This window comes from Rhipicephalus microplus, unplaced genomic scaffold (assembly GCF_043290135.1).
Source record: "Rhipicephalus microplus isolate Deutch F79 unplaced genomic scaffold, USDA_Rmic scaffold_49, whole genome shotgun sequence".
NCBI classification, from domain to species: Eukaryota; Metazoa; Arthropoda; class Arachnida; order Ixodida; family Ixodidae; genus Rhipicephalus; species Rhipicephalus microplus.
The window spans coordinates 1841478-1913566 of record NW_027464622.1 but is presented as its reverse complement, the minus strand read 5'-3'; the positions used below and the strand labels follow the sequence as shown (position 1 = coordinate 1913566).

Sequence of the window (72089 nt, the reverse complement as noted above, 5' to 3'; positions counted from 1 at the left end):
CATTTCCGATGGAGGCGGAAATGTTGTAGGCCCGTGTGCTCAGATTTGGGCGCACGTTAAAGAACCCCAGGTGGTCGAAATTTCCGGAGCCCTCCACTACGGCGTCTCTCATAATCATATGGTGGTTTTGGGACGTTAAATCCCACAAATCAATCAATCAATCAAATCACTTAATTTGGCAGTATACGTACAATCTTCTTGGGCCAGAACACATTGAAGTCACCCAACAGAACCACACATCTCTGAAATTCAACGTACGCTCACATTTCACGGAAAAAACAAACGTCTGTTTCTCGAATTTGTAGGTGCGTATACACACATAACTCTAAATTTAGTGTACCCGTAACAGAAGTCACACAAAACGAAACACCCATGTAAGCAATTTATCGCCTCTTTTACTACAATACCAACAGAGTTCTTGACAAAAATGATACATCTGGCTGATGCTCCCACCGCATGGCTCACACACGCATTGTACCGCAATGAAAATTCCGATACCAAGCTATCAGTCACGTCCTCAGTACTAACTTTAGTCTCCTGGACCACAAGCAAGTCAAAGTGTTTTTCTTGCACAAGCGTTTCAACTGGTACTGTTTGCGACGCGCTCCTAGACCACGTACATTCACCGTACCACTGCGTAAAGATGCAGTCGTGCTAACTATGTTGATGACTAAGATGAAAATACAATACTGTGCTTATCGTGCCTCGTATACCGTGCAGTGGGAAAACCGGGGTCTTACGCGTCTCGATCCTGTCCCCGAACCGGCGACGATGACGCCGACCGGGTTTCGAGGGCATATTTTTTACTCTTAGCGCCCGTGACGCGATGCATTAGACGCTCCGGGCGTTTCCGGTTGCGTTCCGTGCTTTTCACTCGGGTACGCCTGCCACGTTCCGCAGTCGCTTCCGGAGACATTGCGCTGGCTACTGGTGTACCGATCTCACCACTGGTACCCATGTCTTCTTCGATCGTTGTTTGAATATCCAGCTTGCCGCCTGTTCCGGCCAACTCCTCTGATCCGTACGTTCAGTTCTTGCCGTCTTGCGTTGGCGTGTCGAATGTCTCTCCTCCAGTTGCCTGAACCGTTGCGTCACGTCCCCTGGCGTTCCTGCCAGGGGACAACTTCTCAGCCTCCTCGGCGACGATTAGATTCTCTTGGGCGTCGTCTGTTGGCAACGCGGTATTCTTAACTCTGGCATAACTCATGTTGCAATCTTGACTTTCATGTCTAAACGCTCGGCAAAACCATAGTGGGGAGTCTGGCAGTCTCTTCATATATGTCCTAGCATGTCACACCTTAGACAACGCGGTGCCCAATCCGGGCTAAAAGAAGGACAGTGCCCCCTCTAAACTTAAAAAAAATGCGGCAAATCTTCTAGTACTACGCCTTCCTTCAGTTTCATTCGCACCACCCTCGTTGTCGATGTCGCGTGTTCAAAGCCCGCAACGGTCGAGTTGTCATTCGAAACCCCCAAGACTTCACGGATGTCGCGTGTCGAATGCTCTCATTCGAGACGGCAAGGTCAACCCAGTGGACACTCCCGGTGACTTTTTGTTAAATAGGATCCATGATAGCACAGAAGGCACCCTTGACTTAGAGTCCACCCGTTTTGAGTAATGCATCTGTGTCAGTCTTGCTTCGCATCTTCACCTGCCGGATGTGATTCATCTGGAAGGCTCTAATGCCAGTGATTGCCTTGATGAGTCCCACTTTTAACGGGGTCAGAATGTTTTCCAACTGGTATGTTCTTTTTTCCAAATCACCATGCAGAAACACGCACTGTTCGATACTGTCACACGAAGACAATGTAGGCAAAAAAAACCGGTATGCTGATGGCACAGAAGGAAACCTAACACTGCGGCCAGCAGCGACCGCCGAAGCACCTCGCACGGAGCAAGCCATCACACGTTCGTCTCCAAAAAAAAGCCGAAGTCCTTTGCTTTTTGCTCTGTTTTTGGAACCACTGTCTCAGAAAGTGATTCAACGCGCTGGGATTAATGTCGGGTTTCCGGCTGCAGTCATGTCAAGTATGTGTTTTGGCACATACCGATAATATTGCCTTTTTGCAATTGATAGAGAGTGTCACTTCGTTATTAGAAATCACTGAAAGGTTTTGTGACACGGGTGGCAGCCTAATGAACAAAGCAAAAAAGCATTAGTTTATGGCATGGTAATTCGGACCTCACGCCCTGTTCCTTGGGAAATATTCCGTGGCTCACGATACCTAGTCGTTACCTACGGGTACCGTTGGACAGGTATCAAGACAGTGAAGCATTCTGGCTTGAAAATGCTGAGGAACTGCGCGCTACGGCCAAAGGATGCGGCAGTCGTGACTTATCAATTTGCTCTTGGTCAGCTGTATGTAAGGTGTTTCTGGATGCTAAAATTATGTACCTTTTAGAAGTACTTAGTTGTACTCGTAAAAACATTCATAAACTCCACAGGATTTCCGCCACGTTAATATGGAGCTCTACATGGGAGCGTACATCTAAAACGAACTTGTTTCGGTGTGTCTTTGTGCCGGAGGGCTGTCTTTGTGCCATCTGTTTTTTTACCAAGTAATATCATGTTTTCTGCCAATAAGAAACCAGAGAGACGCTTTCTGTGTTCTTTATTTCAAACAACGCTAATACACCACATGACTGACTTCTTTGTATCTTCAGACAAGGAAGAACGACACACCTTGTCATCGTTCTTGCACGAAGTTGGGTTCTCATATTGTTTCTTAAGGTCAAGGTTTTCGATAAGTTACCTAACTAAAGTGAAATAAAAGCGTCTTATGAGAGACCTAATACAAAATGATTTTCCTGTGCCCCTTTACCGTTCAAAGTATCAAACATCCTTTGTACAAAATGTACTGAAACGAGTGAGAAACATGTGGACACCACCCAGTGTTAGAACTTTGTTTTTCAAGCTTCATACGGGAACCTTGCCAGTGAAAGGTAGCTTGAAGAGAAAGGGTTGTATGTACCACGGCGATGGTTCCACGGCCACCGGATCGGGCGCGCGCGGCAGTGTTGCTCCGGCCGTCTCATTCGGACGGAGGAGACGTAATTGTAAAAGGGGGCGTGACCGCTCCGTTCGTCGCATGGCCGCGCGCGCCTACGACCCCTTCTTTTCTTTGCTGTCTATGCGGGATGGTTATCGGAGCTTAAAGATGTCGCTTTATAGAAACCGCAGACCACTGGTTAGCATTTCACCTTATCTTCCTTCGCTCGCCGACCACCTCAAATAAAACAAATAGAATCAATGGTGGCTGGTGCTGTATTCTCCCTTTTTCTTCATGCCCCAGCAGCTGTCGCGATGATAGTGACCGAAGTGAAGACACCCGTGAGCCAGTTTTCAAAAAACTTTGGTGCCCTACTGTGCAGCACATCAATAGAGAGTACACAGGAGAGTGAACTAACCCGACTGATTCATTAAAAATTTTTTTTTGTTCACTGCTTCCAAAAGAAGGAAACGATCTGAAGAAAAGCTGAACTGCATCGTGGATGCTGGCAGATACACCTCGAGGTACTGAAGCCTTCAATGCGCAAGCTTACCTGCTTTACTCGCAGACAACATTTTTCCGCAACGAAGGGAAAGCTACGGGAGTGAATCTTCCTGCAAAAATTCACCTACGCGAATCAGTCCGGTTTGGCACGCGTCTCGCAACTCCTTAGAAAGTGATGGCTGAGCGCAACCAGCGTTAATTTGCATACAGACACAGACGACGCTTAGCGTTTGAGGTACAAGTAGGAGGCGGGTTTTATGCACGCATGGAAAAACGCAGTGACACAAAAACAAGCACAAAAGCATGAACACACGCCCACACAGACAGACGAGCGCACTCACATGCACATTCACACACACTCACTTACGAGTGCACACAGACACACATTCGCATGCACAAAATAACACACGCGTGAGCACTCGCCCACACACACACGAGCGCACGCTCGGCGTCGACGTCGACGTCGATGGTATGCTATACGTATACTTATCTATATATGCGAAAACGCAAGAAAGAAAAAAATCCAGAAAAAGAGAAGTACGGCACACGGAATTAAACTAAGGACCTCTGCGACGTGAAAGCAAAACGTTAACCACTGAGCCACTCCGGAGAACGTTCTGCACCGTTCAAACGCCAAGCTATATATATTTACTGCTTACCGCTGCTGTGTTTTCGGGATTCTGCGCGTGACCTTTCAAATTATTGCTATCGCGTTCATTGCTTCGTCTTTGTGGCAAAGCTGTGACTCTTTTATCGTTAGCTCCTCCAGCTACTCTTTGCGCCACGTTGTTTTGTCCTTTTGTTGTTAGCTAATAAACTATATCCCAATTTTGGTTTCTTTATTGCGTTAGTAATGTTAACTATGCGAAAATCAAGCACAGTTAGACGGATTGACATCACGTTGTCATGGGCTAAATTCTTTCTCCTTTGACAGATGGGTGTTTGATGACTAATTTATTATCGAGAAAGTGCTTTTCGAGTATTGCTTTATTGCACTCAGGGCACACATATAGGCACATTTATATCGCCATAATGTCTCACGTGTCATACGTGCTTGGTTGACTTTCTTTGTTGAACTGCTTACCTGAGAATGAAAAAGACTGATCCCACAATGGCGTTATTGATACCTGAGATCCATGTTTAAAGGGACCCTACAATGCTTTTGGAGCATGGTGAGATAGCGCTGTCGATCGAGAGTCAAGGCTCCTGAGAACACCAGAGTACAGCACGCGGTATAAAATCTACAATCAGTTCTCAAATTAGGCCGAAAATTGCGCCCTATTCCCTCTGCAAATGAAGTTATGGCATATACCAATATTACTGTGCCGTATACCCAAAGTCCGCGGATGTTCACTGACTTGAGCATCGAGAGCTGCAATTTACCGTGGCCGCCACGGTATGCCACCACGTGGCCACTCGTGCGCTTGTGATCACACAACTTTTTTTGTCTTCTTCCAAATTCAAATATGCAAGAATAATTAACCATGGTCATGGAGAAACGAAGCTGGATAAAAAATAGAATACGCATTTGTAGATGTGGTTGATATACAACATATTCCAGAGTCTCTAACTGTAAAAAAATCTGTTAACTGCTTATGTTTTTTTTCATTATTTTAGATGCCTGTGAAACACAAAAAAAAACGTGAAATGCCCACTTGTGTGCCATGATTGCAGGACTGCATAACGTTCTGCGTAAAACCACATTCTTCCCTCGCAGTGGTTCTCGATGGCGATAAGCAGACGCACCAGTTATCGGATGTGCTGTCGCGAGCAACAAGTATAGTACTCGCACTTCATTGCACAACGACGCCCATTGTCACTGCCCTGTACCCTTTTAAGTGGCACCACACTTGCCAGATGATATGGATATCGTGGATAGTTACAGAGCACCACACGTGAAAAGTTAGGGAGCACTGATATCAGTGTGGGCCCAGATGTGTATTTCAAGATGCGCATAAAAATACCTTTCGTGGGCATCTGTAATAAGCAGGAAAGCATTAAAACGTAATAGATATACCATTAGAAGCGGCCTACTTGGACGTTTTTCAAGCGGTTCACAAAAAATAAACGTCATGAAACAGTTGGGAATATGCATCAAATCATGTCCGCCGTGATGGATCAATAAATACGGTGCTCAACTGCTGGCCTAAAGATCACGGGGTCAACCACGGACGCGTCGATAGCGCTTCGGTGGAGGTGAACTGGTAGACGTCCCTGTACTGTGCGATGTCAGTTCACATTAAGGGACACCAAATGGTTCGAATTTCCGCAGCCCTATACTACGGCGTAAAACCCTAAACCCCAGATATAATAAGTACAATTTCTCACAGCGCCAAAGTGGTCATAGGTACATTTTACAGCGAAAGATGTTATGAGATCCCAACTCGAATCACGAGCAGTTGTCCGCCGCCGCCACCACCGCCAACGCTGCCGCCGCCGCCGGTGTCTGTAACCACAACGCCACAACGCCTGAAATTAGGGAAAAAAACTAGCACCAAAGACACAGTGGGGCTCAATACCCGGGTCTGTTTGGTACCAGCCCACCATTCTACCACTGAGCTACGCCGGCGCTTGTGACTTGTTTGCATAGCTATAGCACGAAAGACCCAGTGGGGCTCAAACCCGAGTACACTAGATAGCAGCCCAGTATTCTACCAGTGAGCCACGCCGGTGGTTATGACTTGTTGGCAACCTTGCCTTAGGCGTGCATGATGTCGGGAAAGTAATAGCGTTATTACGACTTATAAAGCGTTTTAAAACAGCGAAAGAAACGCCAGCCGTTGCACAATGCAAATAGCGTAACGAGTGGGCTGTCCAATGCTCCAACTCATTACAAAAGTTTGTTCTTGTTCCCATATTAACTGTGGCGCATACCGACTTGAGCCATAATTTCTCATCGTCGTTAGCCACAGCGTGAACAATTCGTACGAAATCCTTTGCCGCCCCTCCGCGGTGGTTTAGAGGCTAAAGTACTCGGCTGCTGACCCGCATGTCGTGAGATCGAATCCTGGGTGCGGCGGCTGCATTTCCGATGGAGGTGGAAATGTTGTAGGCCCGTGTGTTCAGATTGGGGTTCACGTTAGAGAACCCCAGGTGGTCGAAATTTTTGGAGCCCTCCACTACAGCGTCTCGCATAATTATATGGTGGTTTTGGGACATTAATTTCAACAAATCACTCAATCAATCAATTTCCTTGCATGTGTTCAGTAGATACCACGCTTCTTTGAAGAATGAGGAAAAATAGCATAGCAAATTCCGGCCTGCTACCCAAAAGTTTCTTAATAATGCCCTAGTGGGTATGCAGCAAGTGTTTTTTCAGTAGTTACGCAACGAGTGTTTCGAAAAGGCTCTGAAAGGCCGCTCTTCTAGCTTTCGCTGTGACTGTGCTGCGCCTTCCACACAGGCCTGCCGTTTTTTAAGCTGCGGCTTGAGTTAGCTGAGACACTGTATTTATAGACGCTTGCTCATGCCATCACTTAGCTGTCACTGCTTCTGTATCTTTTTTTTTCACGCTACAGTATGCACAAGCATCCCTTGCCGCCTTATTCCTGATGTCATCATTTGCTTCATTTTCCTGATGCTGGCTTATGGCTTGATCATTGTCTTCAGGATCCGAGCAGTACACCTGGAGAATAAAAGAGACCTGGTATGTTGCGGGTAATAAATGGTAAAAAAATGACCGTGGGCATACAGAAAGCCCACTTTACTAATTTTGTAATGGTAATGATTCAGGCGCTATCGTAAACGCAGTCACAAAACTGCCCTTTGCTCAATCGTGCACTTCACGAGTGCACCCTGTTTCAAAGTTTCTTTCAATACTTTTTGCTTTCCTTTCCCGCAATATACATGGGCGTGGCTCACAGCAGTTATGCTTCATTTCATTGATCAAGTGAAGAAGTTTGGTCAGCAAAATACAAGTCCGCGCTTTTCACGCTGGTAATGTTAGACGTGGCCTCCACGATGGCTTCGGTCAAGGTACGAAAATAAAGGGGTGCTAAGTGATCTAGAAAACCTATTGACAACCGTGGAAATAACGTGGTTTGTTTAGTTCTTCATTTATCGCTTCGTTATTTATTGCTTACCTTCCTATATTATCTAGTCAAAAAATGGCAATATCATTGTCAAAAATTATGTAATAATTTTTTAAATCGAGCGCATTTATGGCAATAAGTCTTGCTTGGCTCTATAGCGTTGCACATGACGTATGACGGGAAGTATCTCAATAAAGACGCATAAACGACGTGTCTGTTTTGGTAATATCACCATCTGCAAAGCACTCACGCTGAACTATTACCATATGCCATTAAGTATGGTACATGTAATACAAATTCGTGGCACTTTCTAAAGCAAGGTGAGTTTGCATTACGGAGTTCTGAACTTGTGATGTTTGTTAAATAACAAAGGCCGGCTAAAATACGTCAGGAGTATTCGTTTTTGAGCGGGGATTCACGTAAGAGGGAAAAAAAGCAAATAATGGCCAGCCGCCACTACTTGTGAAGAGTTGCTGCTGAATTTTACAGTTGGTAGCAGGGGTAGTTTAGTGAACATCCAGAAATAGAGGTCCACTAAAAAATAGCTTCTCACAAAGCATTGAAATAGATTTTACCAAGTTGCTGAGAACACTTAAAATGTGGCACATATCCGCCGTATATTATTGCGATACTTACTATCGGACCCTTTTAACGAGTTCTTGCCTTCGCCGTTGCCGTCATATGTTCCATGTAATGTCCCAATCAATAACATCTCCCGGCAAATCGTATGTTCCACTCGGGAGTAAAAGCGTGTGAGTACTGGAGACGAGCGTGGTCCCATGGAGAGTGCATGCGATAACCTAGCCCATTGTGTAATGCTAGCCATCAATTTCTCCTCAAGCATTGAGAAAACGCTCTACCTATCTTCATTCATTTGAAGAAAGACTGATAAGGGAGGTCTAGTGGCGGCTTTGGCGTGAATGAGCGCGGCGCTACTGAGCGGGACAGCACTCTTGCTGCCCGGCTCAGTTTTGCCTAAGCCACCGCTATAGGCCTCCGTCCTTCAAAGCGGGTGTGCCGGCTATATAGGCCAACGACATCCATTGGCGCTAACTGCAGCCCACCAAGCAGTCCTTTACGCTATCGCTTTGTCAATCACGTTCAGGTTCACCGGTGGGCCTTGTCCCCTCGAACCAATGGCGCATGTCTGACAACCGCCCTCTTGCTTTGTGTGTGGCTACGCCGGAAAACTGGTGGGCCATAGCAATCACGTGCAGATGCTTTTTGTCGCGTCAACCATCACCAGCCAGTTGAGTTGCCCCAATACAAAGTTCCAAGGCTTCACTACATGATGATTTATGAAGTAATTGATACCTTGGAAGTGCACTTGTACTAGCTGCAGAGGAAGCTAATAAGGTACCTATGATCTGCTTCCTTAGGACTTCTGTGAAGATCTCTGTCACATTCAGGCGTGTAATATAGCGTTGCAAGGAATTAAAGGAACGACCACGCGTCATACGAATCACGTAACAGTTGGTTGGTTGTTGCTCAGAGTCCGGGAGCAACGCACCACGGGGGAACGGCCATGTGGTACCTCATTTGTGAGATGGAATTGTTTTACAAGCCGGATTATTTATATAAGGATGTTTACACAAACAACCAATTGGTGAACGTTAGATTTGAAACAAAATAACTAGAGGTAATACGAAAAACGAATAAGCTAATATGGTTTGAAATAAAGTGAGTTTATGCCTCAGCTTAACATTCTATTCGCTTTGTTTCCTTTAGAAAATCGCACACGGCCTGGCAAACGTTCCTGTGGCTGAATCCCTTTTCAGTTGCTCCAAAGGACAGGACCACCGGAAGGGATAAATTTGAAGTCAACCTATGGAGAGGTTCTTCTAACAGTCTATTCCTTTGGTTTGTATATAACCTGCATGTTAAGAGAAAATGGTGAAGGTATTCACTCTCATTGCAGTGGAGGCATAGGGGAGACTGTGCCAGACCAGACCTGTGTAGATAAAAGTTCCGGTGGGGGGGGGGGGGGGACTCGGCATTTTAGTCCACCACTCTAGAGGAGCACCATCGATTTTTCTAGGGTATTTACGATGAGAACAATTAGATGATACCAAGCGAGATTTTTTAAACGGATCTGATATGACTAATTTCCACGGCAATAAATACTAGCGTCAGCAATATAGGAATTGTGCAATAATTATTTGAGGCCACTGCGAGTGCATCTGCATATTTATTGAAGGTTACACCTTCACGCCCTGGTATCCGCACCAAGCGACTAAGTCGTAAATATCTTGGGGCAAAGGCGTAAAATACTTTTAAAGCATTGGACATATTAGGCGCACTTAATGAACTACACACAGACAAGCAGTCTGAAAGAATAATATCATCTGTTATTGAATAAGGTAATTTTCGTAACGCTAAGAGAATCGCAAGTTTTCCGTTGATGAATAAGTGTAAAATTGGGTAAACGAATCAAAAAAGACCTGTCCGTCTTTTTCGTATCTTGAGGTCGTCACGCTTGAGGTCGTCACGGGTATCACCTTTGTCATTCATTAGTGTGACATAGCGATCATCACTAATGTCAATCAACTGGAAGTCACAGCAGTTGACATTTAGCACATAAATGTTGTGAGTAGAAGGGCACAGATCCTCATGTTTTTTTGCAGTAAGGATGTCCAGGGTCAAGTGAATGAACCTTCGCGGGACCGTGCTTCCTAGTCTTAGACGTGGTAATCTCGACGATGTGGCAGGGCCTGCTCTTGAGCATGACAAATCCGTTTTTGCGAAGAGAAGAGCACTGCACAGGGGATGTCTGGGAGGCACCAGACACTGCTGCCTGGTAGTGCTCTGTGTTATCCATGATTATCCCTCAGTGCCAATGTGACTCGTCCGGCTGCTAGTGGAAATGTCTTTTCTGCAAGACGAAATTACGGTATCAAAAACACTAGAATTTTGAACACCTGACGGAAAATAAACGTTTATTAACGAAAAGAGAAGGTGTCCCGGAAGAGAGATATCTAATGTGAAAATTTCACTTTCTAAATTCATTATTTGACCTTTAACTTTTACCCGATGCGTATTTTTTGAATAGATAAACACTGATAAACCACCTCCTCGAGAGGGGTGGTCTAAGCTAAATGCTCGGTAGTTTTAAAGAATAAATATTTCTTCTTTAGAGAGCCAAGTTTCCTACAACACTATAACATCTGGGGAACGCTGATTACAAAGGCAAAATAAATTAGTATTAGCAGAAAAAATTGACCGGCAATTCCACTGCAAGATTCTTAATCCACCTATTTTGAGGATATACCAACAGCATTCACTGCCTTCTGCAATAAGCTATCTTTCAAAAAATCCTAATTTGAAGCTATTTCTTTCTGATAATTTTTTACTTCTCTCTTTAGAACCCACAGGAGATCCATGTTTTCGTGGCGACGCCTGTCGTTACATTTTTTTTTTTGTGTCGAGTTCCAGTTGCGAGTCCTGCGAACCTGTATAAGAGCTCCACTTCAAATGTTCAATTGGGAATATTTTACGGCCGCAGTCTGGTGGACCAGCTCTTGATGAATATAAATCTTCAACACGTGCTGTAATCAGGGGGTGGTTTAGAAGGCCCTGTTTCTACAGATCCTGTATTCACCTCATTAGCTAATGAAAGCATAGAGGCTGCATGAGGATGATTAACATTCATGAAGACTTCAGCTATTTGTGCATTTACTGTTTGAGCAAATGACTCCGCCAGCGTCACAAAAAGGTTCTCCAATAGCTTTGTCATTGTTTTCTCAATGGTCGAGGCTATCACGTCTGAGGGTGACGAATCCATGACATGGTTATTATGGATCGCAGCAACAGCGCACCCCCGAGAGCGCTCTGTGATCGATATTCGAGCTTCGCGTCTTGAACAACATTTTTGCACAATTATTTCCATAATTTGAATCTCCTGAGTTCTCGCAGGGCATGTGCCTTCATCAGATGGGTGAGGGCCAACGCAGAGACAGCAAGACCTTTCCTGAGCTCTGCATTCTTTAGAGTTGTGTTGTCCTGCACACATTTGACACCGCTCTACTGATCGGCAATCCTTTATGCTATGCCCAAAATGCCAGCATTTATGGCACTGCAGTGGACTAGGAGGCACTGCAGTGGAGGAGGGTCGCGCTTTGACCCAATATATCAGTAGCCACGCTTTGATCTCTGTTGATCTAGTAGTTCCAGCACTGGTAACTATCACCGACACTGTCGAGATCTTATTTCTGTCAGCGCTACGTGAACAGCAAAAGACTGCCACCACGCCTGCTGCACAAAACATCTCTAGAATTTCAGGTGGAGACAGGCTCAAGTCCACCCCACGAACCAAACCGTTCACACAGGTCGGTTGAGGAGGAACAAAATGGCTCACCGGGAGAGAGCCAAACGATGTGCATTTTAGCACATCTGATACGCAGGCCCGATCTGGAGAACAGCTCAAAATACCTCCACGACCAAACTGTCGCACCTCGGTGATGAGTTTAAAGTGTTCGGTCACCTTCTGTAGCTTCTCCTGGGTGCTTTTGGGGTTTTTCGTGTGAGTACAAGCCCCCTTTGTTAGGACCAGAGCCACCAGAACACTGCTGAGACCGCTGCGCAAGAAACGATCAGTGGGTAACTTACCATTTGTGAGTGATGCCGATTAGGCAGAGTTTGCCTGGCTGGGAGACGCGACAGACACCAGTCAACGGAGCTTAAATCAGCACCGCCTGCAATGCCGCACAGCCCGGGAGGGTGCACCCAGACGTCGAAGACAGCTGAACAGGAACTCGAAGAGGCACCCAAGCTAGGCAAGCAAGGTCCGTGAGACAAGACCACCACCGTCAACGACCGATGGCTTTAAAGGTTTTCTTCTTCTTCTTCTCTTGTGGCTCGTTTAAAACCTCCAACCGATTATAAAAGGCTCAGGCATAATTCTTCGTCGTCGTCAGCCAACACATCAAGAAAGTACACATAATGCTTTGCAAATGTGTGGCGGGTACCTCGCTTTCCCCTGGAATGACGAATAATTATGCAGTGGGTGCTTGCTATACCTTCAAAAAATTATGATTTATGTTGTACTGGGTACCTCGCAAGAGTTCTTGTATTGATCATCTCAAAGAGTACGACAGAGGCAAAAAGCGGGACTCTTCCAGCTTTTGCAGTGACTATGTTGCGCTTTCCGCAAAGGTCTGGTGTTTCTTCCTTTAAAGTGGAACTCGGGATCTCTCGGAGCTTTGGCGATACCTCTATTTGAACGAGACAACAGTACGAAGAAGTCAAATTCACCCCTCAGCACGCTGCGTTTCATTGGTTACAATAAAATCAGTCCTCGCGTCAAGAACAAACCACTAAGTTGGGTGGTGTTTTTAAACCAGTGTCATCTTGTTGCATTTGTTTGTCAGTACACTGAGCTCAAAAGTACACCCATGCAAAAAAGTGCCAGAAACGTTTTGTGGTCATACTTTTAGCGGTACTCGGTGTTTAAATTTATTCTGGAGCTTTTAATGCCTACATCACGTCTATTTTAAAATAATCAGCATGGTGACCTCTGAGATCAGCACCAGCCGAGTGTGTTGCAACGTGACGATTGCAGCTAAACCCAAGGCCACGTGTTAATCATCATGGCCAGCCTGTACATTGTAGCTCGCTGCTCGGATGGTGCGCGTAGTCTTTGTTTTCGTCATCCGCTAGCACCGAGCACATTATGGGCCGGCTAATTAGCAATTAGGGGTGAAGCTCCTAAAGTTGTGGGTTGGTCCCTCCTAGCTATTGGTACTTGGCCGCCTAGTTCGATGAACCACTCAGCATGGACGGACAGATGAACGGATGTGCGGACGGACGGACGGACGGACAGACGGACGGACGGACAGACAGACAGACAGACAGACAGACAGACAGACAGACAGACAGACAGACAGACAGACAGACAGGCAGGCAGGCAGGCAGGCAGGCAGGCAGGCAGGCAGGCAGGCAGGCAGGCAGATGATTTACTGTTTACCTATATCATCCTCTGAAACTTCGCCCCACTAATCATTCACTCCATGGATATGCTTTGATTTTTGGGCTGGACGGTGAACTTGGCTCGTAGGGAACTTTTAGCGGAGTGATTTCGCGCTCCGTTCTCTGTTCCGCTCAAATGGTCGATGTTACCGGAGCGTGACGCATGTTTTCAGTTTTAGTCAAGTGTCGTTCGGTCAACGCTATATACTGCCTCGCCACCGGTGCATGAAAGTTGTTTTAAATGAAAGCAAACGTAATTTTTACCTTGCAGCAAGATAGAAGACTCTGTTTTGAAAGACTGTGATTCATTTACTGTTTGACACATTAGTATTTTTCAAAATTGTTTTGCCACCTTCCCTTAGAGCTGGACCACAATCGAAGCCTTCAAGACAGCCCAAGCTCGTTTCAAACACCCTGCTCTGAGACAGCTCGTTCACTACGCTGCCTTGTGGCAAATCAAACTAAAAAATGTTTTTCTGAATAGGTGGAAGAGTGGCTGCTCTTAAATACTAAATTGTTACTATTCTTACATAAAATCCCTTACTATCGAATATTTGTGAATTATTTTTGATGGAAATACCTAAGAAGCATCTCGAGACGCGCCTTGATGGTCCCAAGTACAGTGTTCTAGAAATGAAACACTGTAGTCCCAAGTGTCAGCTCTAGATTTTTTCGTTGAACTTCACACCCAATGTACGGTTCCTCGAAGGGATTAGCTGCGACAACTATTCAGAAGAGGTACAGGTCCTTGTTTGTCTTGAAGGGCCGTCGGTGCTTGCGTGTTTGCCGAACAACCACTGCGGTTCCCGAACATCGTGAACTCGCGGCACAGAAAATAGGCATTTTAACGCGATAGCGTGAATGAGCTCGTGTCGCAGGAAACCCGCTGCCAGCATCCGCCCCGTTGGTTGTGAGCGAAAAATTGTCTGTGCGTCTGTGACCGATCAAGTTATCCGGATAGCCGCGGGAGGCCGCTACTTATCAACGTGTGCGCGCGCGATCACTTCAAAAAAGCCACACATTCGAAGAAACAAAAAAAGTGCTCAACATAACGAGGCGCGGTAGTTTTTTTGCCCTCCCACCCCTCCCCGCTTTGCTTGCAGCGCTTTCGCCGGGACAAGAGAAAAGATAACGCAATTATAGCATGCGACGAACCTTTGTAACTCTACTCGCACTGGACGAATTCATAAAATGTTTGCTGCGTTGAATTCGTGAGGCAATAAGCTCTTCTAATGAATCCATTCCATGTATGCTTTAAAAAGTGTTTCAGGGCCCCTTTAACGCATTTTGTTCGACAGGTGTCATTACGAAAACGAGCCCATTTGACGGTATTAGTGGGTGCTGGTCCAATCTGCTGTGTGCGTGTTGGTGTGCATGCGTGTTTATGTAACAAAACGTGTGATTAAGTATGCACTTAGCGATTGAAAGGTGCACTAGGAGCCGGATTTCACTATCACATTCAACTCCTAAAAGCGAAGCTTAAGCGTCCCCCAATTTTTGGTCGTTTCTTTTCGCGTCACGTGATCCTTCGCTCATTGCGACGGTCCGCTGACATGCTCAGCGTCCTACTGTATGGCGCAAGCGCAGTGGCGCAACCACCAACTGGCTCAGCGGAGCGGTAGGCAATATACGGTCAGCTAAAGGTCGCTAGTTAGGCTAGGACACGCTATGACTAAGCCATGTATACTATAACGCCAAGTCACGGTAAGACCGAGGTAATTACAACAAATCTTAAGAATACCATGTAAGGAAGCTATGTAAAGCTAGAACCGGACCAACTAAAGCATGCTAGTTGATGAGCGAACTGAAGTATGCTAATTAACGTGACGTTAAATATGAGCACGTCAAGTAAAGTCATGGTAATTAGCACTTACTAATATGATAATAATTAGTGTCCTGCTAATCATAATTGTGTTATTAGCTTCCTACTGATCATGACCTCGGTAATTGCGTCCGAGATAATTGCCTTTTATTTGAAGCCTTATAGGTGAAGACAAGACAGCTCAGTATAATGTACGTTAAACTTCAGCCAATTAGAACAATAAAATTAAGACGCAGCTGATGCGGTTTTCAATTCGAAGCCAACCACGTCGATTACTAGACGATGGACTTAAAAAGCTGCAAGAAGCTAGGTTATCACAAGCTCCTCTATGGCTTCAGCCTTGTACATGTATAGTAAGCTCACGAAATTATTTTATATGGTAAGAAGTTGCCTGGTAGCGTTAACCGCATCGAACACTTCACAGTCACACCGGCACCATCACAGTCATTAGTTGAATTTGGGATTTCTCAGAAAGAACGAGTTTGTATACGAGTTCACATGCCAATCAGTTTGATTTACAGACGCCCGCGACAAAGATCGAGCACGCCCACTACGTTTGCTTTTCCCGATGAGCACTATCCATGTCAAGCGGCGAGATTATATATCTATCAGCTTTATCGCGTAGACTATGCACACAAACACGAAGAAATAAAAGTAATATCACGTGGCTAAGATGCCTCGCGTTACAGTTCAGTGCGCTCCCGACGTGAACTCACAGCCGCGTTGCCACCATGAAACGAGCGCCCCTGGTGAGAACATGTCCTTATGTTTATCTGCAATATTTGATAGAACTGAAACGAGCCGCACGAGAGTGCTGCTTGTGCACCCTTGCTGCTTTCGAGAGTGGCAATTTTCATGCTGCAGGTGGAAAGAAAGAACTTGGCCGAAAGAGGTCATACGCCCAAGAAAATGCCTGTGGGAGGTGCGTGTTGAGTTGGCAAAAAGATAGCGCGATAATGACAATGACGTCGCTGCACTGTAAACAAGGGAAAGACTGGCAGCACTGACGTGTTCGCACGCGTATTCAGAGGCTTTACGCACGCGGTGTTTCTTTGATAACCGCCGCAAATGTCGCCCATTCGTTTCCAATGCCACGCGCGTTCTTGTAGCCATTTTTACCAATGCTGCTATCACCCGCTCCACACTGTCTTCATGCCATGGCTGCCGCAGAGAGAACTCGGAGCAAACTCGTCTGCCCGAGAAGCTCGCGCTATCCTGAATAGCACGACAGTACCGCGCATGACATTGGAAACGCACGTGGGATGTTTTCGATGGTTATCGAATAAACACAGCGTGCGAATACGTTAGCTTCACCACTCAGTAAAGATTTTAATAGTGCAGCGACGTCAGTGTGATTGTCGCGCTATCCGTTTGCCAACTCAACAAGCGCCTTCCACAGGCGTGTTTGCAGCCGTATGTCATCTTCCGGACAGGTTCTTTTGCTGCTCAGGCCGCATGGAAATATTCACTATCGAAGGCAGTGAGGGGGCACACGCAGAACTCTCGTGCTGCTCGTTTCCCTACTACCAAACATTGTAGATGAATCGGAAGCAAGGGCGACCACGGGAGAGGCCAGCACTGCCGTCGCTGTGACGTATTAAACGGCATCACATGACTCGCCTTTGTCCTCGTCGGTGCAGTGCACTTGGTTTCAACCAAGAGTCAGTTCATTTACGAACATTCACTATTTTGTACGCTCGTTGCCGCAGTACTGGACGCATTCAAGTGAGCCTTTATAGACACTTTTAGTTGGGCGTACGTAACGAGCCCACGTACGCAGCACTGCCATGGGAGAGAACTGCGCATGTGCAGTACGTATTGTACCAATTCCAGAGATGCGCACACACGCCCGAAACAAGACGCTGCGTACGTAACGCAACTCTTACTACGTTACGTTTTCGCGAGACCTCAAAGAAACCACAACTAGAGTAAATGGTGGCCACATTGGCGTTCGAAGCAGTCAGCAACAGCAGACCTGTTGCAAGGCAAGTGTATGTCACAGTCAAAGGCGCTGTTTTCATGCCAGACAAGGTAAATTCAAGCAGTGCGTTCCGGCATCATGATGCTCCAGAAGAAATCGCCTGGCGTCTTACGAAAATCCTCCGAAATTGCCTCAGGTTGTGTGCGGGAATGTCTCTTTTTCTGCCAAGCCTCTCGGTGAGTGAACCCGTAAATAAAAGGGCTGCTTGGTACGTACTTTTATTCGTGGCGCAACATAACATGCCTTAGATGTTGTGCGAGCTTTCACTCCTTAAATGCGCCGGTAGTAATTGTGAGGCCATAAATACCTGGAACGCGCCCACTTGCTGCAGGGTACATTAGGCATCATCCACAACAAAGCTTGATAGAATGCTGTGGTTGATTCAGTAAGGCCGTGTCCAATCAGACGCATCGCGCAGCCAAATTCAAAGAAAAAGGTGAACGTGCACATTCAGCGCACCTGGAAACGATGCTAAAAATCTACACAGCGGCCTGACTGGTACACTCGGGGCCCTTACTCTGGCCGTCAAGATGTTTTTCGTGCAGATCACAGAGGACACGTTATTACTTGGACATAGCATACTTCTAACGTGGGTGGCGCTGATAAACATTACGAACCCTTGCATCTCGAATACGACTTATCTAGTTGAGTGAAACGCATCAATGTGCGTTAAACTAAAAGATTCGTTGCATGCTTCACTTGCAGCGTACGCAAAGTAATTTTCACAGAGTACGCTTCTTTCCTGTACGCCCAACTAAAATTGTCTAATGTGAATTACCCTTCCAAAACGCCGTGGCACCGATACACTTCACCGGTAAAACTGAAATTGGCGAAACAACTAGGCATTCGTCCTCAGCTGTGCAGCTCAATTAGCGGGCACTTTTTTTGTGAAGGGGGGGGGGGGGGGGGTACGTGCATTCACCAATACTTTGCTTGTGCGATTCGAGATAAAATGTTCGGTATATATGACGGTGTACTTCTCAGATCTGTTGGCATAGCAATTGTTTGTCTTTATTTGTACCAGGTTAGAAATAACGATGAAGCGTGGAATCACAGCAACAATTGTGATCGGCCCTTCTATGGCTAAAGGGCCCCGCCGCGGTGGTCTAGTGGCTATGGTACTCGGCTGCTGATCCGCAGGTCACGGCATCATATCCTGGCTGCGTTGGCTGCATTTCCGGTGGAGGCGGAAGTGCTGTAGGCCGTATGCTCAGATTTGGTGCACGCTTAAGAACCCCAAGTGGTCAAAATTTCCGGAGCCTTCTACTACGGCGTCTCTCATAATCATCTCGTAGTTTTGGGGCGTTAAACCCCGCATATCATTCTATGGCCAAAGGAACGCATGATGCGGTATTTAATGCTCGCACTGGTGCGAGTTTTCGTTCATACGCTAAATCAAGAAGATACATCTTCGATAACTTGCCCAGAAAAGGGTAAAAAAGCTAGCATTGCTCATCGCGTGTGCAGAAAGCACTTTCGCGAAAATACTTTTTGTACTGCGTTGGGGTTGATATCGGATAATTACGACGTGGGACGTTTCGGAAATGTATGTACAAATAGGGATTTGCGATGTATTCACGCCATGCCAACAGACCTTTTTGGCTGTCTGCAGCTCAGCGCGGCGAGAATTATCGTCTTAAATGCTGTCGTTTTCCGTTGCGTATTCGAACGTATCTTCTCTTAGCAGCCGTGATGTGCTGAGCTGCTGGTAAACAAACTGGTTGATGCCAGAGACCAGCAGAGTCACTGAAAACTAGATACGGCAATTGGACATAATATACGAGCAAACGATGCAAGCAGGTATCATTGCAACGTTCCTTGATTATGTCAGTCAATACAACTCGCGCAAAGAAGCGCGTGTACTGAAAGCGAGGATTAGGGAGACAAAATAAATGCAGGCGAAGTTCCACACAAGTGGAACTTCGCCTGCATACGTCTTATACGTCTTATACGAAATTGCACAGGAATAATTCTGAATAAAGTAGCAGGTCGCACAAACCACAGTTGGTGTGAAGAGAAATGTTTTTCTCCGAAAAAGCTCTAGATGTCATCATGAAGCACAAGCGAATTCAACCAGTTCTAAAGCGTCCACCGCTCTTTTCGGCCACTTGATACCGCTCTGAAAACTATAACGGCGAGGTGTTGCCGAGAATCCCGCGCGGATGTCCACCCTGATCAGAACGTTACCGTGTAGGCCATGCACTCTCCGCGCAAAAGCATGAGACAGATGTAGGCTATCACGCTTGCATCAGCAAAAAAATGTTCGCGCAATGTGATAATGTTTACATTTACAAGTTAGTAGATGATTTTCATAACATCCCCGCTTTTACCAGAGCGCGTCCATGGCGCCATGCGCACGTGCGCTTTCGAAAGTGCAAGACGAGGCGGTGACCGTACGTTGCCTCACTAAATATGTTTGTTGGCAAACATTCTAGATTGTTTCGCAGCTAATGCAGACATAACCGACTCTTCCAAAGCGAGAACATCCACGGCAAAACAGCCTGAATCACAGGAGTTGACGAACACGTCGAACAGCCGGTACCACGTGATGTCGTTTTATACACCACAGAAGGATTCCGGCCAATGGCACCAAGGTATGTCCTCGCCCCCCTGGTCACAACGAGAGCTCGCATCTTGGCGGCAACGCGGCGGTGATTGGATACGTCGTGAGCGCTATGAAGTTGAATGCGAGACATCGTAGCCACGTGGTGACATCGCTTTTACTTCTGCATGCGTCTTTGCATAATCTGCACGATAAAGCTGATGATGATATGTGTGGTTTAACGTTCCAAAACCACCATGTGAATATGGGAGACGCCGTAGTTGAGGGCTTTGTAGCACACGGGTCTACAGCATTTTCGCCTCCGTCGAAAATGCAGCCGCCGTAGCCGGGATTAGATTCCGCAACCTGCGGGTCAGCAGCCGAATACTTAGCAACCGCGGCGGGGCACAATAAAGCTCGTAGATTAATCGCGCCACTGGACGTGAGTACTTATCCTTGGCAAGGGCAAATTATGTTGGGCGTACCCGATCTTCGCCACGGGCGTCTGTCAATCAAACTGATTGATGCGTGAACTCGGATACAAACTTGTTGATTCTGGCAAGGCCCTAGTTAAACTTGTGACTGTGATGGTGCCGGTGTGACTATGAAGCGTTTGATGCGGTGAGCGCTATGCGGATGTTTCATTGCATATAAAATAATTTGGTGAGCTTACACTACTCGCGCATTGCTGGAGCCATAGAGGAGCTTGTGATAACCAAGCTTCTTGCAGCTTAAAGGGATTCTAAGGCAACTAATAAGTCGGCGTTGATTGTTGAAATGGCGGTCCAGAAACCTGTTGGTGTTACTTTTGTGTGAAAAAAGGACTTCTTTTGAAATAAAATCATGTTTAGTGGCCCACATCTGGTTAGCGTGCTTCAAATTACCCGCCTCAAGTAGCGGACCGACTCACATCATTGTTGCCGTGCACAACGTTGGCCGGCTTTAACAGAATGAATGCAGCGGGGGCCACAGCAGCAACAATGGGCAATTATGGGCCGGCTTGTCCAGTGCATCCACGCGAAAATTGAATTTTTGAGCCACTTGCGTCATTTCCCATGGTAACGTGTGGCGGTTATTTTTTTTCTTGAATCAAACAGAAACGAACAAGCAGCATTTTCTTGCGTTTCTTTATGCACTGAAGGTTCTCTATTTAGTGTATCTAGATCAATTACAAGTGATTGATTGTAGGTGGTTTGTCTGACGTCATACTGCGGCGCATGTATTCTTGTGCGTTTACCTTAATTTCTCGGTAAGTAGGGCACTGCTGTTGATAATTTTGTCGTTTTAGATGTTGTCATGCATTGATCTTTCACTCTGACGTAAATTGTCATTTGATTTTAGTGTCCCTTTAGGTTGGTCGTCTACTCATGTGTGTGATCGGCTTCGAAGTGAAGATCACAACAGCTCTGTCTCCATTTTGATTGTACTATTTTACTGAGGCTTAAAGATTATTTCACTCAGATGTTTTCGTTGATAAGGCCTCAATTAAAAGGCAATCATTTCGGCCGCAATTAGCAAGGCCATGAAAAGTGTGGAGCTATTGAATGTGATTCTGATTACATTGATACTAACTATTTATCATCATATTATTAGGGACTAATTAACATGGTTTTACTTAGCATGCTCAAGAATAATGTTGCGTTAAGTAGCATAGCTCAGTTAGTTCATCAACTAGCATGTTTCAGTTATCCCGGTTCTAGCTTTACGTAGCTTAATCAGCATGGTCTTCATTTGTTGTGGCATAATTACCTCGGTCATACCCTGGCTTGGTGTAATCAGCTTTGTAATAGGATGTCCCGGCCTCACTAGCCAAGTACACCACCCAGTGAAATAGCTAATAAGCCGGCCGCACGTGCTCGGGTGCTAGCAGGCGATGACAACAAAGACGACGAGCACCGGCCGAGCAGCGCGCTGACCATAATAATTAACAGGCTGACCATAATAATTAACACGTGGCCTCGGGTTTAGCTGCGGTCGTGATGTTGTAAGGCGCTCGGCCGAAACAAATCTCGGAGGCTACCGTGCTAATTATTCTAAAGCAGACTTAATACAGCCAATAAAAACTTCAAAATAAATTTAAGCATCCCGTTCCTTTAAAAAACTACCGTCACAATAAGTTTTTGACGCATTCATTATATGGGTGCACTTCTGCACTCAGTGGAATGACTGACAAATGAAAGGAGATGCTTCTGGTTATAAAACACCACCCAACTGTGTCGGCCGTCCTTGACACGATGACTGATTTTACCGTAACCAATAAAACGCAGCACGCTGAGGGGTGGATTTGACTTTTTCTTACTGTTGGCTCGTTCATAAGGGGCTGTCACCAGACCTAGGGTTATATCCCGAGTTTCGTGAAACTCAGGCGAAACTAGGCTGATCCTGCATAACGCTCCTGTAGCCATTTTTATCAATGCTGCTATCACGCGCTCCGCACTGTCTTTATGCTATGGCCGCCGCAGAACGGGCTTGAAGCACACTTGTCTACCCGATTCGCAAATTTCACAGATTGTGGCGTCGCCATGCGGCATCCGTCGTAACTGTCGTTTGGGGGATGCCCATGCAGCCAGCCCATGCCATCATTCATTCGGCCTCACTTTGGCGGCTCGCTGAAGCTTTATACTTTGTCGCTGGCAATTTCAACTGCAATTATTGTGAAGTCAGACAGTTCCTGCGAGTCGTAGTAGCATTCATTTACTCTTTATTGTTTGCTTGCTGAGCTAGAAAAATCACAAAGTATGTTCGACGCCGCTGTGCAGAAGCCGTGCAGCAAAGGCCAGGTTTCCTGCTTTGCACAAGCAAGGGCGCTTGGTCTTCCCCGGCCGTGACACGAGCAGCGTTCACAAAGCTGTACACCACAGCAGACGATGTGCCCGGCGTTCGAAACTTCTTTTCTGTAAATATACGCCGCACACGCGTTTCTCAACACGCAGTGTGGGATATAATATATGCTAGAGTCAACAACCTTCTCAGCAAAGCCTTGACAACACGGTGGCTGCAGCCAAAAATATTACACAGGTACCTCGACACACTGGTGTCCAAGGGCACACTGGTGACGGCTGCCGGTGCACTGGCTGCACGATCCCCCAAACGACAGCCATGTTCGGCTTACACCAGTGTGCTCTCTATGTGGCGAAAGTTGCAAATAAGCTCGGGCCATCCTGCACTGCACCTCATGTCATCAATTCATTTAACAATGAGGCGGCGTTTAGTATGCGATACAGTGTATGACGCTGCCGTAGTTGTGGGTGATTACCTGTGTCGATCTGGTAGCATACAGCTGGTGTTCAACCTCGAAAAGCGCTGTGACTATCGAAAGTTGGGAGAAATTTGTCAAGGATACCTAAAGGCTCACACCGTTGTTGAAGGTTAAGGCCGTCGTCGATGACGTGGTTGAGCATGTCGCCAGTCAAAGGTACAGTAAGGCGACTACAGAGGAAGGCGTTGACCTATGATAATCCACAGGGAGCGTCCAACGTAGTTATAGTTTCAAAAGCTTACATTGAGTCGATACGTTTACCTCGCTGCTACCTAATCGGGAATGGGAATGGATTACGCACAGACACGTTGGTCGCACCGACTTGTAGAGTTAACAGGGTGGTGTGGACCGATGAAAAGTGGCGATGAACGAAAGCAGCGCCACGCGTCAAGAATGTAATGGCGTTGGAGGCAGCGGAGCATCATAGGCATCTTTCAATTACTGCACCTAGTTGGAGTGACTTTGCTTAGTTATCAGGGTAAATACGTGTGTACGCCCTTCATTTCGGTGCATGCTTGCGTTCGTGGGATATTAACAGGTTTAATGATGTATTAGACAGAACAGCGAACATCATTGTTTGACCTCTCTGCCTCACGCCGCTCCCACCACTAACTTGGACACTTTTTAGAGCCTTTTTTCTTCTCGTTACACGTCGTCAATAATGCCCATGCTCTTTACTGCAGCAATGAGTTCACCTCACAGCTTTACAAATGTGACATAAATGTATTTATACAAACGTGCATGTCACATGTTTTAACCCATATGTGCCCAGTGTCCTACATGTATGACGCTTTTTTAATGTGCGCAAACATCTCTATTTTTTAAATGAACAGTAGCGCCACCCTACAATGCTTCAAACAAGCACCTGCCTTGATGTGCGCAAGCCTACACTGAGCTTGCCCTTCGTTTTGCCGCGTGGTGGACTCCACTCTCCGTCCGAGCACACACGCTGTACGGAAGACGCCATGAAGCCGAGGAAAAAGTAAGTACCGACAAATTATTCACTGTTGAAAAACTTCAATAATGTGTCGACCGCCTCATAAGAGTATGTATATTAACTAGGCTCAGTAGTGTTGTTCAAAATGCAGGAAGTGATAAGTTACAATGCGCTAAACCTAGCCGTCCTATATTTAGGACACTGGGCAAATTAGGCGTCATGGGGCGGTGTAAGTGCCCAAAAGCAACCGCTACGTAGTTTCACGATGTGGGTAAGCACAATAATGACGATAGTGCTTTTTTCACGCAAGGCTTGTGGACATGTTACGCCATCTGGTGTATGAAGGACGAGTTGTTGTTATCTGCGGGTATTTTGAAAAGGATGTGATAATACCCTTGTGTTCGCGGTTTTTTTTTTTTCGCCACACTGCATTAATCCCGCCTCTTTCTCTACAATAATACAAAAAAATGCACTAGCTAACATTTACACTGAGTAGATATTATGAATTCGACCTGATCATGTTTTATGATTTTTTTGCAGGGAGGGAATACCGTGTCCGGTGTTTTATGCGGAAACAGCGCCACGAAGAATTCTGAACGATGTGTTAGACCCTGTTGATGCTGGTGGCAGCGGGCCCTCCACACTGGCAATATTACCGCCGGACAATTTCGCAGCCACAGCGACTGACAAAAAAAGCGGGGATGAAAATGACACTGACATGGCTCGCTTGCCTGGAAGCGTCCTTCGAGCGGAAATTGTTGGCCTGGACAATGCATCAAGTGACAATGACGAGGGTGAGCCAGCCAAAAAGGTCGCAAAATCCAGCGCAAACTGGGACAAGAGAGACTTGAAGACAAAGCCACCTCAAAGTGAGTGGTTGGCAGAGGAACAGGATGAAAGTTTCCTCACTCCCGCAGATGCATTCGAGAAATTCTTTGATGGCGACGTCATCGCTCTTCTCGTGAAGGAAACTAACCGATATACCGAACAAAAAAATCGGAGCCTAGGAGTGACAGAAGAAGAAATGAAGTTTGTCATAGGCATGCTTCTTCTTAGCGGGTACGTGCCTGTACCTCGCCGGAGAATGTTGTGGGAAATTTCTGAAGACTGCCACAACGAACTTGTTGCGAACTCCATGAGGCGTAACCGTTTCAAAGCAATATTTTCGAATCTGCATGTTGCCGACAACAACAACCTGCCTCTGGATGACAGATTTGCCAAGAAGCGGCCATTATTCAAGCTTGTGAATCAGAAGTTTCTTTTGTACGCACCACTTCCAGAATGCTACAGCATCGACGAAAGCATGTGTGAATATTTCGGAAAGCACGGGTGTAAACAGTTCTTGAAAGGAAAACCAATCCGATTTGGATACAAGCTGTGGTGCCTGTGCACACCTCTCGGCTACTTGTTGTCAACTGAGCCCTACCAAGGAAAATATGGCGTGGCCCCTGAAAGCAAAAATGACCTTTGTCTCGGAGGTTCCATTGTGGTGGACATGGTTGGCAGGCTCGAGTCTAAAACTGACCTTTGTTTTCACGAGTTTTTTGACAATTTTTTCACGAGCTTGAAGCTTGTTCGAAAACTCACCACTTTGGGCGTGAAGTCCACTGGAACTTTCCGTGAAAACTGGATTGAAAAATGTCCACTTCCAGCACAAAAGAGTATGAAAGGTAAAGAACGCGACACATACGATTACAGAGTGGACAGTGAGAGTGAAGTAATTGTGTGCCGTTGAGTGGACAATAGTGTAGTTACTATTGTTTCAAATGCACATGGAGCAGAGCCAGTGCAGCAGGTGAAACGATATTCTAGAGAAAAAAAGGCAAAAGTTGCGGTAAACCAGCCGTTATTGATTGCTAAATACAATGTAAACATGGGAGGTGTAGACAGAATGGACCAAAACATCTCAAAATACCAGACGGCCATCAGAGGAAAAAAGTGGTACTCATCTCTGTTTACCTACCTTCTCGATGCATCCGTGAACAATACTTTGCAGCTGTATAAGCTGAAAAATGGGAACATCGAGCATCTTTGTTTTCGGAGGTCTATTGCTATGGCCTACCTGAAGAAATATGGATGCAAGCCCTCCCATGGAAAAGCCCGCCAGTCCGCCATTTAAGCAGTCAGTCGTTTTGACCGCACTGATCATATTGTTATTCCGCAAGCCAAGCAGACAAGGTGCGCTCATTGCCACGAAAAGACAACAACTCGTTGCGAGAAGTGCGACGTGGGTGTGCACGTGCAGTGCTTCAAGGTCTACCACACCCGCACATAGCACCCCTAAAGCCCAGTGTCCTACATGTAGGACGGCTTTGAAAATAGTGTTGCCTTGAAGTGAGTGTAAATAAAATAACCTGTACCTTTTGCTAAGAGTGCCAGTGTCCTCTTTGTAACAAAAAATATTTGTTTTTTCATGTTTTCTTAGTTTGGGCATATATGGGTTAAAGCACTATGCTTGGAATAGTATTTGGAGGAGAGAAAAAGAGTGAAAGAAGAGAGTGAAAAGACTGCAGCGAAATAAAATAGTTCTACTTCCTAGTAACGCTGCGTGACCGGTGCCACCAATGGTTATACAACGTGTAGACGATCACTATCTGGCGGTGTTGCGAGAAACCCTGCACTGACAAATAAATTACTTCAAGGGCGGAGTAATAAGCTTGTCTTCTAGCGTCCACCTATTCGGGGCTATTTTTGCTCCGGCTCGTGGGAGGAATTGCGTGGCGCACCCGCAGAACTTTTAAAAAATATTTCACTCCGACCGACCGAAACGATTGCGCAGCTCCACCGAAGTACTTTTTAATGGCATTTTCCTCCGGCTGGCCGTACTGATTACGTGGCACCTCCAGAGCATTTTTTGCGGATTTTTCACTCCGGCTATCCAGAGCTTTTATATGGTACCTCCAGAGTATTTTAAGAATGTACTTACTTCGTCCGCACAGAATTTCAGTAAGGCGCACCATTACTTTTTTGAAGTGTTTGCTTCTCTGTTTATTGTATGCTGATCGTTTCACACATTGGTAAATAAAAGAAGTTCCGATTCTCATGCAAGCAGTGCAGAGTTACTGTGTATTCCTTTCCAGAGAGATAGCAGATGAAATTCAAAAAAACACTTGCGTTCTTGATTTATTCAAAATCAGCTGTCATTTCTGGATGATTACCCAGCATTTCGGAAAAGAAGACGAGAACAAACAAACATGCAAAAGAGCCACCGAAAACAAAACACAATAGGACAGATCCCTTGAAATCAAGAGCTCTCAAGTTTAAAGCACAGAGCTTCAAACTGAAGCCCATAATGCTGCGAAACGATGTACGACAAACGAAGAAAGGGCGGCCACCGGGAACAATTATTCACCATCCCCGGAGGATCATCTATCAGATTTGTTGACGACGCAAAAGTTGAGCTGATTGCTACCCGCATAATTTAGCCAAAAATTATATTTATACATGAGAAGTGTAAATCCGCGACAGGCACGGAAAGTGAGAACACTGAAGCCACGGACACTCAATGAATCCTATACAGTCTGTGAGTATATGAGAAGAAATAGCTCCTAAACTGACCACACAAACACACACGCACACGCGCAAAGACAGGACGAGTGTTCAATATCAAGGAGCACATCGTATGTAATCTGGTGCGAAACAGCCGCAACGTGATAAAAACACTTCATGACGCGAACAAAGTTCAAAACTGGCCAAAGCTTTCTACAAATTTCTAAATTATTAGCTCTACCTTTGCCTAAACATACAAAAGCAATTTTTGACTCCCCTTTCCTTTTCATAGAAGCGTCGAGCGCCCCACGAGTTGTTCCGCCAAGCAACTCCTCTTCTTCTTTTTTTTTTTGCATTCCTCATCTCTAGTACCGTCAGTATCTCCCCTCTTTTTATTTTTCTGAAAACACCACGTCTCACGAAGAGTCCAGCATACTTCTAAATTATATCTCAGATACCACTTATCCAACCAAACTAATTTTTTCACAGGTATGAGTGCGTGTATGCGTTCTAAAAGTCTGTACCAAGCATAATACCCTACCTCAATTACATCAATATTTGTAAAGAATACCAATTATTTATTTATTCAAGTTTTATTAGTTCAGCTTACATATTCTATCAAAATATTTTAACGCAATGGTAGACTTCGACGCGGCGTTTAATGATATTAAAAGCGGATAACTGTTACAGTTTACGTGTACTGACAAGACCAGAAATATCGTTTACCCAGATAGCTTTACCATAACAAATATTTACGCTTGATAAAATTAACCTAAAGGTATGATATTTTCTATTGTTGCATATCTATTTAGTGTTCCCAGTGTAACAGCGACTTGATTCAATTTATCGAAGTTATTATGGCGTAAACTCAGTGCAAAAACGAATGAGTACAAGAAAGTGAACAATCACAAGTGCTTGTGCTCTTCACGCTTTTTACGCTACATTTACGACATAATGGATCTGTACAAACTCGCTCACCTCTCCGTTTTGCTTTACCAAACTTATGTTATGAAAAAAAAAACACGTACTCCAAACAACGCATGATCGTAATTCCGCTGATTGTTCACTGACGTCTTGAGAAATTAGCCTAATATTGATAACATGTTTGGTTTATCAACCCAACATTATCCAATCTTGGCACTACCTGACAAGAATAACGTTAGGTAATTCAAGGAGAGCTCACTCACCATTTTCGTATCACCAGCAACCACCATGTCCCTCAACACTAGGGAAATCGTAATGTTTCGTTCGCTGCCAATAACCATCACACGATTACCGTTCACACAAATTCTTTTTGTCATTGATAAGCTTCGTGGCTGCTTGTTGCTTGTGATATCCAGGTGTTCAGAACAATTTCCTTTGCTCCAACGCGGCCGAACGCTCCGAACGCTGTTGGTTTGTGGGGAACGGCCTCCTGGCGGCGAGGCTGCCTACGTCACTCCTCGAACAGCTAATAAATGCTGTTGAGCGATGAGCCGTTGCAATCGCGGAGCATCCAACGGAGCAAAGGCGATGTGTCGGAGCATTTCCGGAACAACCAAGGGAGCATATTCAGGGGATTGGCCCCATTTTCCTCTGGTTTCCTTCGTCTGGCACCCACCGGAGGAAAACAGTGCAAATCGAATGTATTTGCTCCGGTAAAATGTGGCTTGAGTGAGGCCACCGGAGCAGAGTAGACACCTCATTCCCCGATTCCTCCTAGCTGGGTATATTTTCGTTTTCAGTGTGCAGCGCACGCGGCTGAACCACAGCAGATCCCGGGGAGTGGAAAGACGAGGCAAGGAAAGCTAAGCTCTAAAGGGGTGCGGACACAAAAGTTTTCGCTTATCGTTTTTTTTTTTGCGTCAAATGACAAGCTAAGCTCCCGAGAGCGTAGAAAACGTACCAGTAAGCGTGAGTGCGCACTGGAATAATAATTACAGCATTCTTTTAAAAGCTAGTTTTGGTTCCTACTTTACCCTGATATTACGACATGGTATGAGAAGTGCCAATAAGCTGTAATGTGCGCTAGCGCAAGTTTTCATGACGTATCCTCGTCCGCGCGTCGCTCCTTCGATCATCTGCTGCGCGCCTCACGTGTGGCAACTTATTGGCAGGGACGCAAAAGGTTGGAATGGCATGACCTTTAAGGCACTGGTTCTTCGTCGACGATCCCAAGTCCGTCAGCAACTACATGTTGTGCGTGTACGCGTCCGGAGTGAAGGTCAGCGAAAAAAAGTAAACTCTGCTTGGTTGGCGTCCAATCTTCGGCCGCCTCGGCCGCGATGCATGAAGTCTACCCACGCTTCTCCCCACGCCGGATCAGACTGGAATCAATAGATTTTGCACCAAATGTCTCCCCTTTCACTGACGCAAGACAACTCACATGGCAAAATATTGTTACCAATAGGGCAAATTGAAATGAAACGATTGTTTTGCCCTCTGCTGTATTCGCGTGAATATGCTGTATTCGCGTGCACGTGCACTATTCCGGAATCCAGACTCCGGTTTTCAGAGCTGTCCGTATACAGGAGATTTGTATGGCAGAGTAAAGTCGTTCCCCCCCCCCCCCCCCACTTAAAAAAAAGGTGTCAGTACCCTTTTAAAAGTTTAAAGGATAAACCGGAAGCAGATGGTGCCGCATCGAACTGTTGAGACCAAAGGCCGCTTTCACGCGTGAACGAATAAACCTTTCCACTGAAGCCAGCTAGAATAATCAGGAGTTGCAAAGCAGCGAGCGTTGGGGAAGAAGGACGTCAGAGATATGAAGGAGCACGCAGCGCGCGGCAGGGCCGGGATGCAAAAGAGAGTGGAGCAACGTAAACAAGGAGGTGGTGGGCGCACTTTGATGATTTAACTGGTCGAGTTGGGGAAAAACATTTACTAAACAAGAGAGGTAGACTCGTGCAGGATCGCTACGTACCTAGTCCGGAAACCCATCGGTAGAAGCCGCAAGCCCGGAGCTCTTGACCGAGGCCTTTCGGGCCTGACGGCCTGAAAATTCAGCAGGGCCACCTCCCAATTCTTTTTGGTTGGGTTTGAGTAGATTATGAAATCTGACTTTTTTCTTGCAGGTGCCTGACTTTTTGTCTTGCAGGTGCCTGACTTTTGCAGAAATCTGACTTTTTTCTTGCAGACACCTCACCATAATACTGGCCCCAGCCAGTTATCGATTATTACTGGGCACAACGTTGTGTTTGTGTACAAGCGAAGCAGCACTCGGTCATTCGCTTTACGTAGTCCCTCTACTGGAGCTGGGAACTTGCGATGACTATTTTTATAATACGTTGTGATGTCTTTTGACGTCAACAGAATACTGCTTTGTGGTTAGAGGTCTTCAGGCGTGGAAAGTGGTGCCCTGTAAGCGAGTGTCTGGGCTGCCTCCTCAGCAGCTTTATTCTCTTGAAGGCCTTAATGACCCGGAGTCCTTAAGATACATTGGGGTATCGTATCTACATCCCTGAAATCGTATCGTATCTACATCCCTACTCTAAAGGAACTATCCATCGCTCACACTCCACCCTGATAATTTGGTCTTTTTAAAAAGTTTTCTTTACTTGCATTACTGCTACCCATAACATCATGTGAGCAAACATCCTGCTGACCTCTCCAGCAGTCTATCCTATTCTATTCTATATACCAGCTGTCGGCGACAACCACAGAGAAAAAGACACAGCACGTCGTCTGTCCGCTAGGGCCGCGGACGGCGCTGCGCAAACTTGAGGGACTAGAATGCCATAGAGACAACATACTCGAGGTTTTTTTTTTAGCATGACTGAGAAAATCAGAGATGTAAACAACGTGTTCGGATAAAAGATGAAGTTTAAACAACCTGTGCTTACTTGAAGTATATCGTTTTTTTAATTATGAATAATCTTTTCAAATAAAAAGCAAAATTTTTTGTTCAAACCCGGTTCGTCGTGGAGGTTTTTTCGACATAAGTTGTCGTTAAAGTAGTCGACAGGGCGGTTACTCGGAGCAGTTTAACAATATAAAAAGAGAATAGGACAACTGAAGAGGCCAACGGGACGGCTTTATGCTCTCCCTTAGTAAAGTACTTAATACTCTAAATCGTTAACTACTTTTTCTAAACACATACGGATGGCATTAAGGGACGGCCTGTAGCGCTCTCCCTTAGTAGAGCACATTACGTGCTCAAAATCGGTGTATTCGCAAAATTAGTTGATCGCGGCTGTAGAAAGGAACAGCGTATGGCTCTCCCACCATTATGTGACGTAACGGGGCCAGAAGCGGGGGTTGAGACGCTGAGCGCTCTCCCGACTGGCTATTGCGTCGTCCTTAATTAAATACGGGCAGTCCTACGTCGAAGTATTTATAAAGCCTGCGTGATTGTTCGCGCTGAACTTCAATTTCGGCGCCCTTGCTTCGGAAATATTTCAGGGGTGAAGAGCTCAATCAAACCATTTCGTTGCTTCCATCACGTGAACCCCCTTTGGACATCCTTGCCTTTCGTCGGACGTTTGCGTGCCGCCGGAGTTGACGTCAGCGGCCCGCGCGCGTAGGCGTCACTCATGTCACGACATAAGGTTCTGGCGCGGCGGGGAGCTTCTTCCCAGGGGTAGCATAGAGACTACGTGGCGTGGGCTGCTAGCCCGACGCACCCAGTGTCCGGCGGTGGTGACTGGCTCAGCGCCCTGGGACAGCGATACGCCAGCCCGGCTTCCGCGAAAGCACCTCACTCGCTGCCAAGCCTTCTCGCGCTTCTTCCCTGCGCCGTGACCCATTTTCTGGAGGCGAAAGCTGTCCGCCACTCGCGCTTCAGTGTCACTTTCGGGGCGGCTCATTATCTTCGCGGGCATCGGAGCTGTCGTGAGCACGGAGGCCACGAGCGACGATCGCGCACCTCACGTGTGACTCCCCCGTTCGTTCTTCGCCGTCGTCGCTCCTTTCGACTCCTGTTCCGGAAATACCGTGATCGCCACTTCGACGCACTCCCGTGAAATTGAATCTCGCTTTTAACAAGAACACCATGCTCTTAGAATGGCGGGGATGAATATTTGCTCATTTTATTCTCTGGCATTACATGGTTCCGTTATCGTCGCCGGTCAATCGAAGACGAGGCCTGTTGCATATCATGCACTACAGAACCGACGTGGAGCGCGAAATAGATTGGCCTCACTGTGCGCGTTGTTCCGATGGCTCGTTAGGTCTTATATGAAGATTCTTGTGGAACCGCACAAGGATTGAGCGTATTTATCATTTTTAGCCTAAATCTGTGTTACTACATTCGTTCCAATATAATGCATCTGCCATATGCGGGAATCAAACTCACGACCTCGATGCTAGCAGCGGAATATCTCAGCCTTCTAAGTAATCGCCGTTTCTTCTTTGGAAGGATCAGTGGAAAACGCAGCTTAAATCTGTTTACATTGAGTGGAGACGGGAAGTATGCAGCCATCAGCTAAACAAAACACTTGCAGTGCTCACCCAATGGTTTGTAAACTGTGCTGTATTAAGCTAATAAGCTCCGCCGCTGTCACATTACAAGCGGTTGACCCCGAAATCAGCGTGCAATCTCGAGACGTACAGCAGCTGTATATTTGCTGCAGCTTCAGTTCACAAATGAACTTATCTCAAAATAGGTCCTGCCATCAACTTCTCTCTCCCTTAATAGTTTGACTATCTACGACAAAAAATTATTCAAAGCGACAAGACTGCGGAACTATCGCTTAGGGCGGCAAAGTGCCATAATCCACTCTTGACGCCTTTGCTGCTCACTCTCTTTACAATGGCAACGGTATAATTTGACGGGCCGTTTTCAGATAGTCGTATTTATTTCTTTTTTTTTGTAGCAGCTTACAATGCAGCAGAAGTGCCTCCTTTCCAGCATGACGTCAAAAATGCAAAATCGAACCCCAAAGAAACACATTTTTACGTGCGCGACCAACCAAGTGTGGCCAAGCCGCGATACCGGAGATTTGTCGTCTCTCCGCTAGGGCCGCGGACGGCGCTGCGCAAACTTGAAGGCCTATAGAGACAACATTCTCGAGGGTCTGTTTTTAGCATGAATTGAGAAAAATCAGAGTTTCAAACAATGTGTTTGGATAAAAGATGAAGTTTAAACAAAGTGTTCTTTCTTGTGGTATCTTGTTTTTTTAGGTTATGAATAATCTTTTCGAATAAAAAGCAATACTTTTTGTGCCAACCAGGTTTGGTGTGGAGGTCTTTTTGCAATAAGTCGTCGTTAAAGTGGTCGATAGGGCAACAACTGAGAAACACATTCACAAGCAACCACGGGTGGCATTGAGGGACGGCCTGTAGTGCTCTCCCATAGTGGAGCACATGACGTGCTCAAAATCATAACTTGAGTTTACAAAAATAGTTGATCGCGGCCGTAGAGAGGCACAGCGTATGGCTCTCCCACCATTGTTGAGATGCATCATGGATGGATGGATATGGCTGTACCTTTAAATCGAGCGGTAGCTAGCGCCACCAAGCCACAATACTTAACGAACCAAAAACTAGATTTATTTTTCTTTTCGTTAAAATAGTGAGGTTGAGGATGCGTACTTTGCAGTGAAAGGTTTAATTTTCACTCGTGCCTTAACTTTCGCCGCTAATCAGATAACTTACGTCCAGTTAATTCTACCCGCTTTAGGTCTATTTTGCCCTCCCTGTCCCTAAACCCCAGTGCTTTGAAAAACTTTGCGCCATCAGCCTGAACTATAGGGTGAAGTCCTTAACAGAATATTATCAATTGTTCGGCAGTATTCCTTCTTCTCCACACGCACTGCATACCGTGTCTACCCCTTCGTATTTGGCCCGATATGTCTTGGTTCGCAATACTCCCGTCCTGGCCTCAAAGAGAACTACCCTGAGTATTATCATAGATCCTTTCCTTGGCAATTTCCTGCTTAAAAGTTCGATAGATCTCTAGTGCGGACTTTTTTTCCAGCTCAGCTGCCTTTTCTTCTTCGACCCTTTCTTTTTCTTCTTTTTCCTTCTGGGTGACCACTTCCGTAGTTCGGCGCCAGAAAGACCCATCTTCTCTCCAAGAGCGACTAACTTTTCGACATCCATTGTGTCTCGCAAATAAAACCTTGCCGTGTGCAAAAAATATCTGCCTGAATCAGTATATCAGAACACTCTCCTGCACTTGTTAACGAGAACACTGAGCAACACACAAATCGTTCGGATAGCACTATCTAGAACTCGAGGCTCTTTCTCACTACTTTGGACACACTGTGCACCAAAAGGTCTTGTCGCGGACGCCAGATTAATTGTCACGGGTCCCGTTAATTCGGGAGGCGATCGCCAGGCTAATTCCTAGGGCTGAAGTATCGGCCCCCCGAACCGCACCACGAAGGCGTGGACAATTTAGAAGTGGTCTTTTTTGGCGCGCCAGCGGACGCCGGCTGTGGCCTAAAGAACAAGTCAGAGCCGAGAGGTGATAACCAAAACAAAATTATATTCTCACTAATGGCAGATCAAAAACAATACACAAGTATGCACACTCCACAATAGTCGAGTACAATATGTCACCAGTCAAACAACGTACTACATAGTACAATCAGCCACACTCAAAACAATGGACTCAGACAAGAATACGCACTACAATGCAGTCGCATGCATTGAACAACCAAGACACTTAAAGACTAAAGAGATCTTTCTTTCTGAAGAGAAGTCTGGATAATACTCCTCCGAGAATCACTCACTCACGGCGTTGTTGTCGTTCCACTGCCCCCGAAGTTTCTCTTCCAGAAAACCTCTGTCGTCCCGCTGCCCCGAAGATTCTCTTCCAGGAAACCTCTGTCGTTCCGCTGCCCCCGAAGTTTCTCTTCCAGGAAACCTGACATCTTCATTTGGCCCCTCTCCAGGCTTCAAACTTCTTTGCCGGAAACACGTCCGCTTCACACCCGCAGCTGTTGCCACGCGTCTTCGCTCGATAGCGGTAGACACACGCTCTTGCCTGTAGCTCGAGCCTTCACCCCTCAGGTGGAAATCCTCTTCTTTTCCTGCTTTGTCCCTACGGACAAAACCTTCGCCGACTACACGGCGGAAACCCTACGCGCTCTGGCGCTAACTTCCGTCTTCTCCTCACCTCTCACCTCTGCTGCTCCATTAAATACCTTCCGCGCGAGATTCCAGAAAGTTCTCGTCATTTCGTCGGCGCGATACGCAGCGAAGGCTGGGGAGAGGGCGAGACGGTTCGAAGGCTGTCCGCGACGGATGACGCAACCCAGCATCACCCCGCCCCTTTCCATCTAGAACATTCGAGGGCTTGCTCGGGCGCCGATGAGAGGAGGTTCGTCGGCGAGTTCACGCTTCCGATGGGAGAAGGACGCGTGCCCGGGGAGTCTTTGGATGCTTGTTTTCTTTCTTCTTTCTTTTTTTTTATCGTTAACCTCGCGGCGTCACTCCGGCATTTCGTCGCGAGAATTTAGCGGCGCGCCTTTTTTGAGCGCTCGTTTTGTGACACTGGGATAGGCCCTCTTGTTCACACTGCCACCACAGCAAAGCAGCTGCACTTACTGTGCCCTTGTGCTATTGCGGAAATAATTTGCACTTTGTACGCCTGAATGAGATAATATATCGATGTCAGGAGGTGGTGAGAAGAGAGGGAGACAGAACATATGACAGAATAAAGGATTGCACATGCAGCCTTTGCTGTGCTTATTCACATGCAGTGGCGCTGCCAGGGATGGCACATAGGCCCGCCGCCCCCCACCATTTTCTTTTTTCTACAGCATACAGAGCACAACATGACACTGGACCACATATGTACGAATACCATGCCACGTCACTAATGCTATGTAGTGAAACTGGGAATGTTGTTGCTTATAAATAAAGCAATCAAACCAAGCCAATCAAGTCCATGCAAGCATGAGAAGCACAGGCTGCCCCACTTGTTTTATAGGTGCCAGTCTCAGTATGAAACAAGGAGAATTTTCACTGAGGGACTCGTTTACATCAGCTAACATTATTAGAAATACATGCACAGAAACATCCAACGAAGTGGATGGGAGGCACCTTTGTCCTAGCTCAATAGAGCCTTTTCAAAACTGTAAAGCCAGCTTTTCTGCAATGCAATTAGCCATACTAATTGTGGCTAGTCACATTCAGCAAACGCTATGTTCAAGCGCAATTTACTTGCCCTATGATGTGGGGAAATTTAAGGGGCATAATTGATACAAACATGCATGATATACAAGCCATAGTATGTGCAACTAGGAAATGGTGCTGAAGAAGGAGGGGTTCCGCCATTATTTGGGCAAATATGTAGCACAAGGAAGCATAGCTGCGGATTATGAAAAAAGTCTGTTGGTAGAGAATCAGAAGGAAACCTTGAAGGTGGTCAGCTCATATTAAACTGGCCTAAAGAGTGACTTTTGTCCCCTTTAATTCACTTAAACTTGCATCTCTATGATTAAAGACAACGTCATCTATGCTTTCCCTGGCCTAACTGTTCAATTCATTTGCTTGTGTTTAACAAAACACACTTGGTTGTGATTAACAGACAAGCACCTATGGCAGCAACTCTATTGAACAATAAGAAACATGTGAAAGGTTCATCTTTATTTTTACACCTTATGTCACAAAGTAAGAGACAACATAAGTCAATAGATAGAAAGAGACGTGCACATTGTTGGAACCTTACAATCTTGAGCACTTTGAAAATTCATTCAGTAAGAAAAGGAGCGAAAAAAGCTTCTGAGGGAAAAAGAACTGCGCATTGTAGAAATCTGTACAGATCTGAAATTATTGTAAAGGAAAGAAAATCCATATACGTCGTGAGCCTACAACACCCATTGTAGAAAAAAAAATGCAACAATAGCGATCTCGGCGTTGTATGCAGGGGGTCGAATACTCGAATGCTCGGGCCTGCAAAATATCAGTCTTGCCTCCTAGTCCCTTCGATTCACAATTTGGCACACGCAGATGAGGATAGCCGTGGAGTGTGTTTTAACAAGCACACCAAAGGCATGAACAGTCGCCAGCGAGGCCGCTATCACGAATAAACTGAGTACCAACAGAAGGGGAAAAACAACTAACAAGATGGGACGTGGTTCCACACCCACTTGTTTCTGCGTCAATCGACGTCAATTCATTCATGGTAAAGTACGTCAGGTTGCAACGGGAGCATAGAAAAATACGAAATGTATAACCACTTCACAATCAAAGAAGCACAGAGGGCAGTGTCCAACATTTCTGTCAAGACACGCTCCTAACTTTACCTGTTAGCCAAGCTTGCAAACTGTGCCGAAGAACAGGCATAACAAAAATTCCCTTCAAGACTCGTGCATTCTCGAGCGTCATGCGTGGATCAATATAAGTACTAATTGCACAAGTGGTTCGTTTGCCACCATTGCGCACATGGCACCAAGCTAATCTGTTCGCTACAATTCGGCGAAGCGGGACATCACAACAAACAGAACCTGTCAATCAATTTCATCGAAAAACATTACCAAGTGGCTTCATTTCACATAGACTGCCAACAGTGCTGGAAAACATGTGTGGCAGGGAAGCCGGTGAACACAGAAACCTTAGAAACATACATGTTTTCCAACACAGTTTGCAGTCTAACTTTTAGTTACTTTATAACTGATTTGTTAGTAGTGTTAACACTGATTATGGGTACTACGTGTTCAGTTACATATCGCACAATGTCAATTCATATAAGATACGTTTATGCATAATAATACCAGTTTCGTCTGAAATTACAACACAGATAAAGACCATTGTCAATGTGGGCCTGTGTGCTAAAAGCGCTAGCTTTCAGGTAAACTGCAGCAATCTTTTCATATCCCTAACTGTACATTAAACAATAATGAGGTGAACCTAAAAAAAATTTTTCGCCTGCTTGCCACTGAGTATGCTTATGAACTTCATCTATTCTATCTCTCTTCTTTAACTAATTTTTGGCACCGTGGTCTGCCAGAATGTTGAAATATATACTCCTGCCTTCTCGACGTACAATTACACACAGTGTTGATTCCTGTTAACCAATAAAGCTATTTATTTGAAATGCAAAGCATATGGAACTTCGACTACATGCTCTTTGTTCCGATTCCAAATGCACTTATGTGGGTTAGCACCAATTTACTTCCGTTCACTTAATAAGAACTCTTGTCAAACTTTAAAACATGGGCAATGAATATTTCAAGCAATGCGCTTGTTGACATAATTTCCTCCACAATGTACTTGCCAAAATTTAGCTCATTAATCGTGGCTTTGTATTCAGTAGCGAAACTGACACCTATTCATACTCATTTTGTACTAACATAGCAAGCATATAATGAGCCAATTAATGTTCCCCATTGTATAAACAAATCACTAGCTACTTCTTCAACAACGATTATGGAGTGATAAATGCTTATTAATATTGAGCTGAGTTTTCTACAACTCACCGAAGAACAGTCCGCTAGCTTGACTCTCGGCTCACGTGCCATTCAGGAAAGGCGTGGGCAGTGTTATCTGAAACTGTAAACACGCGCAATTGTGGGCACAAATGTCGAACAATGCCAGATCACACTCAATGCAGAGATTGATTTTCACAGCCTGATAAAGCAATGCTTTGCAAGAACGAAATGTGGGCAAAGTTTACGGTCTAGGAGGTAGAGCTAAACTGGCACGAAATGATGGAGAGACGAGGTGAATCAGGTATGTTTTGCATCTTTGTTTAGTTATTCGTCACTTCAGCGCTACCACTCCCAAGACTGAACATTTAACTACCGATTTTCCAGCTCGTAAAGAGGTTACGACAGTGCCGTTTCAGTTACAGCGCTACCCTGACATCATAGACAACGTTCATGTGCCGACATTGATGCTAAAAGCACCCACATGCCTATAAAAATATATTGGTGAGAGAGCTGTAGAACTGCCAGTACGAAAAAAAACGTGCACGACTGGAATGAAATGAAAGGAATGAAATAATATAACAATGAATATAAACAGAAAGAATATAACAACGAAAAAGACAACAAATAAAAAATAACAATAAGGACAACAAGCAAGCAGGGTTGTGGAACCAGATTCCCTCCCATTATGATGTGACATTCCCCCCCCCCCTCAAAAAAAAATGCAACGCACAACTAACCGTGGCAACTACACACAATTAATTCCACCCCCACCCTCCGTTTTCCCAAGGCACGATGTGACAACGTCAAGGTCGTCGAGGCTAGTCGGGCACTCGATAAGAGCGCCATTATTTCTCTTCGTCGTTTCTTTATGTCTTCTTACTCCTCGTGTATAGAGTCTCGTCACGGAACGGAATGCACGCCGCGTTCTGTTGTCTGCGTAGCCACATCACGAACCGAGCCCTTGGCCAATCGCTCCTGATGCTGCAGCGCGTGAAGCTCTTCGGCCATCATCCTGGCAACACGACGAAGCACAGTTCCCTAAAATAAAGAAATATATAGGTATAGAGCAACATGCGGTAACACAAGCCGACATCAACCACCAGTTCACCAACACAAGCTGATATAAGCCGTTCAATCCAACATTAGCAAGTTTGTTATAAAAAAAAGATCGATTATAATAACTCACTTGCGATGGGTTTTTATGCCACAAACATGACGTTTATTTACTCTATTTACAACCTTTCAGAGAGCAGAGCATCTGTGTTCGATATCGAAAGGTCTCGGACTTTGGCGATTTAGTTCCCCCGCACAGACATCTCTAGCTCCGGCTATTTTAGCTGCGCCGCCTAGCCTAGAAACGGTCATTCTGGTTCAGCAAGGGGGAAGTCAGCGGTCCCAGTCACTCAGCCTTTTTTATGGGAATCGCGAAGCGTCGGTCAGAGACCCCGCGACGTTCAGGAATGGAAAGATCTTTTAACAAGGTTTTACCACGGTGTACATGAGGTCCATAAGAGCGTGACATACGCAAGAACGCCCTGTTCAGCACAAGGTACACACTAAAGAAGTACCAAGTGGGCACTCTGTGCAAAAGGTCTATGTCAACCACCTGGTGCTCTCCAACTCACATTCACACAACACGGAACACGGGCCGCCGACAGCAAGTTGCCACCACCAAAATGCAGCCACCTTAGCCAGGACTGGGCCCGCAACTTTCATGTCTGCAGCTGAGAACTGTAACCACTGCACCAATGCGGTGGAACACCAATGCCAGCGGTTTCACACATGACAGGACGGTTCGAAAATTTTCCACGCGCTCTCTTCCTACAGGGCCAGCTTGGCACAAGCGTGCCGGTGCAAAACAACCATGCACCAGACGACTATAGATGCGAAGTGCGAAAAAAAAGAAGAAAAATTACGAAAAAACTTTTTTTCATTTTATTTCGGCGCAGTTGAAAAGATTGGCCAAAATTTCCAAGGGCGAAAAGGCACAGAAATAAAGCTTAGGCATTGAAAGTGAAACCAAAACATCGCACATCATACCAAAACACCAAATGACAGTGGATCACTCATCAATCAATCAATCGATTCAATCAATCATCAATCAATAAATCAAGAGTCGTAACACTACAAATAACGAAACTAGAGAAACATATGACTGCTATATACACAATTTACCGTATTTACTCGATTCTACCGCGCCCTCAATTGTAACACACACCCAGTGTACACGATGAAAAAGGAAAAGTAAGACATCGATTGCAACGCGCACCCATTTTTCTCGTTGGCTTGCACAATCACACTACTCGAAAAAACTACTCCTTTCAGGAGCGTCTTCCATTTAAATATGAGGTACGGGGGAAGCTTGTGCCCCCATCTGACGTGTAACAGAGCATTGCTGTCACTGTACTTTTACTGTGGACCGATGTCAGCACGCGAACTTGCTTCGCCCCTTCTTCTCGATGGTTGTGGTGCCAGGCATGTCGAAGTAAAGAGGCGTCTGACCGGCATTCCCGATTTGCCCAAGCAGCTAGCCGTTGTTGTGCCACAAGCTTAGGATGAACCTCTTAAAACTGTGAAGCTTTTCATCGTACTCCTCCGGAAATTTTTCGCATATGCCCGTTCGCCTTTAAAGAAAAAAGCCTTTCCTCTTCATAAAGTTAGTTAGCCAGCACCTGCTCACTTTAAAGTTGCTCCACATTAGCCCTTTTTCCAAGGCTAACTGCATAGCCCGCACTTGGAGCAGTTCTGTCGCCACGGGTGGCTGTGCCGCTCGCTGCTCAAGCACATACTCGCCGAGCAGCTCTTCAATTTGCGGAAACCAACCCTGCTGTGGTCCACTGAAGCTTTTGCGTGAAGCTTTGCTGTCGACAATCTTCTGCTTTTGTTTCCGCCAGTTTCGAATGCACGTTTTTGGAACTCCGAACGACCGCGATGCGGCCCGATTTCTGTCCGTTTCTGCACACGCGATGACTTTTAAAAGCGGCATCGTGTGCACTCGAGTTTTTGGAGCCGGCATTTCCACGCCGTCGACGCTAATGCACTACAAGATGACGAACTCCTTAGCACACGTACGAAGTGCCGCACATAGGAAACACATAGGCAAAAATAGCCGACGCGCTATGCTGACGCACGTAGCAGGCGGCCATTTTGGAAATGCCGATGGTAATTGAATGACCGTATTCATTTTTTTTCGTACTCGATTCTAACGCGCATGCGATTTATGAACTCGCTTAACCGAAAAAAAAGGTGAGCGTTAGATTCGAGTAATTACGGCATCAATCTTGAGGACAGGATAGAAGGTAAGCTTTGATATATTTTTCGAAAGATCTCAGAGACAAAAATTTCTGAGCGATTTCTACACCATGTGAATGTTTATTGAGAAGACTGGGAATTAAATATGTAAGCGCTTGCGTTCAACACGCGGTTCGGACAAGTGGAATTCTATAATGGTCGTATCTTAATTCATAAGGCACATCATTACTAGATTGCAGATCGCTACTAGATCATCGACATCACATGAAGTCGGCTCCTCCAGCATCAGCTTAGCTTGAGTCTACAGTTGCGTAGCTTCATTGATCGGGTGTGATCTGATGTGGTCATGTTGCGAGGGGGGGGGGGAGATTCTGAATGTTTTGGTACCCGTTATTGTTCAGTTTTGACTTTCCCTCATACAAAGCTGCTATCTGTGGGGGAAGTCTGCTTAAAAAGCAGTGTGCAAGCAGCTTTTGCAATGCTTTCGACCACACAGAAAGAAGTATTTGAGGAGGAGAAACTCCCAGGACGTGCCAGCGGGTGAGGGCAACGCGACAGCATCACGGAGGGATGTGGTTTGCGGCAACGCTCAGCAGGTGACGCTTTTGACGTGTTGCCATCTTCTACACGCGCTTCTATGAACGCTACACATAAAAATCATAATAGCGCCTCATGCACAGCAAAACTTTCCCCATTTTTGTGTGTAACATGAATGACTAGATGCAACAGATATTTCAGCATCAGTTACTAATTGATACTCCTCGAATTACGAGCCGCAAAGCGATCAAAACGAGCTGCTAGTAATGGCTCAAGACTAGACAACGTCTGCAGCATGTTTCTTGCTCCTCGCTCGCATGTCGTGGGTGCGTATGCGCGGGTTACATCGGGAGAAAAAGTTCCCCACAAGCTGCCGCAAATCCCTTTGCAATATGCAGGCTTTCTGTTTCTTTAATGCTCTCCCTTCCTCTGTGGTGATCTCGGTGCCTTCACTGCGTTGTGCCAGCTGCGCCGACTGATTGCGCGCCCTTTTCACGTCGCGACAAGGGAGATCGCTTTGCAGAATTCGAGCAAGATTCATCTTCAGGATGAGGCGGAAACATGGTCGGTCAAAATGCAACAGCAATTACACATCCTGCAAGGAGAATGTAGTTAGTGACCCAATGACATTGGAAATGTGGGCTCGCACCATACCTAGGAAAGATCGCCAGCTGAAGCCTCGTGACTACGTTTGTGGAAAGCACTTCTCGGATGGCGACTCTGCCCATCCACTTTACATGACACTGCATGACATTCATAGTTCTTTTTTTCAAAGTAGCTTCATGCAGTGTTGTAGCTCTGAAGTCGAACAGCTGTGTGCAATGAAGAATGTGTGAATGCGATTTCTATCTAAAACATGCCTAGAACCGCAAACATTTGCATCTTTCTTAATTTCACAGTCATGGAGAACCTTAATTTTTCCTTCCCTACTAACGATGCTGACGTCAGCCTTCCTGGGAAACGAGCTTTTATGTTGTCGCGTTAAAATTTGGAGCCGGATAGAAACACCCAGTCGGACGTGAAGCACGAACGGCAAATCGGAGCACAGTGGCCTTGAATGAGAGTGTGATGAGAGCGGCGTGCAGATTTTACCTTCTTCGTTAGCGGAATTTCAGGACAAAGGGCTCATAAGTGCTGTGCCCGATTTCGTGACTTTTTGAGGGCGCTTGAGCGAGTGCAGTTTCGCCTGCTCGAAAATTCTTCCTCCGTGGCTTGGGCTAATTCAAGAAGCGTGAATGTACTTCACGGTCAAGGAGACCTGTGGCAGGAAACAGGTCTGTAAGCACTGGCACAGCAGCTGCGCTTTTCCAAGTGCATCTTGAGATGATGAAAGCTACAGATGAAGCCAGGGCTGCTAACTCTGAATAAGAGTTTGGACTTCATCTTTTTACTATCTTGATCCTTAGTCGAAGCCATGACCAAATTCTGGGTTTTTTGTTCTAACCGCCATAGCAATTTTAGGAAGCCGCACCCATTCAATGAGAGCTAAATGAGATCGCGGTGATGCTTCTGGCTGCCTTCAATCTGTTGAATGCCGCATTCGTTTGTGAAAAAAGGAAAAAAACATTTAATTTCGGTTATATACACTACAAAAGCCATTACTTTTGACACTTGGCAAAACTATTGCCATATACTAAAGACACTTATTTTTTATTTTTCTCAAGATTTCGAAAAAAAAACGTGAAAAGAAAAGGTTTTCTTCTAATTCCTCAAGATTGCCAGAAATTTTGCATATTTACACACAACACAGCACGCAGACGTGGATGTCATTAAAACACTTCCTATGCACATATATTATGTCTGTGCAAGGTAGATTGTGTTTTCACCTTGAAAAACGTGTGAAAATTAAAAAACTGTTCCACAGCTTGCACCGTGTCGGCATTGTGCCAACCAATTCTAGTACCCGCACCACACCACCGAACTGGAAACGCACAATTTCTGAGCATCCCGTGCCTCATCACGAAAGAGTACCTCGCGTAACGAAACTACAGTAATACCTCTTTAACTCAAACACATATCTCAAAAAATTTGCTAAGGAGAAATTTTCACCAGCACCGAACACGTTCCTGTACATCCCATGTACACTTTTCCCTTCATCTCAAAGTATTTTTGGGTCGGATAGGGGACAACTCGAAACCTTGACTGGGAGTGGAACGAAAATTCCGCCGCCGCAACATTTCACAAGGTTTGCGCAATGCTGCCATGCCTGATATCCGTTGATTTTTTTTCTTATTTAGCTGCGCCTGCGACTACATCAATGCTTTTCGTGAATGCAAAGTGATTTGATTGATTGATATGTGGGGTTTAAGGTCCCAAAATCACTATATGATAATGAGAGACGCCGTAGTGGAGGGCTCCGGAAATTTAGACCACCTGGGGTTCTTTAACGTGCACCCCAATCTGAGCACACGGAATGCAAAGTGCGCGAAGTCTCAGCCCTGCAACATATCAACTTTGTGAAGCAACCCTGAGGCACATCATGTGACACATGGGCTGAGCAGGGACGCCCTCTGGCCATGTTTCGCGTAGTTTGCCTTGTTCACTTTGTGCAGGGCACATAATTTTCCCCGATGTGTGACTTCTGTTCATCTGCACAAACCACGTGATAATTCTTTTTTGCTCACTGCAAGTGCAGTGCTTGTGATTTTCCCTGAGGTGTGATTTCCGTTTACCTGTGCGAACAGAACAGTACAGATTTTTCAACGACTGTGAGGAACGGCAGCTTAGCGTGAGTGCAGCAAGCACGGTGTCGAAGCAGTGCAAGTTTCTAATGCTAAAAAAAGAGGTTGCCCTCATTAAGAAAACGGAGAAAGGAGACCGAATGAAATTGAGCATCGAGCAGGAATTAGGAATTCCTTTGTCTATGCTTTCGACGATGCTGAAAAACAAGCAGAAGGTGCTGGATGAATTTCAGCAGAGACTGTGAGAAACTTTGTCAAGAGGTTATCAAGCTTAGAGGTAAGGGTGCCGCCAAAAATTATGCTGTTTGAGCAGAATGTGGCGGTGACTGGAGAAATGACGGACGCCAAAATCATTCTAACGGCCACATTGTAGAGGACGGTGGAGACGACGATGCAAACATCTTCAGAGACGAGAAATTAGCTGCGCTTGCTTTGAAATAACGTCGAGTGCAACGACAAAGAAGATAGACTGATGCGATGCGTCAAGCAGCTAGAGGACGCCTGTCTAGGCCCGAGTACGACCGGAAAGCAGAGGAGCATTAGGCAGTTTTTCTAGGCTAAATAAAATGGCAGCGCGGCGCAATCCAGCCGGTTAAAGCCTCTTGTACGCCTATTTTTTTCTCTTTTATACCTGCAGGAGAAAAAAGAGTACAAACTACCATTAAAGAGCCGGCAAGTAATAATGATTTTTTTGAAAAGTGCTTTTTCCCGGCAATGTGCAACTTTGCTTATCTCGAAAATCCATTTATCATAAAATGTTCCCCGGTTTTTACAACTTTGAGTTAACGAGGTATTACTGTAAAGTTGAAACCAGCTACAATAAGATTGATGGGGCGCGGACAAATTTTCATTGAAGCGAAATCCAAAAAAATATAGTTGACCTGAACTAGCAAAACAAAGAAAGTTTTATTCGCAAAATTCAAATAGTGTCGGCTGCTTTGTTTTCTTTCCCAGCAGCACTGTGACACAATGCTCGCACATGCATAGTGACGGCAAGTTGAAATGCACACTGAAACAATGGGTTCCGTGAACTAACCAAACAGTTGCCCGTTTAGCAGTTGTCCGCCGTCAAAAGGTATCTGACAACCCCGAGAAGCAGACGTGGTATTACGAAGTGGTAACTTGCACGTTATTCTATGATAGTCTTTTCATCCACTTGTCGTGGCAGGCTGATTTCGTTAATAACGCGGATGAACAGTCATTCTGACCAGTGACCACACTGGCGAAGTGTATGAAGAACAGAAAGGATTTGCATTTAAAAAGGCATCGTTTCGAGATTGCGCCCGGCAGTATGGGCAACCGAGCAACTGAACTTCAGCTTTGGATTGTCTGCGGCTAAGAATCAAGCCAGTGGTAAAAGCAGGGCAATCTCATTGCCATCTTTATGTAATGGTGCCCCCCCCCCCCCCGCTCTGTCAACGCAGCACTTGTTGATGGTGCCAGCACACGATTTAAATTTCTTACACCTACTTTCCGTGTTCAAACCATGCATAAAAATGTTCAAGATTGTGTTTAATGCCCCGCATTACATATATGGGCCTGAAATTGCATTGCCAAATTTCGTTTAAGCAAATGGCAAAAAAAAGTGTTCATTATGAAGATATTTATGCATTTACTCCCAAGGCGTGCTGAGGGAGAATAGTGAATTTTTCATTGTACCGAAAATTTCCCTGAAGCAGCAGTCATTGAAGCAGGCTTTGACTGCAACAGTAGTTGGTGCTTTCCAGCTATTGCAGGACTAGACAAAACAGCAACAGATTGACCACTGTTGAACAAAAATATCAGACCCATTTACGCAGTATCCTAAAGCAATGCACAGGCAATCATGAGGGCTACAGGCACTTGCACAAGCCAAACACAATTACTTCAACCCTGTCGCAAAGCAGGCAAAATGACTGGGAATCGAACCTGTGACCTTGAATTTGATAGCAAAGCGCAACAGACAATGGGTAGATTACTTTATGAATCCACTAGCGTGCCAAAAGTTGGACAAGTTTCAAGTTTGCACCAATATTTGCATTAAAGTGAGAATGTTGGTGCATCTGGTGTTGCAAATATCATGTGTTGCAAGTGATGGTGTTTCTGGTGCATCTTAAAGAAAACATTTTTACTGAAATGCACCAAAAATCGAACACAGTGAAGCACAAGCTGATGGGTTCGACATCAAGAGTGCAGTACTTAGGCTTATGTCGTTGGAAAAGAGAGCACTAGTTGCGAGAGAATTTCCAACTGAAAAAGAAAAAAAACACGACCGGCTATTTATAACCGAGCCCCATGAGTCTGCCAAATGCAAATGAATAGGGACACAGCGACAGCAAAGCCAACATTTAAAAACTAAACAGGACATGCTAAACTAGATGTGGGAGGTGTAGTATGCAAATAATAGTGAAAAAACAAAAACAAGAAAAGATGTAGTAGTACATGTGCCAACTTTCAATGCATTTTATTAATGAAAAAGGCCAGCCATTTCTCTACCCTTATAAGTTAAGCTTCCAAAATTCAGAAAATAGGAATTAGACCCATGGAGAGTAAGACTAGATATAACATTATCTACCCTGCAAATAATGGCCAAGAAACGATAACTCCTCGTCACTAAGGCGAAGTAATGAATGGCATGCTGATGCACCAATCTTCTGTCTTCCTGACAAAGAATGCTTCTGATGTTTCCGTACGACTATGCAACAAGTAAAAGGCACGGACAACAGAGAAGATTTCTCTGCTGTCTGTGCCCTTTTTCTTTTTGTTCAGCAGTCTTACCGAGTTTGTACCAACTTGCCCTAAATGCTGCTTTTATTCTGATGTTTTGTCTTTATTTGCTTCAGCCCTTTTTCTTTAATAAGAAATCTAATTTACTCAAAAAGAAGGGTGCACTGACCACTCCTCGTAATGACATGCCAGAGTGTTGTCACATGCACTCTTCACATTGTCAGCAAACACGTGTGTTGTTCTTCAAGAGGACAGCCCTGCCTGTCAAATGTAGATTTTGGTGCAGCCGAGTGCTATTTCGTAGACAAAATCACACTTGCAGTCAGCAACTGAACCATTGTAATTTGACTGGGACACAAGCTTTAAAGAGTTTACAATGGGCAGAAAAGTTATTATTATGTCCAGTTACCATATTTTTCAGGTTACATGAAAGCTTGTATACGCAAAGATTAGTGCACAGTGCTTTTTTTCTCTTTTGAGGCTAAAGCATTGGTTGGCATCCCATGGCATCCGTGTCAACACAACTGATGCAAAAAAAGAATCGCCACGCTATCAACATATGATGTCAACGTGATATAACCAGATAGCCAAATTTCAAAACATATCCTCGACGTCACATTATGTGAACGACACATGATGTCATCACATGATGTCACTTGGTCATAGACTGGCTTATCACGGAGGCAGTGCAAAACGTCCATCAATGATGCACCGCAACACGGTGATGCGTCTTTGCATACGATCATCGAACGCCTAGACTCGTCGACCACCAAACAGACTTATTGCTCGTTCGTCCTCCGAAATGGTACGCTCTAACCCCACAACTTTTACCCTGACAGACCAACCCTGCTACTTGCTGCTCCGAAACAGCTCCGCTCGGATGTTCTTCACACACTTCATGACCTTCCAACCGCCCGTCACCTTCGTGTATCGCGCACTTGCGACTAGATCCACCGACACTTCCGTCAGCCAGGCTTTCACGCTCCATATGTGGATACACTGCAGTGTGTGGTCAGTGCCACATAACGTCATCGACGCTCCCAGGGGGTCGCCTTCGATCCCTGGACATTTCAGCAGAACCGTTATTTCGCGTTGGCTTAGACCTATTTGGCCAGTTTCCCCTGTCTTCCTCTGGCAACAGGTGCATAGCTGTGGCTATCACTCTGGCTGACTATGCACGCGAAACCGTCTGCATTCATCTTCTGACCTCTCAATAGAACCACGGCACTCTGGGAATGACATGACTTGGGGGGAAAGCATTCTTACGGAAAACATAGGTACGCTAGGGGGTTGCTCAGTATTATGTAGCGTCGCTATGGCGGCAAAGCTATCAGCAAAGTAGTCTGCAGAGTGACATGTTTTAATAGTACTCGGTTGGTTGAGGGCGGCATTGTTGTTAACTCACCGCAGATGCCATGTGGAATGGCACGATCCCAGTGAATGCTCCTTGATGGCGAAGACGGCAAAGCTTCGCTGGACGTTGGCGGGAAGGATGGCGGACTGTGGTGGCTCCTTCTCCTGTGTAGGTTGATGCTGTTCGATATACTTGTGTGCGCGGACATGCAGTGGCCCGCCTCCTCCCTGTTACGACAAAAAAAAAAGGGCGCTGTAGTCATTTGAACAGTTTCACTTGTACAGTGAAGCCGCACGAGTCAAGTTCTAGGGTTTAGTGTACGTAAGCAATGGCATTACATTCGCTGCGTTACAGGGGCAGGGCCGGACTCCAGATTATTTTTGACTATCTGGGCTTTTTTCAAACCACATTTACACCAATGTGCGCAGGTTTCATTATTTTTTTAATCGCTTCACCTCCTAGGTAAATGTGTCACAGCCGAGAAATAAAACCACAGCTCCATGCCCAGCATTCGTCCTCGTCAACCTATAATATGAACACTACAGGGTGTCGCATCTACTCTCTCTTACTCGAAATGTAATATACTTCGCAACCGCTCCACTATATATGTGCCACCTAAAGCTGTCTTGTTCTCAATCTGCAATTTCAGTACAACTGCCTTGTAATCTAAAAAAGCTAATGTTGACACATGGGTGTGGGCAGCCAGCTCCTGCCAATTTGCATGGAACACAAGTACAGCAAAAAGAGGGTCAAGGAAGTACTAACGCCCCTCGTAGTCTAGTACTGGTGAGCACTACTGCCTCAATGGTCAATTGTACTCTATTAATATATCCAGCTCTTAGAACCCGCTAAGCTACTGCTTGCATCATTTGTTTAAACTAAATCAGATGAACACCAAGACCTGGATCTTGTACACATTACCTTTTTCTCGAGCCATTGGTCGATTGTCCTGCATACGTCACACATAAGAGACATTCATGCAAGCTTCAACCAATTACATGCAGCGACACCATTTGTTCCTTTTTTTCTTTTTTGGAGTGGGTACAAGATCTCGGCCCATGCTACTGCGAGTGAACAACACTTCCCAGGCCGCCTGCAAAATTAAATTTTTTTTCCATGACAAGCAGCTTTCAACTGCTGAGCGTGAGAGTTGACTGAAAAAGTATAAGTGGGGCTCACAGTACGAACATAAGTCCAAACTGCACAAGCCTTATTTTCTCGATTCACACAGCCAAGGGCACATTCCAAGAACCTTCCCTTTGTGACTCACTATCTGAAGGCTGGCATGGATGGAAGTTTGGACCTCAAGTGGGGTTTTAGTACCTATGCTTGAAAATTACAACTTAGCGATATGCATACTGACAACCAAACATGACTTTTCTTCTAGTTTTTTGCATAATACTCCATTCGTTTACTTTTTCTTTTATTTCTATGCTAGCAAAGCGCTCCACCCCTTTTTAATTAGCCATTCAGCCTCCACGGTCTACTTCATTCAATGGGGCCCTCCCTCTTAAAATGTTGCCAAACCCTGAAATAGCCAATCACCCAATAGCCAGCTGACAAATTCAACATATATGCCTTTCTAGTGTAGAGAATTAACCCTCACATGAAACATTAGCAGAAGACTCGCCAATATTAAAAACATTTGAAGCGATCTTGAAATTTCTACCTCAAAATAAACCCACTTTCAATGTCCTAAAAGGTGTACTTTACAACAGTGCAAATGCTATGGGAGAGATTCTGCCTTGTTGGCAAGATATGAAGAGATATCTAGGACAAAGTAACACAAGAACTAGAAGAGAGGGAATGACATGCACACCACGTCAGCGCTGCGAAATTCATACATACTCCTGCACTGATTAAAACTTTCCAGAGAGAGCAAGTAAAATACCCAGGTGACCAGCGCACCTTCAAGCATCCCACTGTTGTACCCTCCCTGGCACCAGTTTTCCCAAAGCAACCTTGGCACTGAAATATGCAAGTTGCAAAAGTTTTGTTTAAAATAACACCAGCAGCCTTGCCTACCACCAAGCACCATGAACACAGAGCCACTCAGCCAAATGCTCTTAGCACTGTAACGTTGTTAGTGATGCTAAAATAAGTGATGGTGTTGAGACTACGGACAAAAGCAGGAAAGGTGCGCAAAGGCAAATCCGACTCACAATTCCAGCTGGAAGTCTTCGTACGAGGGTCCCCCATGACGTGCGGGGACCTTGATCTGCAGCTGACGGCAAAAATCCTCGGGGCTCATCTGAATTACACCCTGGGGTCGCGCCCCCTGCCACACCAGGTCGCACCACACCTCCTCATGTCCTCCATTGCTTCCAACCATGAAGTCCAGCGACACCACGTCTCCGCAGCCGAGCACCTCACACAGGCGCTTCGTACACCCCACCCCATTGCTGTAAAAAACACCACTGAGGAAGTTCACCTTCAGAGAGCCCACTGAACACGCTTGGTCTTGGACCTCAATTGTGCCACCGAAGTCAGTGATGTCAGTGACAAGCCCTGTTGCGCCCCGAAAGATTACTATGGATGGCTCGACCGACTGGGGCACCGGGCTAAAGGAATCGTCCTTGTCAAAGTCGAACAAACTTTTCGTGTCCTTCGGCAGAGGCAACGAATCGGGGCTGACGGGTCGCAAGTACTTCTTCAGTCCATCCACTATCGTATTTGCAGAGGCGGCCAGTAGCCTCGATCCCGCTCCCAAAATGTCGTCGTCCATGTCGTCATCAGGCCAGTCGCTCCTGTATCAGGTCCCTAATGTCCGATTCGTCGTCTGAAAGGAATACCTAATTACCGCTCTCATCAGCAGAATCAAGTTCGTCACCTTTGGGCCCAAAATCACTGATCCATACCGTCATCGCCTGCCATTTGACCTTCACAGAAGGCTTCTGGCTAGGCTTGGCTTCAAAGTGCACGCGATCGTTGATGGCGAACACGTCCGATAGGCTCTTGATAGTGTCGCGCTGCGGCATCACAACATTGTTAAGGTGAAAAAAGGCGCGGTCACGGTAATTCGTACCAAACTTGATGAAACCAAACTCCGGTTTGACCATCTGTATGAGTCCATCTCGCTTGATGATAGTACCCGGAGCTATCTCACTGCCTTCCGTCTCGCTACCCGAATGGCACGGAGGAACATTTTGTATGCTGTGTATGGTCGTCACAACCCACTTGGCCCGTGCAGTCGTGTTCTTGTTGAGGTCGGCGTCAAAGCGAATCTTGTCCCCGACGGCCGACACCTCTGGCAGAGCGGGCACAGCCGTCCCGAGGTGCCTCTCGATTTCGGCTGCGTGAAAAAACGCGCACTCCTGCTCTTTTTCTAATTTGATAAAACCGAACTCATCTTTCAGAGTCTCTATGGCACCAGTTCGGTTCACGAGTGGTGCAAACACCGGAGTCTCCGACGCCGGCGAGGACGAATCGGACGGAGTAGCGGCATTCTCGCCCTTAATACGTGCCACCCTGCTGGCGCGAAATTTGGCCTCGCACTCATTGGGGCCCACCTCCGTGTCTAGAACGACACCGTCTCCGAGCTGAAGGCCAGATGAGAGGAGACTCGAATGCTGTCCGTTTTCAAACGAGCGCAGGCTAAAGTAAACGCTCGTGCTAATTGGGTGCTGCACCGAAATGAAGCCGTATGTCTTGAACAGACGATAAACTTTTCCCTTGGCACCTGTCAGGGTGGTAGTTTCGTCATCACTGCCACCCGCAGACGACGATGCTCCCGTCGTCTTGCTGGAACTCTTCGACGTGGTCACGTGAACCTGATCATGGTTGCGAATAACAAAGATGCCTGGAAACTGCTCGAGCACCCGGCGGATGGAGTCGACGTTGCCGCCATACTTCATGCGGATTTCAGCAGGAAGCTGGGACAGGTGGCCAGTCAACTTCTGGATGGTGATGCCCGGGTGAGATTCGACTCGCTTGCGGAGGAACTCCTTGAGCGCCTCGCGCGACTTGCCACTTCCATTTATCATGGTCCACAAGGGTGTATGAAGCACACTCTAATGTGCTGTAAAGGAAGACGACACAGTGTCAAACAATGCAAAAGAGTGTTTCTCGGTCAACTCGTCATTCACATCATGAAACAACGCAAAAATGCTTCTCTCTGCCAGATGAAAAATTCGTGAACATGTGTTGTCGCTGGAACCGACATTTTTATGAGTGTATTTTCCGTCAAAGCAGCCCTGAACTTTCAAGTTGCAGCCTAGAAAAAAAGCTCGCTTGTCGAAACAATGGCTCCAGTGACAACTCGTGTTGATGAATTTTTCGTCTTTTCAGCTTCCACCTTTTTCCTGAACGTATGCCTTTTGATTTCCACTAAGTTATCACGTCATCAAACAATGCAAAAAATAAAGAAAAACATAAGTCAACAGCTGAACCCCACCTGAACAAGAAATCAAAATAAAGAAACGTCCCTTATTTTAAAATTAGCAGACGAAAGAATGCGCGACGCCAACAACACTGCTACAAGACAGCTTTAATACTACTCATTCAGAAGTTTCACATGCAAACATACTAAAACAAGGGCAAAAACGCAGCCACAGGAGTCATGTATATGTGATGCAGACGCGTCTCGTGTTAAACTACTGAAAGCGAGTCTATCTCTCACGAAGAAAAATAGCGCTGCTTGAAAACGCGGCGAAGTACACACGACGATGGGCCCTGCTGAGGCTGCTGTAGTTAGCTTGAAAGTACTCTGACCAATTTAACTAGCGCGACTTTCACACTCAGTACTACTTGACGGTGCGGCCAGTTGTTTCAGTCGAGCAGTCGCCGCGATGGCCCAAGCGTGGCTAAAAATCACGTGCGCCCACACGTGGCAACCGGTGCCAGATTTTCAAAGGCACAGACGCATTCGGCGGAGATCAATTCGTTATGCAAATCGAACAAATGCGGGCGTCGGTCACACAGCGGTGCCATATGTTCCGGGAGAAGGGTCGTTTTGTTCGAGCACATTTCGCATTGCAGTGCAATATACGCACTGTTTCTCTCGTTTACGCTTTCTAGTGCATCCGTAAGAAAGTTACTAGCGACAAGCGTAGTAGTTACGGCTAGTATGAAGCATGCGCCACCCTTGTTTAGCGGAGAACCGACTTACCTAAGTTACAACGCCGGGCCGGGTGACTAAAAACACCGGCACATAATTTTCCAAGTTGGAAGTTCGGATACGCGAATTAAACTTGACCGTGCGGGACACATGCTAGATGTGCAGCCTAAAAAAAAAAGAGAAGAATAACGTCATTGAGCGAAGATAAAAACAAAACACGGCGTTCGCTAGGATACGTAAGGTCGAAACACCACTGCTTGCGATCGGTGCCGCGGTAGAATTGATCGGTGCGAAGCGCTTCTCGCGGGTTGAACGATGTGCCACAAACCGTAGCGAACATAAGGCTCGCTTCGCAAAGAGAAAAAAGATAAAGGACAAATGACGCCAGCGGTTTGAATTTGCGCGGCTCGCTCAAGCACGTAGGCCTGAAATGAACGCAACAAGTGGCCGCTCGTTTGTGGTCACTACCGCGGTAGATCCTTCGGTCCGTGGTCGACACAAACGGCACCCCGTCGAAAAAGTTGAAGGCTAGTGTAGATCGGCACAGCACCCATAGCCCGCGGGACGCGCTTCGATAACGTTTGATAAGGCGCTACGCATGATTCGATTCGAAGAAGTGCGTGCTTACCTGCGCGATGGGTGCCAACCGTCATGGGCTTGGACCACCGCATGTGTTAGCGCTGCGTTGGCCGAGAGCAGCAACGCGTCGCTTCCATTGCAGGTGGTGGTGGCGCCATCTACCAGGTGAGACATAAAGTGCCCACTACCCCTTTCTAGAACACTTTAACCATGACCTACTACACTCCTGACCTGTTCAGATAGCGGGGTTCCTATGGGAGCGCGTGTCCCCGCTCTCGTTCAATCGCTCGCCGTAGGTGGCGCTACCTATAACCTGTTCGTCTGCTTCTTTACGGTTGTTTTGTAGGCGCTGGTATAAGAATGCCTGCTTTCTGTGGTGAACTGTCGGCATATATGTGACTATTTCTTCCCATACATTGCTGGTCAAGTAAGCTGTTCAGTGCGCTTAAGAATTTATAGCACACTGGTTGACAAACGTGGAAACCCGTGGATTTACATGATTTTGGACAGCCTATGCGTTGTCGCGTGCATTTTATTGCAAAAAAAATTCTGAATGTCTTTTAGTATTATTATTTCTGGATATTTCTAAATTGTGGATCATAAATTCGCACTACGAGTGCTTTGTTGGTTAAAATTTGACTACAAAGAGTGAAGGTGACGTCAGCGAACAGGTGCTGCCTAGCGCCACGCCGCTCGTAGGTGACGGCCCTAGCGGCAGAAGGTATGAACTAGAACGTGGGCGCTGGAAGAGGTGCTCTCTGGGCAGGTCAGGAGTGTAGTAGGTCATGACTTTAACTACAGAACCCATCATTTCCATGATCGCTGAACGATCGCAGCGCCAGAATGCCCTCAGGTTAACTTTGAGAAACTCTATGCTACCAGCTAAGCGTTTTACATCTGCAACCTATAGGGGCGCGTCAGTCGAGAGTTGTTCGAGACCTGCAACTGTACACTGCTATTTCGGAGGCTATGCAAAGTATTGCGTTGTTGCACCGTCCGCCACAAGTGACGCTAGCGATCGAGAACATTCTAAAATAAAGGAGAGAACAGGTGTGGCAGCCGTTTTTCTTCTTATGCGGCAGGCATCTTCTAGAGGAGGCGTTGGCCTCCTCTAGAAGATGGCTGCCGCATGAGAAGAAAAACATAAAAAAAGAGGTTTGCCTCCTCGAGGAAGATGCCTGCCGCATGAGAAGAAAAACAGCTGCCACACCCTTTCCTGCCTTCATTCTGAAAATGTTCTCCCAGATGAAAAACGCCTAGCTGGTACCGCCCGCTAGAGGTGTGCGCCGTTCCTCCGTGGCCGAGGCGATTTCGACCGGCGGCGGCGTGGGTGTCGTTCAGAGTCGGTGGCGGCGGCGTCATCGGCGCACGCCGGTTATTTCATCAACGGCGGCGCGCGGCCAATTTTCATCGACGGCGGCGGCGCCGGCGGCGCGGAAACCGAAACTAAAAATTCAAAAGGTTCTTCTGCCACAGGTTACTGAATTAGTTGAAATTCAGGGATCTTCATCCAAATAGCACTAATGACACTACACAGATGTGTCGACATCACGATGAATTCTAAGCGTTTTGCAAAATAGTTTTCATCTCGCTTTCGTAATAAAATACGCGTATTTCAATATATGTCCATGTTCTACCAATGTGCAGCGCTTTACACGTGAATGTGCAGCACTTTGCATGTTTTTTTTTTAATTTAAGATGCAGCAGTTTGTTTCTGTGGTTGGCTACGTCATATTTCATGAAACCTTCTTTCATTGAACATTGAGCAAGCACCGCCGCACGTCACTCAGTTCGCTTTTTCCGAATCGGATCTCACTTTTATATTGTACGCGTCACGAAAATAGAAGCACCTCTGCTACGAGTTTTCTTATTGCGATTGCAGGAAACCGCTCTTTTGAGTATCTGTCATGCCTTGGATTTTACTTTCCTTCAAACAAATCGATATACCTACTTTTCACAATATGAGAATGTTTTATGTAGCGGTATAAGATGCGGAAGATCACAATATGAGAATGTTTTATGTAGCGGTATAAGATGCGGAAGAAAACAAATCTGTGCATTTAGTCAACTAGTACTCACCGCAGTGTTCAAAGAATGAAGTGTAGACATGGGCGTGGGCGAGGCGGGTGGTGCAAAAGGGGCACTTGACCCCTTCAAGCCGCACCAGCACTTGCTACCCACTCTAGCGACACCAACATGACCCCCTCCCTCAGCCATGATGCAAGTTGAAAGAAAGATTTGCTTACCCCCATGACAAAAACCTGTCGATGGCCATATGTGCAGATGAGAGCAAATGCAATATTTACTCAGATACACAGTCCACACTGGTCACGACCTGGAGGCCCGTCGACCACGCCTGCAAAGAACGTTGACTCCCCGACCCCTTTGTGCTCGGTGAGGGGAGGGGAACGCCCCTTGCAAGTGGGCCCCATTAAAAATTTTCTTAAAAACGTCACAAATAAGAATGCTTGATAAGTACGGATAAAACATTCAACTTTTTAATGCTTTTTGTACCGTGTACACGTGCTAATACCCATCAGGTGTGTGAGGCAATTGAAATCGCAACTGCTACTCTCGACTGGTTCCGGAAAAGAAGACTCAATAGAAGAATGCAATTACGAGTGCTGGGAACCTACGTTCGTTTGTCAATTTGATTTCTAGGCATGATTTTAATTCTTATATAAACAAAAATAAAACCTGCGAAATATTAAAACAATATGGCTTCTATTGCAAGATGTGTGTACCCCTTCGTGATTTCTCTAGACTTACGCGTCTGCAAGCCACATCTGGTGTCACAAACTTGCAAGTGCCCTCCTCCTCCCCACGACATCTCCCAATACCCCCTCCCCAATAAAAAGGCACCGATGTAGTCCTCCGTAGGCCTCCTTGATTGCCTACTGGCGCACGGTGGGCCATTTCGGTTGCTAGGACCAACAGTACCGATTTCGACATGCTTTATTGAAGGTGCTGAAGGATCAAGAAAAGGCCGATTGTTGTAAATTTCTTGAGAGTTTAATGATAGCTTCTTTGTGAATACCGTATATTATAGAACCTCACTTTGTGTATAAGGCTCCAATGAAAAAAAATATTGTTTCACCCTGGGTCACTGCAGAGTCAGAAGCCATCACATGGGCAGGCATCATTAAGCCTCTATATAACATTGCTAAGGTTCAGCACATTTGTACAAAAAATTCTCTTTAATTTAACATTGGGGATATTCCTTGCTTGGGTTAGTATGTGTGAAACATAAATTTGAAATTTAAAAATTCTCATTGTGGGTTTCTGCAGCAAAGACACATGGATTAAAACTGATGATTCCGGAGCTATGGCAGAGGTAACATTCGTTATGTTTTTTTGGTTACGGTAATGGTAGTGCGTTACGTTTTTTATGCATATATATAACATGGAGCCGTGAAATGCACCCTTTTTTATTAGAGTAACGAGTAACGTATTTAGTTACTTTTTACTGTAACGGATACAACCCTAAATATATAGACTTACAGGAGTGATGGCCCACACCGTCAGTTGTGGTTGGGGTCGATAGGATGGCTGTAAACATTACATAGATATACTCCTTTCATCCAGCACGTGATAGTGAAGGTTCACTCGACCATTGATGTTCTCAACCTTTGAGGAATACACAACAGGTTCTTAATAATATACATATCATCCAACCGAAGCGTGCACTTCGTTTCGCTAAAATTTACAGTCAACGTGAGTGCTGTCGTCGCGCCGTATGTTTTAGGTAGAAACTTAGTCTACTCGAAATACCCAAAGACGTCGATCCACCTAGCAACGCGTGGCTACCCGCTGGCGGTTCTGTATGAAAATAGCATCCACAGTGGAGCCTGTCGCATCTGCTGAAATTTTATTGCAACACTATTATACTGCCACTTCGCTTGTATTTTGATGTCACTGTCTTGCGCAAAGACACCGCCACTGTGGTGCAGTAGCTAAGGTACTCGGCTGCTGACCCGCAGGTCGCGCGATCGAATCCCGCGTGTGGCGGCTGCATTTTCGATAGAGGCAAAAATGCTGTAGGCCCATGTGTTCAGATTTGGGTGCATGTTAAAGAACCCCAGGTTGTCATAATTTCTGGAGTCCTCCACTTCGGCATCTCTCATAATCATATGGTGGTTTTGAAACGTTAAACACCTCATATTAATCAATTGCCTTGCGCAAAGCACGCTTGGCAGTCTGCGAAAATTCTAGATTATTTTAGAATCTTCTGATAACCTCGAGACACCTACAATATGGATGATATTTGATGCCACGGGTATATATGGCGACGTACCTTCGCGCAGATCATATTACCGAAGACCAATGCTCTGATCACCGCTATGTGCGTAAAGCGTGAATTTCTAGTACTTTGTACTTTTCTAGGCACATGTTCACGAAATAAAAAGTGTCGTCTTGAGCAACCCAAGTACCATATCCTTTGCCGTCGTAACCACGTGGCAATAAGGTAAGTAAGATGAGAACGGTGAAATGATTGATACAAAACAGTAAGATGGGGCGTAAGTGCACGGCCAAGTTTTATTTAAGATGTGTACACCACAAGCTATTTTCTTCTATAGAACCAATATAATGTGGATTTGTTAAATTACTGTGAAGTTGAATGTCAAGAAAGGAAGAACACGAACTTGGAAAGAGACAGTGGAGACGAAAAGTGATAGGTATCGACGTAAAGTTTGATCGGTGATTCCACACCAAACGTCCAAGGCGTTTTGGTGGCTATCTTTGGTGTATTCGAAAATGTCGGGATGATTTACTCCATTGAAAGCAGTCTATTGCGGAAATGTTTTGCAGAGAAAATTATTTTTGGTCACCTATATGTGACCAAAATACCGGCTATAGGCTGGGCCCATTATCGAGTTCTAAATTAAAAGCACATTTACTGAGCGAGTCTATGTAGGCTCCATTTATTTTGCCGACTCATGGTTCTGAATATTTAAAACCTCCTACTATGGCGTGCCTTGTTGTCGTATTGACGTTCTGGCTTGTAAAGCCGAAAACTTTATTTTTCAAATGATAAAACTGTTCATATCTCTCCCTCCCCGGAACTCATTCTAGGTTCTTTGATAAACACCAGTGATATATATTTAAAAAAATGCTTGGATATCAACTATTCATAACTCTAATTTAAGGATGGGGAAATGAAATGACCTATTAACATTAAAAAGCATAGTAAACGTGACTAAAAAGCTATTTCTACACTTAAACAATGTAACCTGCAGTCATGATGTCACCACACATCTAAAACCTCATGCAATGTATATTGCATACCTGGAATGTGCAGTTCTTCAAGCGCTTTTTGCAGTGAAATTCGGCCATAGAGTCAATCCCGTTCATGGTGGTGCTATTTTTAAATTTGACGTTTCAATATATAACGAAGCATGAGGAAATTCTTTCCGGGCAACCCTTATTTTTTGCGATGTAATTGAGGATTGTATGCATTGTGCTGGCACGAAGTTTATTGTAGGTGATGTGTTTGTAGAGTACACCGTTCGCTGACTGTGGTGAAATAGAAACAGCAATTTATAATAATTAATCACGTGATCTGCTCTCAAAGAACAGAATACATAACGAAGTGCGTTACTAACGAACGGAGGAATCAAATATTTCTCGGTATTTTAATGTTGTTTCTGTAATCCAATCTACAAACGTTTGTATTAAACGAGCATGACGGTACGAAGGGATGGAATGGGGTTCTGCAGCTTGTTGTGACACATGTGCCACTCCAGGTCACCTTTATTACGTGACATCAAAATCTACACTGAGCTTGATCTATGATTATGTACCTAATCAACGGAGAAGAAGTGCTAAGCTCCAGATTCATTATTAATGTGGCTTCAAGGACGAGAAAGCAGCACGATTCGTGAGCAATCAAGCACCCGTTCTCTCTCTCTATTGCGTTGAACTGCTTGTGCCCTCAGATGCCACTTCAGTTTTTTCTTGAATAAATGTGGCAATTGGGAAAGTTGTGAGCGCTAAACAAGACGTTAAGAAGAACGAGAGAGACAGGTAAGAACTTCCTGTTGTCCCTCACCCATCATTGCGTTTTTCCAGTTCACACTGTAAAAGGCTTGATGGTGAGGTCGTTTTTCACGCTCAAGTTTCTCGTACCCAATCTTTCGCGCTCTATGTGCTCCTCAAGGAAGGCAGAAAGACTACAAATCGCAACGAGCTCTAAACCGTGCCTTCGGGACTGGTATGGGGCAAACATGTTGCGAGTGGTGTCGCAGTCTTTTGCCATTGCGCTCCGTTCGCTGTTCCTTGCGCTCAAGTTGGGTCAACATGGGGCGTCATTGCAGTGCCATTGGTATCACGTTTCCCGTGTATTTTCTTATACACAGTGTTCTGCGAATAAATGCCTCTGTGTAGCCGCTGGTGCCGAGGTCACGGATTACGTTTTTCCTTCCTTCCACAGCTGTGGCAACAATGGGTGGTTGGATTATCGGTTGTTTATTCATTTTAGTTTTCTTGTTTAGCTAGTTTTCTGTATTCTTGCCTAAGAAAGGTAATCTAGGACATTTTTTTTCTTGTGAGAATGGCCATAGGTATGTGCGTACGTGGTTGCAGCTCCACATTTCCAAGTCCTACGACTCGGACTGCCCTGCCAACGGCCTCTATTCTCTTTCTGCTCTGGCAGCCATGGCCGTCACGTTCTTCGAAACCTTCTCCTCCTTCCTACTTCTAAATTCATTTCTCCACTCCCTCCCCCTCCCTTCAAGCCACTGAGCCCTGCTCTCGCAAGGAAAGATTGTGTCTTTTTCCTGTTCTTCAACCACAGATTCATCCATTCAGGGGAAGCTTGCATGCAGTAACTAGTTTGGAAGGCAGGTAAGGTTCGCGGAAACTCACCTCACCCTGAGCTACCGAGCACAAAACAAAGCTTAGCCGAGAGTCATAAGAAGGCTATAGGAGATTACACAGCAAGATGAAAAGAGAAGATATTTTTCCTGATGAAGTATTGCGAAAGCCACTGGGGTCATCCTTTCCTTTACAACCCATCCCCACTTCTATTCGTACATTAAAGTAATAAAAAATGTCCAACCAAAACATATTGAAAAAAAAAACGACGTTTTGAAGCCAATCCCTCACCCCTGAGGAAGAAGCCGGACCAGCTTCAAAACATCTGGTTTTTTTTCCTTAAATATATTTTGGTTTGATTTCTCATTCCTTCAGTTTCTATCCAAAACAGACAGGCTTATGTCGAATGTTCACCTTTGGTTCCTGTCGTACATTATATCCTCGCTGCTCCGATAAACCCCCTCAAACCAAAACATTTAGAGAAGCAATGACAGGTGCGCAACCGTAAACAGCCCCTCTTCCTTCTTGGACGCTTATAGCTCTGGTGTGCGTGTGTGTGCGGGGGGTGGGGGGGCAGAAAGAGAAGTACTGAAAGAAAAAAATGTTGCATCTTGTTTTTTTATTTGTTGCAGCAGGTAGCTAACGACCTAGTCATTATTTTCCTTTTGAGGAAGCAGCATACAATACACCACAATTATGCCCACCTAAAAAGACGCGAACACAGGCGCTGTATTGCAACTGATGAGTTATTGTCGAGAGACTCAGCTTATGTAGGATAACACATACATGTGCACTAACCACAGGTCCTTCCAATGAAGACAAGTTTTTTCTTGCAGTGTTTGCAGGAAGACTTCATGAATAATGAACCATGAATGCACCTCACCTGATACGAAACTCGGGACAGGTAACAGACTTTTTAAAGAACGCGACTCTGGCAAGTCATGGTTCTCAGATTTTCTGCTGACAAACATTTTATATTACAGCAATCCACACGATGACCAAAGTACAAGCGTGGGCGAATGTATATACCAGCATAGTATCACCGAATTTCAAAATGGCGCAGGTATTTACAGCAGCCAATTCATATGATACTTATTGTATTTAGTGCTATCAGCGCGCATGTACCTATCGCGGAAATTGAATGTAATGCCAAGTTTCTCTTTAATGTTATTATTTAGAGGCAGTAGAAATAACTTGTTTTTGTATGTTGAAAGCTAATATATATATATATATATATATATATATATATATATATATATATATATATATATATATATATATATATATATATATATATATATATATATATATATATATATAGGTTACTTGGCAATTGAAATTCTTTCACATGTGTCTTGCAATGGTGCTCCTATGACGTTTATTGTATGAGCCGGACCAAGTCGAATATCGCTCATTTTCATTCCAAGTGCGTCTGTTTTAGAAACATTTGGCGAGTGTATTAGTCCGAGTGAGTCCGCTGGAGGAATGTTTTGATCAGTCTGAGTATGAGTGGGTATATTTGAAGAAAGTATTAGTGGATCCGGCTGACAAAAACATCGGTGAGTCTGAGTGACTTTAAATAGAGAGAAATTTCGTTAGTTTCAGTCCGAGTGAGTCCAAAGCAAAATATTTTTATATATAGTTTTGTTACACCAGCCGTACAGCCAACAGCATAGAGGCTTTCACTTGCCATCTTCGCGCTCGCGATGATCAAGAGTTGCCCCGCCACGGTGGTCTAGTGGCTAAGGTACTCGGCTGCTGACCCGCAGGTCGCGGGATTAAATCCCGGCTGTGGCGGCTGCATTTCCGATGGAGGCGGAAATGTTGTAGGCCCGTGTACTCAGATTTGGGTGCACGTTAAAGAACCCCAGGTGGTAAAAAGTTCCTGAGCCCTCCACTACGGCGTCTCTCATAATCAAATAGTGGTTTTGGGACGTTAAACCCCACAATTCGATGATCAAGAGTTGCAATTTGGAACATCTGTGCACCGGGCCCCAGTGTATAAACCGGGTTTTCTGCAGAACAACAAAGTCTATATGGTGATGGTCTACAAGTCCTTCAATTAGCAGAAGTGGTCTCTTACAATGTGCTTTACTTTTCCAAGTTTGTCAGGCGTATAGTCTTCTATGAAGCCCCCTAGCATAGCTTTAATTGAAGGACTCATTGAAGAAGCGATCCAAACTAGTTTTCTTTTTGTACCAGCACCAAATAGCACCACCCAGTTAATAGACAAATGCCACGATGAAAAATAGCAATGGGCAAAGTGCATGGTTTCACCCAACACCCTCAAGACTGGAGGGTTTCGTTACACTGGCCGTACAGACAGCAGCATAGTGGCTTTGACTTGCCGTCTTCGCGCTCGCGATGATCAAGAGTTGCAATTTGGAACATCTGTGCACCGGGCCCCCGTGCATAAACCGGGTTTTCAGCAAAAATATGTCGCTTCTTTCAATCAAAATATGCCGGAGGAGAAATTCCTGGTGATTGAATGCTTGGTAGTCTGTAGGAAATCCTGTCACTGCGTTGATATTGCTTATCGTACATCATTCTATAGAAGCAGCAGCGGGGCTTAACACTCATGAATCATGGAAAAGCGAAGACAGAGAACAAGTACTCCCACGTGCGAACTTAGTTTAAAAAATATTGGAGCGATTACCTTTTTTTTGGAGTATCAATTCCAGAAGTCATGCGTGACGAATAAATATTTGTAGTACTTTGAAGCCGAATATATGCGACTAACAACCGTCTCATACTTCATTTATATAATGAAAATATACTAGAATTCCAAGACTTTCAAAGAAAAGAAGCTATGGCATACACTGCACGCCTTTTTATAGAAGATGCACGTTACATACGTCATTGCGACCAATTTCCTCTCGGAGTGAAACTGTGCGTGCTTATGTGCGTGTGTCTGTAGAAGATGTTAAGATCAGCCTCCCTGGCTGGGCGCCGCTTGGACGCGCGAGACGATTGCAGCTAAGCCTACCCTGATTTGTTCCGGATCAACGCTCTCGAAGTGCGCCAAAAGCGGCGACAACACGAAAGTCATACTTCGAAAATTCTTTAGGGCTGTTGGCTCCCCTCGTCAAAAACTCTTTGGACACGCCTGACTGACTGACGGCCTATAGGAAGAGCAGTTTGAAACCAAAGCTGCTTGTTTTGTTCGACGTGCCAAGAGACGCGCTGAACAATTAGCCGAGAGCTTGGGATCCTTCGTCAGGTATGTTTCCCACACTCTGTGGTGCTTGCAAGTCTTCCATTCTCACAAGTCCTAGCCTGCCTAGCGCTGCAGACCCTATTCTGCACATGCGATGCAATGTTATTGCACTGTGATGTGTTGTGCGTATTATTGCACTGTGACCTACGTTATGTTTCTCTCTCGCCGTGTGACAAACTGAACGTGCACCTTCTCTCTTTCTTGGGTTGAAAAGAAGGCAGTGTTTGACTTTCTCTCTCTTTCTCCCTCTCTCGTTCTTTTTAATCCTTATTCGCTGCTCCCTGCGCTTCCTGCTGGGCTGGAGAAATCAGGCACCTTCTTATAACCACTACCCCCCTCCACTACCCCCCCTCCCATTTGGCGGACGGAGATGAAAACGACAATTTGTTCGGACTGCCCTGAACTGAATTGACATGCAGTCTGTCAGTTTACAGTCATCTGCAAGGTGGCTTTCCTGTAAGGTTTGTTTTTCAACCAAAAACTCTCGTTCACGGACTGCTTTTATTTCTCATTTTGAGCACGCGAGTACAACAAAATGTCACGTCTCCAAATTCCAGCGAAGGCACGCGAGCACAACAAGATCTCAAAAAAAAAAAAAGAAATGGCAAAAACGAAAAGAGCGAGAAAAGCAGCCTGTGAACGTGAGTTCTTGGTTGAAAAACTAACCTTACAGAAAAGCTGCCTAGCAGATTATTGCAAACTGTCCACTGTTTTCTCCTGCAGATAATTTTAGGAAGACCAGGGCGTAAAGCGTGAGCACCAAGACGCTCTGAGCCATCCCTGAGAAGCTCCCATCACGCTTCCATGATGCTACCATCAACATATAGCTACCTTTAGTGTGTAAATAGTGTATATAAACGTTCCTCTTATCAGCCCCGGCTACTCTGCTCGACTTCTAGCCGAGGCTTGGCTAGCTCCTTCGAATACATCACGAGCAAGCAAAAGGGCACGGAGTTGTACAGGTGAATATATGCGACATCACATCGCTTTTATTACGTGACATATTCGTTATCCGCTGCATTCGCCCGCTCGTGTCCGCAGATAACGTTCCAGTTTTATAGCGACGACACACCGTTGATTGCAGTCACGTCATTGAATATCAAATAAACAGAGGTTGCATTATTTATTTGCAAAATACTTCACCATAAAGTATGGTGAAGTAATTTATTACTTAGCCAATTGAGGAGCTTTCTAACTTCACAAACTTTTTTATCAAGACCTGAATATAAAGTTAAGATTTATTTGGTTAATTTTGAGCAATAATTTCGCAACAGAAGTACATCACCACTGTCCGCAACAATTATTATTCATCTTTCACAGTGCCAGTAGGTCCGTTCAAGGTACGTGATGAAAACATGTTTGCTGGAGTACGTCATATATGACATGTCGCTCAAGTGTCTGTCTCCGCATTATTGACGAATCCAGCTGTCTTTTGTAAACTTTTTGCTGGCAAGTTTTTTTATTTTATTTTTTTTTGTTTTAAACTGGTAAAAAATAAGCCTCAGACAAGCTTATTACGCCTCTGCTCACCACTTATATAGCGTTGTTACACGCGGCGCCTGGGCCGACGGGGGAGAGTGGCGTTCTTTGTTCGTCAAACAAGTCACCGAAGGGCTGCCAGCCGTGTTTTGTCCATCTTAGCCGGGAAGTGAGGTGGCATTCCGACACCATAAGACGTTCTACGTGACGACCACAGTGGTTTCTTGGTGTCACAGGTGCAGCGTGGTGGCCACGCCCCAATCAAAAACGTTGACGTGAGCGAGCGTTAGCGGCACCGTCAAAATGGTGTGTGTCCCCCGTAATTCAACAGCGCATTCTGGACCAATTCCCTGATTTAGTCAAAACGCACACTTTATAATGAGCCACCCAGCTCATTTGCAAGAGATCTCTCGCCCTGTCTGTACAGAATGTAATAAATCCTCTGTTAAGTTTGCCATCCTACTCCTGAGTGCACATGGGTTTTCTTTTCTGTCTCTCTACACCCCCTTTCTTGCCCCTATTTCTCCACCCCCAGTGCTTTGCAGCAAACCGGATGCCAAGATCTGGTTAATCCCCCAGCCTTCCTTTCTCTCTCTTGCCATCTTACTGCCTTGGCATCTTCATCCCGGATATCTGATGCCTGAGTTAAAAGGCATCAAATATTTTCTGCAGCATGTTGAGAAGCTGCATATAAGTGGTCATTCTCGAAAATTATCAACTTTAACACCACGGACAGGTGATAATATACCCTGAGTAGGTTCGAGCATGTATTATGTCTCGACGCTTCTAATCTCCATTAAACTTCTCCCTTTCGATTTCATCCTTCGGGGCTTGGTGTAGTTCTTCACCTAACGCACTGCAATCGCGCTGCACTGCTACCATTTCATTTCTTCTGTGTATACGCTCTGCTTCGGGCACGATCATAGGCTGCCATCTTGGACTGATTATGATGCCGTTTTGCATCCATATGAATATTCGAATAGTTCTACGGTGAACTCGCATGCATCAACACGCTGGGCCAGTACATTCAACGTTGTATGACCAGAATCATTGCTAATTACGACATAGAAAACCAGTAAAAATTGATTTTAAGCCTAAAATGCCAGCGTCTATGCATTACTGTAACTGTTACATTTATTTTTTGTCAATTTGTTCAATATGTCATTTCATGCAGCGGCTGCCGAACTTGTGCCGCTGTTCATAGTGGTACTCTCGGTCTGTGAAGCTGAATGAAGATAACTAAGAAGCCTGTTTTTACTGGCTACATAAATGTGAAACGAAGCAATAAATCAAGCTGAAAAAGAAAAAGACAAATCTGTGAAAATTCGGTACTGGTGCATAAATGGCGCTCCGATTGCACCGATGAAAAATGTCGACGGCGGCGGCGGCGGCGCGCCGACCAGTCGGCGCACTGCTCTACCGCCCGCTGCCGTGATAGTGGATGGATATGGCTGTACCCTTTATATCGGGCGGTGGCTAGCGCCACCAAGCCGTAATACCTAATGAACCAAAAAGTATATTTATTTTTTTTCCTTAAAAAGTGAGTTTGAGGATTCGTACTTTGCAGTGAAGAGTTTAATTTTCACTCGTGCCTTGACTTTAGCCACCAATCAGATAACCTCCTTCTAGTTAAGTCTACTCGCTTAAAGATTATTCTGCCCTCCCGGTCCCTAAACCCCAGTGCTTTGAAAAACTCTGCGCCATCATCCTGAGCTATAGGGTGAAGCCCTTTACAGAACATTATCAAGTGTTCGGCAGTTTCTTCTTCCTCTCCACACGCACTGCATACTGTGTCTACCTAGAGTGCCTCGATGCGCGCGCCCCCGCGAAGCACGCGGGCATCAAGGCACCCTATGTCTACCCCTTCGTATATGGCCCGATATGTCTTGGTTCGCAGTACTCCCGTCCTGGCTTCAAAATGTAGAGAACTACCCCGAGTATTATCATAGATCCTTTCCTTGGCAATTTCCTGCTTAAAAGTTCGATAGATATCTAGTGCGGACTTCTTAATCATGCCCATTCTCTACATGTCAGTCTCCGTTTCCTTCACTTTCTTCTTAACCGATAGTTCTTTTTGGTTTGGCCACCTGCTGTTTTCTAAGTATTTACCAGTCAAGTTCCTGGTTCGCTTTCTCCATTTTGTATCGACATTCTTTATGTACAAGTAGCTGAAAACATTCCTAGCCCAACACTCTGCCCCCATTTCTCTCAATCGCTTCTCAAATTTTATCTTGCTGCTAGCTTCCCTGCCCTCAAATGATGTCCATCCCCCATACCACCTTATACTCCCTGATTTGGTGTATTCCCGTGAGCTCCTAAAGCAAGCCTACCTATTCCACGTTGCTTAATTTCTAATCTTGCTTGAACTTCTGATCTCATGCACAAGACCGCATTGCCGAACGTCAGCCCAGGAACCATGACCCCTTTCCATATTCGTCTCACAAAATCATACCTATTGTAATTCCCCAGTGCCCTATTTTTCATGACTGCTGCATTCCTGTTACCTTTAGTCGTCACGTATATTTCGTGTTCCCTCAGATACTCCGTCCCATTGCTTATCCATACGCCAAGATATTTGTATTTCTCTGTTATCTCTAGCGTGACCTCCTATATCCTAAGCTCACTACCTTCGTTGTCATTGAAAATCATGACTGCTAATTTTTCCTTACTGAATCTAAAATCTAACCTATCTCCGTCATTACCGCAGATTTCCATCAATCTCTGATCAACTTCCTTGTTGTTGGCCATTAGCACTATATCATCTGCGTACATTAATGCTGGTAGTGCCTGATCAATAAGTTTTCCTTGTTTGACTAAAGAGAAGTTGAAGCCCAGTCCACTTCCCTCTAATTGTGCCTCTAATCCTTGTAGGTACTTCATGAATAATGAGGGTGACAGGGGGCATACCTGCCTAAGCCCCAGTTTTACCTCTGCAGACTTGGATACCTGTTTTTCCACTTTATAACTACCTTGTTACCTTTATAGATACCGGTTAAAAGATTGTGACTACATGTTCCACGCCTAGTGTGTCAATTATTCCCCACAATTCCTCTTGATCCACGCTATCGTACGCTCCCTTGATATCCAAAAATGCAAGCCACAGGGGCCTGTGTTCCTTTTCTGCTATTTCGATGCACTGCGTCAGTGAGAACAGATTGTCTTCCAACCTTCTGTGTTTCCGAAACCCATTCTGCCGTTAGTTCCCCCAGCACCCCCTCATCCTCTATCCACGCCTGCAGTCTTTCCTTTATAATCTGCATCGCCAGCCTGTAGACCACTGATGTCACTGTTATAGGACGGTAGTTGTTTATGTCAGCTTTGTCCCCCTTTCCTTTATAGATCATGCTCATCCTGCTAAGTTTCCATCCACCGGGAACTTCACCATCGATTATTATTGTGCTCACTGCCTCTCTCAAAGCCTGCTTAGACTTCGGACCTAATGTCTTTATCAGCCTAATTGGAATGCCATCTGGGCCTGTTGATGTACTACTAGGAACCCTTTTCTCAGCCCTTTCCCACTCTTGTTGTGAAAATGGAGCCATTCCACCACTTGATTCGTCCTTGTCTATTGTGGTGCATAAAGTACTTCTTTGTTGAAATTTTTCTGTCACCCTTGTTCTTATATATTCAAAAGCTTCGTCCCCTTCTAGCCTAGCACCTTGGGCTGTAGTTATAAAACTCTGCTCTAGGCTCGTCTCATTTCTTAGGGAGTTTAGATTGTTCCAAAATTTCGCAGCTGCCTTTCTATCTTATTTATGTACTTCTGCCAGCCACTGAGGTCCCTTTCTTCTAATCTTTTCAGTGATCAGAAGGGATGCATCCCTTCTACAGCTTAGAAAGGTTGCCCAGTTTCTTTCAACATCATCTGTCGGTTCACCCCGCTGCTTAGCATGTCTGTGTTCCCTAGAGGCTTCCTGACGTTTTGCTATGGCTCTCTTAACTTCCTCATCCCACCAACTTTTGGGTTTGTGTCTTCTTTTCCGGGGTGACTTGTCACGCGTCTTAGTAAGCTCTAGCTCAAAGAGTCTAATTAGATTCGTGTATGTCCACACTGTCTTATTATCCTCCGTGATTACTTTCTCAATTTGTTTAGTGGCTATTTCAATTTGCCTTTCTGGATAAAAATTTTCCTGTAGTTGCTCATCTTGTCTCCTTCCCACTTTCACTGCTCTTCCAAAACTTAGCTTGATACGTTTGTCATCGCTACCCAGACTTCTGGGGCCACCTTCATCTATATGCATTCCCCTGAGCTTATCATACATCCTATGTGACATCAGTGCATAATCTATGGTCGACTGAAGCCTTCCTACCTCCCATGATATTTGCCCTTCACACTTCTCCGTACTGTTGCAAATGATCAAATCAAGCCTTTCACACATATCCATGATAATTTTGCCTGTCGGGTCGGTATACCCATCTATATCTTGTATGTGTGCATTCATGTCTCCTAGTATAATTATCTCGCACTCTCTTTCTAACTCCTGAATGTCCTTTGATATACACTCTACCATTGCTTGGTTTTCCTCTCTGGCTTTTGCTCCCGTCCACAAGTACACGAAACAAAGGAGTGTCATTTGACCTGCCACTTTCCCTTTTAGCCATAAATGTTCCTTGCACTCCTGCTTGACCCTTTGCCAGTCTGTACTTTTATGAATGAATGCCCCAATACCACCCCCCTTTCTGCTGCCTTCTGTTCTATTACAATATTCCCACGCGTAGTCCGGATTGTTCGGAGGTTGTTCCATGTCCATGAGATGTGTTTCTACAAAACCGTATACCATCGGCCTCCCTTCTCTTAGCTGTTCTTCTATATCTTCCCACTTCAGCCTGTTCCTACCACCCTGCATGTTAATATACCCATGTCTGAATTGGCTCGGCGCTCGTGGCTACGTCTATTTATGCCCCGGACTCTACCTATCTTAGATATTGGTGCCACTTTGGAATCGTATCTGTCCATACCACCTGTCGAAGAGTCTCCCTGGTTGTTTTCCTCGTTACTAGCTATCCTGCACCCAGAAGGGCTCACTGCCCCCCAAAAAAGCTACTGCGCGTCCTGCAAGCCGCCAACCCACCTCATGACCTAGCCGCCCATCGAAGTGAATTCTGTCTCTTTGAAAACCCCCCACCTATGCACCTCTCTGTTTATTTCCACCACCTCAAAGCCTTTCTCTCGACTCATCCGCCATATCTCTTGGTTTGCGTTGACCACCGTTCCTTGCAGGTTGCTATCACGCACTGGTACCTCCGGTATCGTGCATATCACTACCTGTACCTTAGGAGAAGTGGCGCGCATGTCATCGACGCTTTACGCCAGTGTGGCTGCTAGTCTTGCTGCATCTTCATTTAAGACATCGTTTAAACCACCTGAAATTATCACGAGATTTCGTCTATCAGCTGTCGTTTTGAGCTTTGCGCTCGCTTGCCTCATGACTGCTTCCAGCTTGCGTCCTGAGAACGCCCCTACTGCAACCGTCTTGTCACCCCTTACCCTCTCTTTGATGGCTTCTGTGCATCGATTTAAATTCGAGTCCCCGGCGATTATCACATGCTGTGACTTTTCAGCTGGAGCGTTCTGCACCTGGGGGCTACTTGCAC

General features: G+C 45.5%; 2 protein-coding genes across 6 annotated transcripts; both read right to left on the bottom strand.

The window, feature by feature from the left end:
- Positions 1–37014: 37014 nt before the first annotated feature.
- On the bottom strand, positions 37015–52075 carry LOC119161957 (uncharacterized). 4 transcript variants are annotated; one of them, XM_075884847.1, is made up of 3 exons: positions 51513–52075; positions 49402–49577; positions 37015–39858 (listed from the first exon to the last, which is right to left on the bottom strand). In XM_075884847.1, exons 1-3 carry the CDS (start codon positions 52073–52075, stop codon positions 39767–39769), a joined length of 831 nt encoding a protein of 276 aa, XP_075740962.1. In that variant the 3' UTR covers positions 37015–39766. The 4 variants fall into 4 exon arrangements, with proteins under 4 accessions (XP_075740962.1, XP_075740963.1, XP_075740960.1 ...); XM_075884848.1 differs by having other exon boundaries at positions 37015–38941; XM_075884845.1 differs by having other exon boundaries at positions 49402–49573.
- Positions 52076–52142: 67 nt separating this feature from the next.
- Positions 52143–55163, bottom strand: LOC142788249 (uncharacterized). 2 transcript variants are annotated; one of them, XM_075884844.1, is made up of 3 exons: positions 55035–55163; positions 54458–54572; positions 52143–53368 (listed from the first exon to the last, which is right to left on the bottom strand). In XM_075884844.1, the coding sequence occupies exon 3, from the start codon at positions 53331–53333 to the stop codon at positions 52143–52145; it is 1191 nt and encodes a 396-aa protein (XP_075740959.1). In that variant the 5' UTR covers positions 53334–53368; positions 54458–54572; positions 55035–55163. The 2 variants fall into 2 exon arrangements, with proteins under 2 accessions (XP_075740959.1, XP_075740957.1); XM_075884842.1 differs by lacking the exon at positions 54458–54572 and having other exon boundaries at positions 55035–55141.
- Positions 55164–72089: the final 16926 nt, after the last annotated feature.

Bases quoted from the DNA above. Each gene is read 5' to 3' on its own strand.
- LOC142788249 (XM_075884844.1), bottom strand. From the start codon at position 53,333: ATGATAAATGGAAGTGGCAAGTCGCGCGAGGCGCTCAAGGAGTTCCTC.
- LOC119161957 (XM_075884845.1), bottom strand. From the start codon at position 52,075: ATGGACGACGACATTTTGGGAGCGGGATCGAGGCTACTGGCCGCCTCT. The intron at 49,574-51,512 runs GTGAGTCGGATT...CGTAACAGGGAG, and splicing joins GAAGACTTCCAGCTGGAATT to GAGGCGGGCCACTGCATGTC. The intron at 39,859-49,401 runs GTGAGTTAACAA...TCTTTATTTTAG, and splicing joins CATTCCACATGGCATCTGCG to GGAACTGTGCTTCGTCGTGT.